Source organism: Rhipicephalus sanguineus, chromosome 11, assembly GCF_013339695.2.
Source record: "Rhipicephalus sanguineus isolate Rsan-2018 chromosome 11, BIME_Rsan_1.4, whole genome shotgun sequence".
NCBI lineage: Eukaryota > Metazoa > Arthropoda > Arachnida > Ixodida > Ixodidae > Rhipicephalus > Rhipicephalus sanguineus.
The window spans coordinates 7,863,860-7,935,948 of NC_051186.1; the positions used below are offsets into that span (position 1 = coordinate 7,863,860).

The 72,089-nt window shown below is 46.6% G+C and overlaps 1 long non-coding RNA gene across 1 annotated transcript; it reads left to right on the plus strand.

The window, feature by feature from the left end:
* The first annotated feature begins 4,505 nt into the window (after positions 1–4,505).
* Positions 4,506–31,522, plus strand: LOC125756278 (uncharacterized). Its single transcript, XR_007414321.1, has 3 exons — positions 4,506–4,707; positions 17,106–17,254; positions 31,445–31,522. It is a non-coding gene; the product is annotated as an uncharacterized LOC125756278 (long non-coding RNA).
* Positions 31,523–72,089: the final 40,567 nt, after the last annotated feature.

Genomic DNA, 72,089 nt, shown 5'->3' on the forward strand with positions numbered 1-72,089 from the left:
TGGCACATTTATGCATGGCGAAGATTTGACATAGCGACTATTGTTCAACATTAAACATTAATTTAATCTCCTGTTAACCAATGCGCCCCGCCCCCCGTCGAGATGCCGTTTTTGTTTCCGGAAAAGAAACTGATTTTACTGGGAACCGGTTGTTTGCTAATTCTGTAAACATTTGCGAGAAGAAGGCTATAATGGAATAGAATAGAATAACACTGTTTAGCTCCTCCTAGGCGTAAACAAGCACGTAACGCGCCGCTCCCACGTCGGGAAATGCAAGGATTAAAAGATCTTGCATTAATGTGGGCGACACACCGATTAGCTACGACGCTGCTCTTTGATAGAGGGAAGCTTTTAAAGATAAATGAACGGAAATATATACGTAATCATGCGTCAACATTTTATGCACGGTATTGGCGCTTCCAATAAATTTTACATATTTTGCTTCGTCAGCTCGAGTATCATGTGGTGTGGCGTTCCACAAAAGAAGAAACTGGAAAGTAAAAAGTTAGGACGCTGGAAAAGAAACGAGCACGACCATTTCACGTTTGTGAACTCAGTGCTGGGCACAAAGTTCTACTACTGCTACTGCAACAGGTAGCAAGATGTGTGTAAGGAATAATGAGATGCACAATCGGAATGACACGCGATGGGCCCATGATGAATTGGTCTTTAAACGGACGTTGACCTCCAATATCACACTGCAGCCAGCAGATATAAGTATTTCAAAGGTGGATCTTAAATCCATTCGACATGGTACACACAGGTACACAACGAAAACCCATGAGAATTAAGCTCGTCTTTCAGGAATTTCTAACCTGCCATAGTCAAGTGGCACTTCTTTGTGACAGCCATAATTCAGCGAAACGTCTACCCCCCTCCTCTCACGCTATCTTTCTTTCGCACAGAATACCACTTTCTTCTTGACCAACGTAATGTTGAAGAGCTCTCACAAATGCCACCGATGAAGGAGCTCACGTGAGGGTCTCGTTAAACCCCCACAGCCTGTCGGGAAAAAAGGGAAGCGCGTCTGCATGATTGGCGGTGAGGCTGCGTGGCGGTGTCGAAGCGTCGTTACACCTTACCTATTCTAACGCCGTGGTGAAGATGCAAAAGTCGCAGGGCGCAGGATGCAGACTATAGGCAAGATGAGGGACGATGTTTGTGAACATCAGGCACTGCACAGCGTCTTGTGTTTACTGTGTTTCGGCACACTCTGACGACAACGCGGGGATGAAAAACCACACTGACGCCAGCAGTGTGCGCTTCGACAGCGCTCTTGTTAGAATGTGAGACAGACGAGAACCCGTCATCGCCTACGCTGGTCGCTCGTTGTGTAAGACAGAGTCAAACTATTCGGCCAACGAAAAGCAATGTATGTCATTTGTGTGGTCAACTTCCCAATTCTGCCCATACATGTGCCGTCTTGACCTTTTGCCGTCGTAAACCATCACTATGCGTTATGATGGCTTTGCGCATGTCAAGGACCCGTCCGGACGCCTGCCAAGGTGGAGCTTGCGACTTCAGGAGTTCGATATGTCTAGCGCTCAAACACTGAAGGACTGTCCCACGCAGACCGTCTGTTTCGAGCCATCGTTGAGCGACCGCCGCCATCTCCAGACGATGACACAAGTTTCCTGGGTGTGGTCACCAGTTCTGACTTCGCCGTGCAACAACGGCTCGACCCTGAACTAAGTTGTATCACTTATAGTTTGAAGAAAAACAGAACTTTAATTATCCCTCAAATCTTTAGGCGTGGCCCATCCGCATTCTGCTTAAGAGACGGTGTCCTTATAAAATAATTGTGACTCTACGAACGGTACCAACCTTCTATTCGTGCCATCTTCATTACGTAAAAAATTTTGCATGTTGCAAATTTTGCATTACGTAAGAAAATTTTGCACGGTGCCACGCGCAGCGGCGATGCTGCGCACATTGTAATGAGTGGCCAGCTCTAAGCCGCACCGCCCAATTGTCGCACAATTTACATGTTTTGACGCCTGGTGCGCTTCTATGATTTTGCCACGCAACAGTGCAATCGCGTCTTTCCCTTCCCCACCATCTTCTGCAGCTCTGAGACGGGAGACCTGAGCGCGGTTGCAAACTTTCTTGAAATGTGGCAAGGGCTAAACTCCTCTGCTTTATAGTTTCTCCCTTTCCAGGCAGAAATTACCAACAGCAACCGACGCGCCACCGCTGGACATGACGTCATCACTAACCTTTAAAACTAACACGCCAGGGATGACGAGGCACCTTTGACAAAGATAGGTCCCCAATCGAAACCGTCGGCCAGCCTGTCTGAGGCATTTTCTCCTGTTCGCTCAACTTGTCCTCCCACTACATGAAATTCTTAGAGCGTTTTTTTACGAAGCACTTTCAAGCACTGAAAAACAGCATCAGGAGTAACGCACTATACAATTTGATCATGCTATTAAGTTTCTAATTTTTATAGAGATACCGCATGATCGACAAACATGTTGAGCCACCTCTCTGGATAAGATCTCTCTTTCGTAAAGGAGCAGCCCATGTGTGTAGTGTTGCTGACACCTTTGACCCTATTCCGGAGTGGCTTGGACATCTGGACGGTTGTGTTTCTTTACCTGTGCTTTAAGGATTCCTAGGACTCTGTGAATTTGTCTTTTGTGCTTGCGACTGTAATCCTAAAGCAACGAATTTTATTTGAATATTTGACAAGATTTGACGGCATTATTGCCATGCGGTAAAGATAAAAGCTGACATGACTGTGAGGTAGAACACCTCCTTGCCACGCGGAAGTGTTGGTTTCCAGTCTCGCTCGGGCCATCGTGCTTTTCTTATTTCTTCATACGCTTCTATCTCAGATTGCCGCTCACGGATGACGCTGATTTTTCGCTCACAAGCACCGACACCAGAATTTATCCGAATCTAGCTGCATAAAAATATCGCGTTAATACCTGATGATACGTATGCGCATGTCTCCTCTTACTTCACAGCGCTTAAGTACTTGCAGCACAATTGCTGTAGTTAGCTCTTTTTCCGGCAGCAACCGTGCCTGTAGTACAGTGAAACCTCGGTGATACGATCACAGCTCATACGAATTTCAGGGTGATACGAATTTTTCGTTCGAGCTCATACGAATTTCGGTGTGATACGAATTTTTCGTTCGTCCCGGCCAAGGTGCATTGGTATGCAATGTAATAGAGTACGGTTGTTGCGAACCGAGTTTCACCCAGCAACGCTTGATACGAACGTACGCTACCACCAAGGTACGAAGCAGTGCTGTCCGCGCTGTCGCGGAAGACGCGCCAAGCACGTGCGAGCGTGGGAACGCAAGCGTGGGCATGCGAGCCGCACCGCTAAATCGTCAGAATCACGGTGTAAGAAAAACACTTTTCTTACGGTCAGAATAAACCTTCAGAGACGCGTCAGGACCTCCGAGATTGGGCACTCTAATCTTTGAGGCTCTTATGTGCCTCCGTGTGCCTTTGCGTTTAGATTACAGGGCACATCATTAGCGCCATGCTTTTTTTTCTAACGCGTCGACGCGGGCTGCTGTCATTGTACTGTGCTTACACGTGCCTGCCTCGTGCATCAGACATCCTATGAAAGGCGAGGACGGTCTTGGCGTAGGAATCAGGCTTCACAACGTAAACATGCGCGGCCATTGAGGTCGCACTTGTGCGGGCACGGCCGTAAATCTCGAAAAAAAAAACATGCCCAACACGTCCGCGATAACAAAATCATAACACAGGCCCGTGGTTCTGTAATTTTGTGGCCTCGATTCAACGCGTCAAAGCGCGTCTTTTGTTATTTTTGCTGCAGTACTCTGGCGTCATGCAAAAAAAGCATACTAAAACTTGGAAGGGGCTACTGCTGTCGCGGGTGACAACGCACCTGGTTCATTAATTAAATACGCGCGTACGGGTCGTATATTTACGAGTGCTGGTATGATTGCCGACATCTAAAAAATTAACTGACAATCATTCAGGGTTCTTTCTGGCGTTGCTGTGGCCCTGAAAAACAATAAATGAAAATGTACGCCAGCTTTCATTTGTCGCATGCTAATTTTCCATGCTTTCTGGTGATACGAATGTCGGATGATACGAATATTTTTGGTGGTCCCGTGAGATTCGTATCACCGAGGTTTTACTGTAGATACCACTCTGGTTGCAATGCACAACATCGCCTCAAGAACAACAAACCTTGTTTGCAGTACACTCTTTTGTATGGATTCTGGTGACGAAGACGCCCCAGTGACAATAATAAAGTGTGCAAGAAGTAGAAAGCCACAGCCTCATCCAAATAGCTTATTGCCAGTAGAATGACAAATCATCAGGACAACGAGGTAACATAACAAGAGATCATTGTGGAAGTTCTGTGTTCACTTCATTTCTTACAAAAGAGCATAGCGGCATGCTATAGGAACAAAGTAGAGTTCAAATATCTAAGATGGGCTTTCTTTTGTTGAACGTCCAGCTGCGTAGTTGCGCAAGATGACAAAGACTAAATAAAACCCATGCAGCTGCTCAGTATTCTGTGTTATATATAAAGAGTGGATGAACCCTTATTGTGAGAGTTGCGGGCGGTTTTGATGCCCATCCTGATGTCTATAGTGAAGTAGACATGCATACATTGCGTATAGTGTGTGTGATTAACCTGCTTCTTTTGGCTAATGAAGCCGAAGTTATACGCCTTCCATATGACAGGCCCAGTCTTCAAGACCTAAGAGATGTAAGACTTTGCTTTTTGGGAATTATATAGATTATCCATTCTTTATTTACCCACATACAATATTGAAGCACGCAATTCGCGCCCTCACTCAATTTGCGCACCCTTAAATGTTACCCAGGTTGGTGGAAAAAAATTACCCGTACATTTCGCGCTTTCCGGTACGCCCGAATTAGCCACGCCCACGCGCACGAAGAAGCACACTTTGTACAGCCTAGCGGGAACGCGTTGTCATACATGGTTTTTAGTGCGTAGCACTTTTGTTGAATGTAGCACTCATGAAGGGCTGCCTGGACAGGGGTAAGCGAGCAGGCGCTTCGCTACAATTGTTATCGCTGTTGGTTAGTAGTTTTACAGGTCATCTCGCCGACACCGTGAAAGAAAAGCGGCGGGACATAAGGACAATCAGGCTGTTATCCCGGGCAGCGAAACATATGTTCAGCAGTCCTTGGATGTCTCGTCAGGTAAACCCTGCAAGCATTACTGTCACTAGAAAAATTTCAGAGTATCGCATCTGTTTTCCGCGCGCCGCCGCCGACGCGATTGGCTTACTCGCATCACGTGACCTCTCGCCGCCATATCCCTTCCAAGCGCTTTGGGTGCAGGCGCGTTGAATGCAGAGCGCGGCCGGATATTTAGCAGTACCACGGTCCCTAGAAGTACTTCGTCGCTTTTTTAAACGCGTCATGCAGATGCCAGAGAGTAGCTCACCAGTAACCGAACGTTGCTGGTGAGCTACTCCGGGAATTTCGTATATTTTTGCATTCCGGCCGTGTGGGAAACATTAATCTCAAAGAGCGTCGGTGTACGTGGCTGCATAGTTGGCCGCGGAATGATTTCGCCCTTCTCGAAGAACAGTCCTTTCTGCAGTGAACTACACAGACTTTGCAAGGTAAATGTAAACTGGTAGCGTAACTTCCGTAGAAGCCCACGTGTCAAGCCGGTGGCTAGTTGTTGCAACAGTCGCCATCTATGTGAGGAGGGGACAAACAATTAAAAAAAAGAAAAAGATGACGTCACAACCGGAAGCGGAAATGACGTCACGTTTTAACGCGATGGGCGCGAAATTATGAAATTTCTTGACAGGGCGCCGCTTCTTACTTTTTTTTTATAGCTGCATGTTCTTTTTCTTATCACTATGACGGCTCCATAATGGAAGCCTGCAAGATAACGGGAAGACGAAAAAGACAGATTTGATAAATAAGGTGTATTTTATTGGCGAAATATTGCAGTTGAACAGGATATTACCCCAAAATATATAACACAGAAATCAGAAGTAGCATAACAATTTAACGTGCACACTGTGAAGGTGTAATGTGGGCCCAGGATCCGAAATAATTCAACCGGCAGTCAGGTGATTCTATACACACAACACAGACTTTAACACAATCGATAACTCTGACGATTCACACACAACACACTACAGCATTCCTTATTTACATCCTAAACGTCCTACGCGCCTCGCACACAAACTGTCCTACTCGCCGTTATGAACTGTTGCAGCTGCGGCGAGGTCGGTCGTCACCGGTACTCCTTGGGCAGTCAACAGTCACGCTGCCTTGACCGTGGCGAGGTGGTAGTGGTGGTGATGATGGCACTGCAGGCCAGTAGATCACCAGGTCACTGCAGCGCAGGTTAGCTGCCCGTCGCCAACATGAGCCGCGGCCACCTCGTGACACCACTCGGGCCCCAGGACCTCAGGCCAGGAACAGACTAGGCTGCCGGTCTCTGTGTCAGCACCGGGCACAGAGCGGGAATCAGGCTCACCAGGTCCACATGGCTGCCGGACGCCTGGTTAAGCGATGTCGCGACCCGAACCGCCGACCAGCGGCTGCCGTTCCAACCGTGTCGCGCTCCAACTCCTCGAGCCGCACGCCCCGCTCGCGCTTCCTTTTCGTCGTCTTCCCCTCCAAGGCGTACCGCAGAGCAGAACTGTCGTTCCCTCTTCGCCCCGTCACGGGCCACACGATCCACATCATCACACACACAAACCTTGCACACGTGTTGCTCTTGCATCCGTAGACAGCGCAGCGTTTCTTCGCGTAGCGTGGCGGACTCATCGTCCCGAAGGGCGACAGCACGCCGGCCGTGCGCTGAGTGACTGAAACGGTTCCCGATGGCTGCGATGGGCTATATTACCTTCTGCCAAGTACCACCACTAGAAAACAACGCTTATGCGAGGAAATATCTACGGACGACAGGCACAAACCTACTGCGCAAAAACGAGCGACGCCATTTACATCTCAAAATGCGCAAAACCGTTGGCCGATGTTACCAGACTGCCTGCATGTGCCCGCTGTTTCTGAAAATAAACGAAAAAAAATTGGCCACTTAACCACATACCCAAGACTAAAGTTTGATTAAAGTAATCTACTAATTTACTTTGTGACAAATAAAATTAAAACTAATGAAAATAAACACTTAATTAATTTTTTGTTTTCATTATTTGTCCCCCCCTCACCTAGTAGCGCTTTAATCGTTACGCGGGTGTTGATGTTTGTCGCAATAGGTTTCCGACCACTTTTCGTTCCGACTTTCGCGACCTATTTAGATTGACCTTGGACTTTGCTGGAAAAGCTTTCATGCAACAGGATACTTCACCTTTTCGGTTCTCTCTGTTCAGCGATATTGAAAACTACATACTACATACCTTTCTATTTGCTCGGCTGTTTATATCTCGATCTGTTGAACAGATTGTGCATGCATTTCGAGTTATAATCGTGTCACGCACGAGAGCGAAATCGAAGATTGTCGCATGATCATTTTCCACTGCGCAAAACTGAAGCGTGGAACTCTGTTGATAAACTTGGTATAAGGCGTTATTAAGCGTATTTTATTTTTTTCAAAAAAGAATGTTGCTAATGCTGCATTGCGCCGAGCGTACTCTTACAATACTGCTTAGTAGGTGAGAAATGGTCACAGCAAAAAAAAAAAAAAAAGAGAGAGGCTTATCCTCTCACGCATTGAGAGAATCGATTTCATGCGAGCCCTAGATCTGTATACATACTGTGTAGCAGTACCATGCGCGTTAAACATTTTCGGGACGTGCTATTTCTGATTAAAATAACATACAGCATAACAAGAGTGCATTACGAAAACAAAAGTTGAAATTAAAAGCAGTGCAGAAACCGAACCCCAGCCGTTTACGCGCTGGCAACGCCCCCCCCCCCCCCCCCAAAAAAAAAAAAAAAAAACTTTGTCGGACCACAGCAAAATATTCGCAAATGCTCTGCAACGTTGGGAATATTAAGGAGACAAGAAATAGGAAATGAAACAACTGAGTAGTGACGTCAATCATTTTTGATGGCCTATTTTCTACGTATCTGTTAGGAAATGACAACGTATTCGCAAAATAAGATGCACCTTACCTACCGCACGCCGATTCACCCATGCGTTCGGCTGCTGGCGTTCCGAACCGAGACAAATACTTCACGCACAACTTCCACTTACCGTACACACACCACTTCTATTACAGATAACACCCAGCTGAACAGCAAGCATGGTGCGCAAGTAAGGTATGCGTCAGCGATCAGTCGAAGGACGCAATGCTGAATGTTCTCGATGTTCAATAATGTTCTCGAATGCGCTATGAAGTGAACCTGAACACCGACTACAAAGCTAGCGCGAACAGTCAACATTCACCAAGTGTCGAAGTAAACGGCATCTCCCACGGTCAGGCCCGTAGCCAGGAATTTTTTTCGGGGGGGGGGGGGGGGGGGGCACTTGCTGAAAACCTTGACTTTTTGAGAAAAACACCGACTTTTATTATTTATTTTTGGTAAAAACACATACTTCACCAAAATTTCGGGGGGGGGGCGGCGCCCCCCCCCTGGCTACGGGCCTGCCCACGGTCATTACGCTAATGCAACTATGTCTACAGCTCCAGACCTTGCGAACACACCCGGCCGTGAAACGAAAAGAGACCGATGAAGCCACGAAGAGAGTTCGCGAGCACACGGCAACATTCGCCGCACGTTTCATTAGCTACACCGCTTACCGCGCAGTCGATTCATGACAGTCGATGACTCGAAATCACTTCTGATATCCTTTTGAAGACACACACATATTGCAGTTACGCCGAGCGTAGCATGGCATCGAGGCGAAAAGATCGGTCACTTCTCAACACACGCTACCAACGCGCCGGACGGTCCGGAAGGGAAATGGCCGCCGCCGCTCAATGTTGCCCGCGTGCAGCCTACCTTTGCGGTACTCTGAAATTTTCCAGTGACTCTAGGCGGAAAATGTTTGCATCGCCCCCTTGTGAAATCTAAGTTGAACCTGATTTAAGCGGAGGCCACAAAAGAGCTTTGCAGCGCTGCTAAGTCCATCGCCTTCCGGTGATTGCGTTGGCTTTTGTCGCAGTAAAATTTACCATTCGCTCGGCGCTGACCTTTAGTACCACGGGGAGGGTCCTGTCACGAGGGTAATGCAAAAAAGAAGTTGCACCAGAAGAAACGCCTTGTGCGAAAAACGAACATCACTAATTCTGGTGAGACTAACTCGGTCTTACCGGCTTGGCGCAACTACGAGTAAATATAACCTGTAAATGATCTGGCATTGCCTTTCATTTTACGCAGCATAATTGACACTGCTGCAGCCGAGCTAACACAAAACAGATATAGCTCGTGTTATTAAGGAATATGTCGTCTTAATTGTCAGGACGCGACATTGAAGAAGTCAACTTCAGGACGAATTTAATCAAGACAGAAAATCTTGCCGTAAGGCGGACTTTGAAAGACAGTTACAAGCGCCTCTTTCTTTGTAATATGCGTTGTTTACGAATATATTTTTTTACTATACTTCGTTAGGCGTCATCATTGTAGATTGAAGAAGTGAACTTCAATAAACATCTAATCAGAACATCAAATCCCGCTATCACGCTATCAGGCGGACTTTTCAACACCCGTTTTCTCGCCAAGCAGCAGATCACGTGTCATTTGGTCACTGCATGCATTGACATGCATGAACCCTGCGAATTGAAAATTGAACTCGAGCCTGCGCATACCATCTCTCATTGCGATAAAGAAGGATAGCGTCAGCAATCATGAAGGCTTCCAAGTTCATTAACCAGCATGCTTTACGTAATTTACTGGCAGCGATAACCGTCTAACCCTATTCCTCACGAGTGCTGATCATGTATTCATCCGCGCGGCTCCTTCTGCTTCTGCAATGTCAGCTAAGCCCGCCAATTTAGCATGTGCGTTCGCGCGCGTGGGTTATGTCCTCTTTTGCTTTATTTTGTGCTTGTGTCTTCATTCACAGAGATTATGGATGCAGCTTTGAAGACGCTGTACTTCGCTGCATGTGCAGCTTACGCGCCCGAATGCAAGTGTATTTCTGTGCAGCGTCTGTTAGGCTGAATGACGCTTAGGCCTAGTCCTGTAAGATTCCCTGCGGAGAAATGCACGCCTCGTCTAGCGTCCGCAGTGCCCTCGCAACTTTCTTACGTCTATTCTGGATAGATGGGCATAAGCAGCTGGATGTGCCATTACTTGTCTTTTGATTTGCGGTACTGTAGTCAATAACAGGATTCTGTCATTTTTAAGGTAAGTTAGTTTTCGTTGCGATGCACTCCATAAAAAATGAACTATAGAAAATGTATTGCGTTTCATCTCGAATTATATGTGCGACATGTCTCAGAAGTTCGTGACTGCTGAAACTTGCCGCCGGCAGGGGTCGAACCTGAGACCTTCGAATAACGTGCCAGATGCTCTACCGCTGAGCTACGGCGGCGGTCACGTGGTATATATGTGCATTTAACCCAAGACGTCTTACTCAGCGCCGCTAGTAGCCATGATGGTGAGCGTGGAACACTTTTTCTGCCTGCTGGCGTCACGAATCACGTTATATTTTTTACGAGCGCGCAGCTGATTAATAATCCCTCGCATACTACCTGAAAGCATTCAGTCTGCCAGAACGACACTCTCATTCGTTTTAATTAATCTTGTGTCTAGCAAAAAAAAAAACGAACCCTTAAAATTCCCCTGTTTTTGTTATTCCAAAAAAGTCTAATAAAAAACATGTAAGTACATTACTTGACATGATGTCGTACTACCTCACGTCAGTTACAATCATGCTGGATGGGCAAAAGAAATACATTGTTTGCTAGTTGGGAAAATAAATGAACTGATCCTCAACTTACATCATTCTACAGCAACATTTCCTACGTCATGCAAATGAAACGTACATCATGTGACCTACATTTGCAAGCATCGTAACGATATTTTCAGTAAATAATATGGCAAGGCTAGAAAGAGTCGTCGGGGTTAACAGTGTAAAAATAATTTTTTTGGTCCTTCAAGGTTCTACTTTTCAGAACGCCTCATTAAGGGTGTGCTTGCATGCAACACAATCAGTTATTTCATGTATATTACTTGGAAGATGATTACATTCCGAAATGGCTAAGTGTAGGCATGAAAACTGTAGTTGGTTAGTACGTGCAACGGGTTGTTCAACGTTAAATTGCTGGTTCATACGAGGAACAATCCTTTTGACGGGTAAGATGTGTGCTTGAGGGGGTGTTCTTGGTTTGCGATATATCTAATGGAAAAGCCTAATGGTCACTTTTTGCAGTTAGTTTGCAGTACGATAAGGTCTAGTTTATGCTTTATTTTCGGGATGCTTGAATACTGTGAATGCTGTGTGTAATGCTGTGAATACTGTGTGTAATACTGTGAATACTGCTGTGTGAATACTGTGAATACTGTGTGTAATAAAACGCGCAGCTTTGTTCTTCGAAAATTCTAATTGATAATAAAATACGTCTGGTGCGGGTTCCATGTAATTTAGGCGTGCTCAAGTTTAGAGCAAAGTATGGTAGTGTGTGCAAGAAGTTTAGTATTACTGTCATCCTGGCCAAACGTACGACAAAAGAAGCCAAGGTATTTGTATGCTGCAGAAAGAAAAAAAAATCCACATATTTCTGTCGGGACAAATTTGGGAAAAAATGAGTGCCTAGATATTTAAAAGATTGTGTACTTTCTTATGCTTCATCATTAGTAATAATGGGTGATTCCACGAGAGATCGAACGTGCCTGTCCGGTCGATATCTTTGTTTTCTCTGGGTCTTTATGTGGACACATTCAAAGTGCACGGAACGGAAAATTTTATTGCCAAGAAACGCTCCCAGCGCACTAAAAAAATATTTGAACGTGGCGGCGCGCGCCACCTGTCTTTGCTCTGTGCAATATTTTCGGATTTCACAGCCAAATTTAACGCAAACTATAAATGATGTGTCGAAAAATTCTTTTGTTCGTTTTAATACGCATCACTGTGAATTACATCAATGCTTTTTTTATGCTGTCCTCAAAAGGAAGAAAGTGCGAAAAAATGACGAACACGACCGAAATCAAAAAAGTTTGAGGCTCCTTGGCGCCTTCCCGATTTCAAACAGAAACTTCAAAACATTGCAAAATATAGAAAATATCCTTCGCGACATTTATAGGGAAGATAATTTTTCTATGGTTAGCCCAAAAAAAGAAAAAAATAGGTAAAGAAGCGAGGTTTTTCAGGAAAAGCTCACTTTCAAGAAATGAAATAAAAAAAACTCCGGCCTCACTTTTGATGATATTTTTTTATCGAAGAGCTCTTATTTCAGTGAAAACACTGTGTTGATATTTATGTCCTCATTTGCATTGTTCACGAGATTTAACGGGCCGGAATGACCGTTGCTGCGTGTGCTCACTTCAGTAAGATTAATGGTTGTCATCAGCTTGCATTGCACTTAAATCTACAGTTTTAATTATTTCTCTGCAGTAGAACTTTGTTCTGGTGGCTTTTCGTCAAGAAAAATATATTCTCAAACTTTATTTGTGTCTAGCATGTGCGGGGGTGGGCTGCTGCCGCTTTTTAAAGGGCTAACGCAGTTTGCAGCTTACAACCTCTACTTACCCCGCCATTATTCGCTCATCAGTGCGACACCGCGAGCACATCGTTTTGATGACTTTGTCAAAACTCTCCTTGCACACCAAACAAACCGTCTGTATGCAGCGAAAGCCAGCTTAACCGGTAACTGAATGCCACATTCAGCAGGCGCGCGCTTATGCTGTTGCTTTCCCACTGCTTGCTTGCTTGCCTTCCATTACGTGCACTGTAGGCTCAACTATCTTTCCCATTCGACGAACACTGTGCCTAAACAACATTTATGAAAAGTTAGCTCAATCATTTCCGAGCCTTTTATTTCACTTTCCGCTATCACATGTTTCGGCGTCGCAGATAACGTCTTCCTGTATCATCTCGAACTTTACATCAGCGTTTCAGCAGCCAGAGAACGTGCGGTGCGGCATGATTAAGCCATAAGTGGCCGAAGCTGCCCAACCGATAAGAGAGAGAGAGAGAGAATTTATTTGAAGGGCAGAGAGGTCGGCCTGAGCTAGTGCGCTCTAGCCTTGTTTTGTCTGCACTTTACTGAAGTGCTTTCCCCACTTTCCCCACGTCGAGAACAGCAGAGGTCACTGGCGGCGCCAGACGGACATTATCCTTAGTTTTCACAACGACTGTGGCCTACAAATTAATTATCACAGCTCAAAGCGCTTAGGCACCCTTGGTCATAAAATGTGAAACTGTCAGCAGTTCTGGAAACTCATTCATGACAGCTGTGCAGAAGTGAGATAATGTGCAAGGTAAATGTAAATGGTAGCGAAGCTTCCATAGAAGCCCATACGTTCAGAAAATGGCTGCTCATCAGCTGCTCATGGGGCTTGGCGCCATCTGTGTGAGGAGGGAACACTTCCGGCGGAACAAAAAATAAAGCGGATGTGACGCAATATCCGGTAAAAAAGTGACGTCATTTTCTTGGCACTAGCGCGAAATTTGACCTCAAAATATTTTTCCTAGGCCCCTGATCACTAAGGACTCGCGCTACAGCGAGCCGGCAAGCCCTTGGCGAATGCGCTTGAAGCCAACGCTAGCTAAACTAGTATCGACCCGTGAATAAACAGCCGTGTTTAAGTGTACCGTCGTGGAATTCGCCTTGGTTTTACCAGGAAACTTATTCTCTGAGCTTTTATTCTGCGTTCGTGTGATCTTCCACAGCGTGAATAACGTAGGCAGCAGCGTACATCTCATATTTGCAGCGTTGCTTATTTGCTTCGCACATGCGCAGGGGACTTAAAGAGCGCATTGCATGCGTGCTTCAGTTCTAACGAGAAGAAATGACGCCTGGTCACGCCAAAATAATGATATTTCAGTTTTATTCAATGGTCACAATAAAGCAATTTAACACACCCTACACAATGAGCAACAAATGTCATAAGTACAAAAGGTGCGTACACTACGTGCACTATGTTTTGCCTTTTGTTCCGATAAATTAACCTCACGTGTAACGTATCAAGACATGCGAATTGTAGCGATCGTAGCGCGACAGATAACTTAGCGATCTGCTCACCGATAACCGGAAATATAGTAGGCACCGCATGTTCACGAAGGAAACCGGGCAGCAGGAATACTGATCCATGAAAATCCAGCAAGCACACTACTCCGAACCGTTGCCCCGGTGTCTTATCTAGAAGAGAGGGCTCGCCAGGCGTACGCGTGTTGCTATTGCATCCTTGGAACACCACATCGTTTCCGCTAGTACCGAGGAAAGCGTTCGGCGTGAAATGTTAGCCGCCTCGTGCCGTTGTCCGTTGAACACCGTAGCCAACACGTTCACCACTGATGAAACGCACATCGCAACTTCGCGCACACAAAAATCAAATTCTCACCACAATAATTCACAGCACGCATGCAAGTGCGAAACACCAGCACACCTGAGGGGGTGTGTCGCCGCAGGACGAACTTTACGCGCGCCTTTCCGAACACTACAAGGACTGCGTCGCAGAGCACTGGCATGTGTCATTCTTTAGAGGGCGCTAATAAGAAGATTTTTGATAATGCATATACATTTTCATGAATTCTTTGTACACTGGATCTAAATAAATGTTATTCTGAAATAAATCTCGGTCATAAAATATAAATATTATTTTGTTGTTGAATGAAATTAGGTTTTTTGTTATTAGTGTTTGTTCCCACCACACCTAGTCGCGCTTCAATCGCTACTCCCATAACTCCCCATGCTGATGTCGCTGACAATAGGATCTGAACCGCTTTTCGCCCGAAGCTTCGCGACCTATTTGGATAGACCTTGTAATGTGTGCGGCGCTGTTCAGTATAAACGTTTCGACCTGGTCTAGCTGTTCACTACACGCGATGCGCGCGGCCCATGGCTACGTCGGAGTGTTCTGTGCCAATTATTTACGCGTTCACCAAAAGAAGATTGCCGAGAAAAAGGTTTCCGTTGGGGAAATTTTTTTCCTTGCTCTTTTTGTTGTTGCCTAGCTCCAGAAGCTACTGTCATAGGCCCAGTATCTTCGCGACACATGTGAGGTCTGCTAGCATTGCTTTACGCGCCTCAAGAAAAACCTGTGTAGATCTAACCGCGATGAGGTAAACCATGCATTTCTTCAGGAAGGGTAAGCGATTGATATCTTGAACAGGCGCGCCCATCTTTCATCTGATCCTTGTAGGCGAGGTTGTAGGCTGCAAACTGTGTTCACGTTAGCCCTTTAGAGGGCGGCAGCAGCCCACTTTCGCACACGCTAGACACAAATGAAATCTGAGAACACATTTTTCTTGACAAAAAGCCACCAGAGTAAGGTTATGCTGCAGCAGAATAATTAAAACTGATATATACGCACATGCAAGCTGATAAAAATTCTCTGTGTGCTCACTTCAGTGCCACTGAAGTGAGCACACAGAGAAAGGGTCATTTTTGCCCGTTAAAGGGACACAAAGAGCAAAACAATTTTTCTAGCATTAGTAAAGTAGCCTTCCACGATACCAAAAGCACCACGCTTGCTGCGAGAAGACGCCTAATAAGCGAGAAAACGCGCAAAAAGAAAATACAGGTGGCTACGCCACCTTGGAATTCCCGCACCATTTGCAGTGACGTCACATATTTTTCACGGCTCCTGCTTGAGCCTACGTAGTTCCTATTCGGTTAAATCGAAGTAAATTGTCCTCTGAGGGGGCCAGAGACTTGACATAACGAGTTTGTGGAAATTTCGTAGAGCCAGTGGCGCCAAAATACGTTAAATGCTCTTTGAAATGTTTTACGTCACGAATTACAAAGTTCGGCGCGAAATTTAAAAATGAAACATTGAACTTGGTTTTCTCCTCTAATAATAAACCTACGGTTGTGAAATAAACTGCACAAGAGTTCTCCGAGCACACTTTATCAATCTAAACCATTTAATTGTTTCTCTTTAGTGTCCCTTTAAATCTCGTGAACAAAGCAAATGAGGACATATGATGAGACGTGTGTTAAGTAACGTAAGCGCTCTTCGATAAAAAATTATCGTCAAAATGGAGACAGCAGTTTTTTTAATTTTATTTTTTGACAATGAACTTTTTTGAAAAAAACTCGCTTCTGTAACTTTTTTCTTGTTTTGCGCTGCTCGTAGAAAAATGGTCTTCCTTATAAATGTTGCAAAGGCTCTTTTCCATATTTGACAATGTTTTGAAGTTTCTGTTTGAAATAAGAAAGGCACCAAGGCGCCTCAAACTTAGCACACTTTTTTTATTTTGGCCGTGTTTGCCACTTTTTCATATGCTTTTTTCCTTTTGAGGACGGCATAAAGAAGCATGGGTGTAATGCACAGCAACGCGTATCAAAACCAGCAACGTAATTTTTAACACATCATTTATAGTTCGCGTTAAATTCGGCCGTGGAATATGAAAACATTACAGTGAGCAAAAACAGGAGGCCCGCACTGCCACCTTCAATTATCTTTTGGCGCGCTAGGAGCGTTTTTTTGGAAATAAAATTTGCCGTTCCGTGTACTTTGAATGTGCTCACATAACATATAAAAAATCAAGGTAAAACAAAGATATCGACCGGACAGGCATGTTCGATCCCTCGTGGAATCACCCTATTAATGTAAGTTTGCTTCGGAGTTTCATTAAAGGTGGCAAATCTCATAACCTTAGTTTTTGAAATATTAAGGCTCATTTGCCACTCTAAACGCCATTTTTCAATAGTATGCAAGTCTTGTAGCTTCGCACAGCCATCCTTACATCTTAGCGGGTGGTGCGAAACGCAGTCGTCGGCATATTAAGGCCATTTCCGAGTCTATACCTTGATGAATATCAAGGCATAGACTTGGCATATTGTATTGATATACAAGACTTGATAACGCCCTTATACATTCTCAACCTAGCGTAGCAACGCAGCAGGACATTACGTTCGTCGAACAGCTAAGCTTATACATTAGGGAAATACTTATTATCCGCGATGCATTAACATATAAAGTTTAAATTTTAATGCGCAGGACATAGCATTCTTAATAAAGACTCAAAGCATCTGTCCTTTAACTGTAGTAGACTGAGACGCTCTAACAACATGTTGTTATTTTTTATTTCAGTTTCTTAACACGACGCTAATATGGGTTAAATGCCGAGATTATTCAAGAACCTGGAGCGGCAATGCTTACTTGTGCGAAAGTTACCAACCAACATTGACATCCAAAGACAAGTATAATCTAAACGAGACGTACAGAATGTACGGGCGCTGGTAAGTGCTTTAGTGGTAGACGGTACCCTCGCCAAAGGATATGTTTGGGAGATGTGCCCTCACCGAACTGCAATGCACACTTACAGTTACGCGTGAACAAGGATGTCTTGAAAGAAAGACCGGCAAAAGAAAAAGAGTATTCAACGCTATAAGGTACTCTCCTTTAAATCGGCAGTAATTGCGATGAAGATGAACGGTCCCAACATTCACACACTTGCACTGTCGCAGACAACACACTACGTACATGCACGTAGTGTGGTGTCTGCGGTGTCACACTGTGGTGTCACACGGGCACTGTCGTACGCGAACTTTACAGAACTTCTCCACCTACGTGCAAGTGTGTAATATGACAGAAGACATAGCCAGAAGATGATCGTCTCTGAAGAGTCCTGCGACGGACGGGAGGCGGGGACTAGCCGTATTGTAAAGCTGGCTCCAGCCTGTTTATGCTGCGATACGGTGGGCGAGGGGGGCTCATTCTTAGCACGGCATGACATGGCAATAACTATATTATGCTCCAGAAAAACTAGTGCCCGAGGCAAAGCCCCCATGCTTAGTCGGTGGTCCGCCCACTTAGGCACTGGTAGGCGAAAGGCTTTCCCGATGCCTTGAGCTCTCAGGACGGCCAGGAGTTGATTTTGGAGGACTTCGCTGAATATGCACCGACTCCAGTCCTCACTGTTGAGGTCCGAAGCCCTTTGGTTAGGGCACTGCCAGAACATATGATCAAATAGACACGGAGTGTGTCCACAACGTTTACAATCCGCGGGAAAATCTTCGTCAATTTTGTTAAGCACAAAAGATGTGGGATAGGATTTGGTTTCAGTCAATCTTAATGTGACTGCCTGAGCTAGGGTGACATTTTGATAGTTGGGAGGAAAAAAGAATCTCCAGCCGTCGCTATAGTGTGCGGTGATCTCATGAAAAGTTGGAGCCGCAGTAATCTTGGCGCAATTCCTGATCTGGTGCGCGGCATGTGAGATTTCGCACAGCATAGTGAGCTTGCTGATTAGGATTGCAATGATTGGGGCTGACCGAGTGGTTCAAATCAACCGGAAACCAGACTAGGTGCGTGCTGTCCAGTTTCTCGAAACCATGAGTATACTGAGAGTGTTTCGAATGAAGTTGTGTTGTTCCATTGCGACGAAACCGGCTTGAGTAGTTCCTTATAACTCTACGGGAATCGGAGAAAATCGTGGAGTTTCTCATCATTGTAATTGCCTGTGCCGTGCTTGCTTCTTCGGCGGCATGAATTAGAATCGTTGTTAGTGATGCGGCACTTATTAATTTGCCCTTCTCGTCGACCACGCCAACTGCATAGCGGTTGCCCGATCCATGACTAGTTGCATCGACAAAAACAGCTGAACATCGTTGTTGTTGTGGCACGACTGAATTTTTCGTGTCCGACGCTGGCAAGCACGTGACGGCCCGGCTGCCCATATTCGTCCCTTTTGGAGCCCGTGTCGAAACACCTTGGCCTGCTGCGCCTCGGCACTTCGTTAGACGTCAAGATCTTTTGTGGTATGCTACGTCTTATGATGTCTTCATGTACAGTGGCCCTTACTTTCATGTGGAAACGAAATATGTAGAGGTACTCACAAAAGAAATATGTGGATGTGCGCAGTTTCCATAAAATAGCGTCATCTTCGAACTATCACTACTTACCTCCAACTGGATCGCAGAATCATTTACTAGCAAGATGTTAGCTAGCGCTGCCATTGGAACGAAGGCCTTTCCAATATCTCATAAAAATGGCATTTCTGTATGGAATTTGTCGTCAGCATTCAAAGGACATATCGATACCAATCTACAGATCCACTAAAATCTCGAGACGCCGATTATGAAATAATGTTTTTTTCTTAGAAGACTATGTTTCATCGCATGGTGAGTGCATGGGGTGCCTCGCAGAAAAAAATGCTTGAGACCGTTCATACAAAGTATGTCCCACCCGAATAATGTGCCATGAATCTCAATAGGCGAGAAAATAATATTACTTTATAATATAAACTTTATATTGCGAAGCACAAAATAACGGCTATAGTTCTAAACACCCTGACCTGATGCCTGTCGACGCTTAGCACCGCAAAGGTAAGAAGGACTCATATTAACTTCTTGTGCTGAGGCGATCCTGATGAACGATCGCAGCTGTTGATCTTCGTCCGGACTTCTTCACCTTCAGCAAGGAGAGCAGTTGTTCGCACATGTATATACTTCCGAACATAGCGAGGGCCTTAGCAGCCTATCGTTGTGGCGCTGAGCCGTGGCAACCCGCGTGTTTGAGACCACTGTTCTACGGTGTTATTTAAGCCACTACAAATTTGTGTGTCACGCAAAACCGCACAACTATGAAATCATTCCTGATGGTGTGGCAGACTCTCAGCGTCGACGTCTTCAGTAGAAAATTGTCCAAGTCGTGCGTTTGAAGCCTTATTACGCCTTTGCAGACTTTTTTTGCCCTTATTCTTCTGTTTTCGTTCTTATGGAAATTCGACTGCTTTGAGACTTGAACGCTTACTTTCAGGATCGGGGCGATGTGTCCTTGAAGGGAGGAGCAATGCCACGTGCCGTTTCGGGCTCCACAGCTGGAACCGTCAAGCAACGACGGGCCATCCGTATCAGACAGGGCAAGAGATGGCGATTGTAACTGACTCCACCTACGTGTGCGCGTGTTAGCCTGAACAGATCTCCTATACAGCACAACTCTGTAGCCAGAATCACCAAAAACATGGGTATTAGTGTCAATGCGAATCTAATGAATGTATAGCTTAAAGGGTTTGATTTGCGCATTTAAGTATTCCGGAAGGTTTTAGCGAGCGTGTCACGTCATCGTAGAGAAATATCCACGTATATAAAAAGTAGTTCCATTAAGCTCACGTGCATTCGACTAAGTGGGCTCTTTGTCGTTCAAAGATGTAAACTTGGCAAAGCAACTAGGAGAACGCTTGAGCTTCGCTTTTAACGCGATAGCGTAATCAGGGCTTGTGCACATTGCCTTCAACAGAGCCGCAAGGAAAGCAACATTTCTGCGCGCAACGTTGACCGTTTCAAACCATTCTAGAATGCCTACTGCAAGTACCGTTGCGAAGTGCCCACTAAACTATAATTCTTTCATTTTCAAATTGTAGAAGTACCCACTACGCGTCCCTAAGGTTTCACGCGCAGCGGCGCAGCTGAACACATTGTAATGGGTAGGCAGCTTTACAGCACCCTACTGTTGCACTAATATGTTTCGACGCTTGGTTCAATTCTACAATTTTGAAAAGTAATAGTGCATGCGTTAATAAGAGTCCTTCCACTGCATGAAATTCCGATAGGGTTTTTTTAGAATTAGTTTAAAGCACTGGCAAATAACACCATCCGTAACGCATTATACGACGTGTTGTTAGGACTTTATATGTTATGGCGGAGCCGCATAACTGACGAGCATACTGAGCCACCTTGCTCGACAAGGCCTGTCTTTCGAGAAGCAGCAGCTCATCCTCGTAGTGTCGCTGAAACATTTGACCCTGTTCCGGAGAGGCTTGGACTCCCGGGACGCATGTGTTTGTTTACCGGCCTTTTAAAGATTCCGCGGACTGTGCGAGATTATGTGTGTTTTGTGCGTGCAAGACAAGATGGCATTATTCCCACGCACCGCAGGAAAAAAACTGGCATGACCCCGAGGCAAAATACTAGCTTGCCACGCAGAAGGTTCGATTCTAACTCGGGCCAAAGAGCCTTTCTTACTTATTTTGTAAAAGAATGACACAGAGACAGCACCGTTGCTGCCGGCCGGACGTTCCGTTCTAGCTTCGTCGTTCTCTCTCTCGCCCTAGCCCATCGTGCTCCCGAGCCCCGGTGCCGCTTTTCGCCATTACACTCGGCCATGACTGCGAGCCAGCGGAGCCGCCAACAATGTTTCTGATGGCCGGTGCGGGCTGTGTCGGTGTGGTCGGTTGCTACCACGCTGGGGCTTGGCTTGATCCTTTGCCGATGATGCCTCTGGAGGGCGGCATTGACTTTAGCTTGTCGGCCGATCTCGGTCCCGCAGCGACTTGGTTGGACGATGTGCCAAACATGCCTCTGGCGGCCGGCATTGGCTGTGTCGCGGAGGTCATGGTATAGGCGGTTTGCCCGAGAATGGCTGCTGAAACAGCATCCAAAGAACCATCGGGGTTGTCCCGGCTTCTCGGTATGTCTTTTCCACGTCTTTCTGGAATCCAGTTGCTTGCGAGTCGTGGTCATCACCGGGAGGACAGTTAGGACCTTCATCAGGAAAAATGTTTCGTGGCTGTAGGGAAACTGAGAAATCCTTTTCTTGAGCCACATTCTCTATGTTAATCATCGGGATCCCATCCTCCTCACTTTCGGTGTCGTCCAACAGCACCGGAGGTGCTCCTTCTGGAACACCGGGTGCGTTCAGTGGGGGATCGAGCTTAGGCGCCTTATGGATAGATGGCACGTCAACAGGCTGATGGAGTAGCAACACCACAACATTATTGCGCTTGTCCGGGAGCACATTCTCGCACTGTGGAAGGTGATCGTATGCCGAAGACTGCTGTGGAATCTGTGGAAGCAGCTCCGGTGGGTCTGCCAGTAGTTTGTGGTTGCCATGAGCTTTTTCAATGCTGGTTGCGTGTCAGGCACGGCAGGATCTGGCACCTCTAACTGGGTCGGATGAGGACTGCCTACGCCGGTCGTTCTATTGTTGTGGTAAGCTTGATCACCGGAAGAAGGTAGGCTGGTGGACGCCTAAACTGCACCATCAAGGTGGTGTACCTCACATTTCTCATCCGCCATAGAGAATGGGTCGGCAGTGAAGAGGCCGCAGGCATAACAAAGCGGCCGAAAAAGGCCTGTCAACTTTGTACACAATTCAGGCCAGGATCGTAGCCGAATGCCTTCGTAGGCGTGCCTTGCCTTGGCGGCATCGCGAAGGCGGTAATGGTCACCCACCATTTCTGCGGTTACGTCCAGGCCTCGCGAGTTCCGAGAGCATTGATAGTCGCGACCCAATTTTCGGCGTCGTCTTGAAAGTCGCGGCGCAAGCAGTAGTTCGCAAGCAGCCGGCGATGTAAGAACGGCAGGATAAAATGCGTACTACGCCCGCGCCAAGCAGCGGAGTTGCTCTGAGAGCTGCATGAGGGCCCACCGGAGCTCTCGGCGGTCCTCGGGGGAGCTGGCCACGGAGAAGCTGGCATCAGACAGCACGGCACTTATTGCGCACAATGCTGGCAAGGCGGCAGGAGACAGCTCGAAGCTAAACGGCGTTAAGGCGCTAGTCGTGACGCGGAGTTGCATGATGATATGCGCCAGCTCCGTGGAGCTCCGGCCTGATCCGCTCGCCAAGCCCGTGGCGACGTCCGCCAAGTAGGAGGTGGTCGCTGTGCTCACGGCGGCGGGTTGCTTGTCCGAGGGCGCTTTGACAGAAACCGTAAGCGGCGCAGGTGCCGATGGAGTTCCGAGCGAGATGTCGCAAAGGGTAGAGTGAATGGCGTTCCCAGGCAACAGGAGGCCGCGCACTGTCTTGGTGGCGTCGGGATTTGCTTGCCCTTGGGCCACCGAGGAGGCCTGTGCGCCGTCCTTGAACGGTGGCATAGGTACTTCCGGCAGTAGGAACGTAGGCTGCATAATCGCGGGTGTTCCTTGGATGTAAGTCCCGCAAAGCCGATGACCCATGAGCACGCACTCAGGGATCGCATTTTGGCAGACTGCGCCATTGTAAAAGGACGACACAGAGACAGCGCCCTTGCTGCGGGCCCGCTGTTATAATCTAGCTTCGTCGTTCTCTCTCTCTCGCGCTAGCCCATCGTGCGCCGGAGCCCCAGTGCCGCTTTTCGTTATCACAATTGATATTCATCTATCTCGCATTTTCGCACGCGCACGAACGCGCCAATTTTTCCCTCACAACCAGTCACGCCAGCGCCAACGCCGACACCACTACCGACACCGGGATTTCTGCGCACCAGCTGTTTAACGACACCGCGTTAATATCTGACACATATGATACGTACGCTTATGTCTTCTGTTACCTCGCAGCGCTTAAGTACTCCCCGCGCATGAGCTGTAGTTAGCTCTCCTGTTCGGCATAAGCCGTGCCTGTAGTAGATACAGCTCTAGTTCGGCTAGTTTCTCTTGCGTTTATTATGCGATGCACAACTTCGCCTCAATATAATCAAACCTTGTTTGTTTACAGAGGCAATGTTCTCATCACAGCCACCAACGGCTGCTCTGTCCAGTCGCGAATACGTGCGCCTTCTCGGAACCTCTTCCGTGGCCCGAAACCCTCTCCGGCACGTCCTGTCCGTCACCGACTCCGCCTCGGCATCATCCTTTTCGTCCTTCTTATCAAGATCGCGTTTCGGCTTGCCCCGTTCGTGTCCTGAATACTTCCTAGGGCTTCACTCGTCTTTCCCCTTTTCGCCAATTAGCCTGGACACCTTAGCCTCTCTCTGGCTTCCTCTATCACCCCCGCTGGCTGTTTCCGCTGTTCTCGATCACTGTTGTCATCGGCGTTGCACTTGGTGGTCATTGTAGCCCTTCCTGAGGTCCACTCTACGTACAGCACCCTCCAGGAGCTCTGGACCAGTCCTTGGTCGCTCGGAGGACACAGCCGAAGCAGTGGCCGTCAGTGTCTTCAGGTTTTAGGGGCGAAGTACCTTAGGATGTCTCTGTTTTGGATGGAGTCTGCGGCGGCGTGTCTCAGTTTTACATGGAGTCCGCTAAGGGCGCTGCGGTGCACAAGGGCGTATCCTAATTGTGACGGAACAATATAAAACACCTAGAAGCACAAACCTTTTATACAAGTCGGCGATTTCAACGTAGAAATTATAGACCTTAGGACCTAGCTTTATCATCGACGCTCACTGTCCGCTGCCATGGTGGTTAGAAAAGCGTTGGTATAGTCGAAACATATGTATGTATGTGAACCAAAAAAAGGTTTACAATAGACGACCAACAATCACACCTTGACGAAACAATATTAAACCCGTACAAGCACAAACCCTTTATACTAGTCAGCGACTTCAACGTACACATTGTGGAGCTTAGGATCGAGCTTCCTCAGCGACTCTTTATTTCACTTTAAATACACGAGAGGACGCTGCGGTGCAAATGCGTATGCAAGTGCGTTCCCGACCACACATTCTCTTTCTGCCATGGATGACAACGACCGTAAGGCGCGGCATGCGGCGGGTCAACGGAAACGCCGACGACAAGCAACTACTCCGGAGGCGAGGGCGCGGGAAGCGGCGACAAAATGGCAAAAAAATTGGAGGACCCTTAAGCTTCGCCTTTAAGAGTTGAACGCGATAGCGAAATCGGGCCCCTAGTGCGCACTTCAACCACTAAGTGCGTACTTATTAATCTGTATTGTTACACACACACGCACACAGATACACATGTGCGCGCGGGTAGAGGTTTTCGATCTAAAACAAGAATCGCATGGCCTCCAAGATGTACGCCGCGCGCTCGCCATCTCGGAGGCCATAAAGAGTCGAGACATATTTCTCACAATGCCTCACAGATGGCAGCACATTATGTAGCGTTTGCTGTTTGCTTGATCAACGCCTCCTATAGAAAGCCAGCGTTCGCTTGATATGTTTTCCGCTAGATGGACATAGTTGTCCATTTTTAGAGCTGTTTGAAAGTTCGTGTGTGTTTTTAGCGGCGATGACTGCACTATCCCGGCCTTTTTTGACGTAGTTTGATGGTCTCGCCAATCGCCGAGTGGGCTCGTTTTACAGCGAAAGCTGTTACGAGATCATTTCTCCGGCCGTTTTTGGCGCCGTAGTTGTCCGCCGCCGCTGCCGCCGCCGCCGGTGTCCGTAACCAGTATCGCTCGAAATAAGAAAAAAACTAAATAAGAAAAAAATTCCAGGATGGAACGAGGTTCGAACCTGGGCCCTCTGCGTGGGAGCCCAGTATTCAACCTCTGAGCCATGCCGGTGCTTGAAACTGCTTTGCAAAAAGGTCCTATACAGGCTTCATGTCGGGAAGGAAACACATTAGCATATGCAATATGGCGTGGTAGAAGATCAAAAAAAGCACCAAGCGTCGCACAACGCGAATTCTGTAACCAGGCGTCAAACAATTGCGAATTGCGCAACGAGTAGGTTGTTGAATGCTTCCAACCCATTACAAAAGGGCTCTGCCATAATTCTTCTTCGTCATCAGGCGCAGAATCAACAAAGTGCGCATAATCCCTTACATGCGTTTAGCAGGTACCAACGCTCTCTGTAGAATGACGAAAAATGGCACAGTGCCTGCTGCCCTACTTCTAAAAAATTGAAATTATTTATAGCGTAGTGGGTTCCTCGCAAGTGCACTTGTATTGGTTGCCAAGGAAGCCCATAAGCGCATGATCCACTTCCTCGGAGTCTCAGTAAGATTACAATGATTTATAGCGTAGTGGGTTCCTCGCAAGTGCACTTGTATTGGTTGCCAAGGAAGCCCATAAGCGCATGATCCATTACCTCGGGGTCTCAATAAAGTCCTTCGTCCCCCCCCCCCCCGTCTCTCTTCCACGTCAACGTATACACCATGACGGGAGAGGGAAATAGCGACCGGGCGTCACCCAATGCAAATTACATAACTGGTGGGCCGTTTAAAGATTCCAACCCATTACAAAGGGCTGAGCCATAATTCTTCATCGTCATCGGTCGTCACGTCAACAAAGTGCACATAATGCCTTACAGACGTGTAGCTGGTGCCTCGTTTCTCCGTAGAATGAGGAATAATGGCTTAGTAGGTGCATCCCAACTTCACAAAAATTGTGATTTATGGCGTAGTGGGTACCTTGCTAGTTTACTTGTATTAGTAGCCCCAAGAGTGCTTACAACGGGCTCTAGAAGCGCCGCTCTTCCAGCTTTCGCTGTGACTGTGCTGCGGTTCCAGCGCAGGCCTGGCGTTTTTTTTTTTTTGTCGTGACACCTGCCGAACAAAATGCGTTAAAGAGACTCCTTCACTACATGGCATTTATGTAATGTTTTTTTCTGAAGCAGCTGCAAGTAACACCGTGGCTTTGTGGTAGGACACCTGCTTGCCACGCGAACGGCCCGGGTCCGATCCTCAATGGGAGCGAAGATCTTATTCTTTATTTTATTTGCTTCTTTCTCGATATTTCGCTCACGGACGATTTTTCGCTCACAACCAACGGTGCCGACACCGACACCGGAATTTCTGCGACACGAGCTCTCTAACGCTATCGCGTTAAAACGACAAACGGGAGATCCACGGTGACCGAACGATCCCCAGAGCTTCGCCCACTCATCATCATTCACTTCGTGGATATGCATGCATTTTTCAGTCCTGTCCCTTTCAATTTAACCTCCTCCATTTCCTTCTCGCTCGGCTCGCTGCTGACCCCCACGTCGTTGATAGGCAACTTGTCGTTCTGATTTTGCTCCATGGCAAAAAATGTGATTAACGTAGTTGCCTTCGTCCCGTTCTATTTTCACTTGCACACTCCCGTCAAGGCCTCCGTCCTTCTCCTTATCAACCGCCTAGTTCTTTTCTTTGTCCGCCCCTTTCTCCAACCATCCTTCTTGTCCTGGTGCTTCCGGTCTGTCCAACCCGCAGGACCATGGCCAAGAGCTGGTTGTCGCTGCCAAAGTCGACTTTAAGGTTAGTACACTTCACATCAGCCATGTTCCGGACAAAGGTGAGGTCTGGTGTCGTGTCCCTGCTGGACGAATTATCACATCTGGTCGGAAACGCAGGGTCCGTTACTAGCATCATGCCTTGGTTCATCGTTTCCCTCCAGAGGTCCTCCCCCTTGCGAGTGTCGTACGAGTAACCCCAAGTGTGGTGAGGAGCATTAAAGTCGAACGCTCTAATAAGGGGGGATCCTCCGGAGAGCTGTACGCCCTTGGATAGGAGAGCCTTGAAGTGCTGTCTCAAGTTTTTGGACTATTGTATACGTTCAGAAGAAAAATGTTCCTCTCTCTTGTGGGTCCGGGCATGATTTCTATCATGACATGCTCGATTTTGCTCGAAGGCATCCTAAGGTCGTGGACGACGTGGTTCAGCTGGTTGCTTACCAGCGTGCCAACACTTCTTCCTTCTTTGTTCTTCACGACAGGGTAGCATGACGTTATCGCGTAGTGTCACTTGTAAGGTTATGACGTGCGGTCTCTCCAAATGTGAGCGAATAAATTGCTGCAGAGGGACCCTCTTGTGGAGGAACCCCCTGCAGTTCTATTGCCACATTATGAACGCACAAGTTTGTGCGGACATCGTGTTGCAGTTGCGACTGGGTCGTTGAATTATTCGTCACCGGAAGTGGCAGCGCTCTGGCACCCATGAAGAGTGCACCGACATTTTCCAAAAACGACTCTATCTTGCAAATCCTCTGAATGTATACCTCCTCCGTGTCTAGCATGATACCTTGGATGCGCGAGACCGTCTCGCTTAGCTGTTTTATGCCCTCGCTGAGCGAAGACAGCATTTCGCGAATCTCCGAGCTAGCTCCGCCTCGCTAACTATGGCCCACTGTTTGGCAGGCCTCTCGTATTCCTCGACTATGGGCATCTGCGTTGACTGAGTCGATTGCCTGACGACCTGAACCGCCTGTTGGCCTCCTCTACTCCTAATCTCAGATATCTCAGCCATAAGTCTAGCTATCGTTACTCTCATCTTATTTTCGCGTTCGAGTTGCGCTAGCGTCATTACCCCTAACATACTCTGGCGGACAACTCCGCGTTGCCTTTTCCGCTGCATCTTGAAGGACTCGGTCGCCCCATGATGGCTAGCCCCCGTGTTGCCGATCCCTGGAGCAGAGCCTCCTCGTCTGGAACCGCACCTCTCCTTCCCGGCGTCGGGCTCCGGAGCGCCCCCCAGACCGGGATCTCAATCCCGCTGTGTTGCGGCAGCTCCCTCTAGAACGAGAGCTTCCCCTGGACCAGGATCTGGATCCGGCTCTGGTGCGGGAGCGTCCCCTAGAGTGGTAGCGTCCCTTGGAGTGGGAGCGCCCGTTGGAGCGGGAGCGCCCTTTAGAGCGCCCGCTGTGGCAGCACCCACTGCATTCTTGTGTAAGTGGGCGCCGGGCCATGTCGTCACCGTCGTTGCTTCCAGAAGCTTCTGCCGCCTTCTCCCATCTTCTTTTCTCACGACGTAGGTAATCTGGTACAGTTGTCTACAGATCTTGTCTGCCGTTATGCGCGGACCTCCGCACAAATTCGTCCGTGTCAGAAGATCCACAACCCCTGCACACCGCTTCGTTGGGGCTCGGGCCAACGTCGGCTCGATGACCAAGCTGGCCACACGCATTGCAATTGTTCAACTGCTTGCGATGCAGAAAGCACCGCACTAGCACTGGGCCGTAACGCACAATGTTCGGCACTTTCAAACCGTCGAAAAGCACAATGACCGTCCCTGTATTCTTCATTCTCTTCCCCCCTAACGCTAACGGGTTCCTTGCGTTTGCGATGTTTCTTTCCAAGTACACCGGGCCGTCGCTGAGCGTAATGCCTGTGATTACCCCTTTGCACGTAGAATGTGGAGCAGCCTCATAGGCGCTGACTTCATGGATCTCACTCGCACCTCAATCGTCTTGATCCTGCTTTACCTCGATGCTACATGTCTTGTGTGCTAACCACCACAATATTCTGTTGCAAGTTCGGACAGGTGACGTCGCTGTCAGCTTTGGCTTCATCGACCCCCGACGCCTTCATGATTGCTCTACCTACGGCCGTGACCCCGAGCCCGGAAACGTCGAGCCCACCCCTGGGATGAATTATGACCTTCGCATCTTCCTTAGGGAGCGGGGGCACCCGATCACTATCGTCTTAACTATGTGACCATTCTGCCGCTCTCCAGCAGACCCTCCGGCCTTAGGCGCAAAACCTTCCATCGCCGTCTCAAAACTCCTGGCGACGGTAGCCTTGTTGAACTAGCGTCTAGCAACGGCCGCTTGCCAGCCCAAATCTTCTGAAAATATCTCCGGGGGTAAATCCTCCCCTTCCACAATCACTTCCATTACGATTAGAGAATTCCGGAATATCTTCCTCTAGCAACGGATAGCCGCGTTGAATGACGTCACGCCGGGGTTCGCCCTAGCCCCCCCCGCAGCGGCGTAGTGATGTACCTGATGACGATGAAGAATTATGGCAGGCCCCTTGGTAATGGGTTGGAAGCATTCAACAACCCACTCCTCGCGCAATTCGCATTATGTGACGGCTGGTTACAAATTCGCGTTGTGTGACGCCTGCTTCTTATTTTAGTCTTCTACCACGCTATAATACATATGTTAATGTGATTTCTTCCGGGCATGAAACCTGTATATGGCCTTTTTGAAAAGCAGTTTCAGGGAATGGCATGGCTCTGCGTGGGAGTTGTGTGCAAAGGTGGCAATAAACGGCATGGCTCTAAGGTAGAATACTGGGCTACCCCGCCAAGGGCCCAGGTTCGAACCCCCGTTCCATCCTGGATATTTTTTCTTATTTCTTTTTTTCTTCTTATTCGCGCGATAGCTACCGAGCGGTAGCGGTGGCGGACAACTACGGCGCCAAATGTGACCGTTGTTGTGATCTTATAGCAACTTTGGCTGTAAGGAAGACCTGGGAGAAGGAGATGTCAGACGGGCAAAATTGCGACAGCTGGGGTCGCTCTTTGAGCACTGGATGCCCCGTTCTTCGAGACACATTTTCTGCTTCGGTAGGGCAATTATGGTAGCGTCTTTGACTAGATGCTTCAGGGTAATGGCGTTGTAAGAGCCTTCCCCGTGAAACCAATAATTTCACGCAAAGCTTCATCACTTGTGAATGAATAGCTAATATTGTTTGACCGGAAAAATGAATTGTTTTTCTCGATGCCACCACTCCCCTTCGAAATGCCCCCGACTTTTGAGAGTGTGACCACATAAGTAAATACATTATTTAAAATGAATCAATTTGCCGCCCCGAAACCGTTGCCGCCCAACACAAGCCCTTCTTACCACGCCTCTCACTGTTTCTTACAGACCTCACTCCGCCAGCTCAGAAGTTAAAATGTTGCCTGCGAAATGTAATATCGACAGTCATCCCCTTTTAAACGTTTTCGTTCTTTCACCTGCAACAACCCTCCACTCATCTCCTGCTTGCGCTTTGACCTGGGGCCCAACCTTCCCACCACACCAAAGCAAAACGCACACATTTGCCGCTCGCATATTCTTTTGATGAGATCTCCCGGTTGATTCATCCAAAGAAGTTACTAAGATGCACAAGTTATAACCTTGGTAGCCTAAACCTCGGTTAGTGTAACCGCGGTTACGCGTTACCGCGGTTCGCTTATGTTACACGGTATGCGAAACCGCGGTTATGCCGCTAACCGCGGTTGTGCCAAGCCGAGCTTGGCGACCTCGGTTTGGCAGTTAACCGAGAAAATGGCGGCCTCCATGGAGGACGTGTGCACGCTGGCGAGCATTCGTGAAGAACGAATAGGACTGCGCGAACCACAGAAGGCCTGATTAGGCTTTGGGAAAACAATTTGCGTCATCTGCGGAACAACTCAAGGGATGCGAAAGTGGACGCGGCAATAACAGCCTAGTTGAACGCCTGACTGCAGCCAGACGCAGAGCCATTCACGCCGAAGCAAGTCCGTTTTAACCGAGGACGCTTGTGCGCCGTGTACCATCGGCGAACCGTGGTTGGCGCTAACCGTGGTTCAACGCGGTTAACCGTGGTTGGTCGTAACTGCGGTTAACTTGCCTGTGTAACAAGGGTATTACACAATCTATGCAAGCTGAGGCAACGAGCATTACAGCGTAAGATAACACGCTTGCGGCGCTTTCACACTACACACAGACATCGCACCACACTGTCAATCTAATTTTAATAGAAAAGAACGGAAAATGTCCCGTAACATATAGATGCTGCTTTCGCAGTGCAAGACTACGTGTAACAGACAACCGCGGTTACACTAACCGAGGTTTAGGCTGTCTGTGTAATAAGGGTATCATATGTCTATATTTGGCCGCTGTAAAAAAAAAGGAAAAGAAATCGAGTGCGTGTATCATGATTATATCGGAAGCATACGGCCACGTATTTCAATTCACATAAGACAGGTGATATAATTTCGCACCCCCCCCCCTTATAACAGGTAACCGTCATCACCTCTTTGTAGCTTTAGTGTGGAAAAAATACATAATGTACAGTGTATAATTGTTCTCATAGAGGTTGATAAACATGTGTCCTACAAGTTTGCGGGTAATTCCATTCTGATTTCCCCGTCCAGGTACACCTACAATTACAAGGCAATAGTGAAAGAGGAATCTGGATATGATGGGCCTATACTGAGAGTGTACGAAGGAGGTAAGCATCGAAGACATACAAAATAGTCAGTTCCAACAATGTGAAGCATATTGGGAGTGAAGCTAAATCATGACGGAGTTTGACTGCTGCCCCCCCCCCCTTAATAGATGTAATATATTTCACAGATACTAAAATCGTTTAGCACATAATACTTATAATACAATAGGGTAATAGAATGCGGAATATAATGTTGCTTAACCCGAGCGAAAGTAATTTCGGAGACCGTAGGATTATGAAATACGACTGCTATTCTACTGATTTCCTCATGCGCAAAGTCATTCTGAATAATCAGATTGTTCCTGCGTTTTCTGCAATGCTCCACATCAGTTAGTATGCCTCTAGGTCATCATTCGCTGCCATGGCATGCTGCGTGTTGTGTTTGTGCCGCAATTGTGGTAGCACGCATTTGTGCTCATTCCTTGATACTCTCTTCTACAGTCGCTTGCGAATGCGCCGCTCCTGTTTTAGGTGAACTCATTCAACTGCCCCATATTTATTCGCTTTACTGCATAACCTAGAGTGCTGTCATGTCGGTTGAGTATAACCTTCATTACTTCATATATATATATATATATATATATATTTTAAAACCCCTGGCTAAAGATATCTTTGTTAGACACAATATTAATGAGAACTAACAGACAATAACGCCAAGGAAAGTTTAGGGGGTGTTATCTGTAGTATTTAGAATATAGATGTGAAGAAAGTAAAGTGGACGAAAAGATAACTTGCCGCCGGCAGGGACCGAACCTGCCGGCGTCAAGTTATCTTTTCGTCCACTTTACTTTCTTCACATCTATATTCTAAATACTACAGGTAACACCTCCTAAACTTTCCTTGGCGTTATTGTCTATTAGTTCTCATATTTATAAATATATATATATATATATATATATATATATATATATATATATATATATATATGTATATATATATATATATATATATATATATATATATAGATAAGCTGGCAAACAGATATCTTACGGTTGGTAGCGTACGTCCGACGGACTATCCTACGTACAGAGGCGAGCCGAATACAACATTTGACGAACCATTCAGCACCAGCGAAGTCAAGGCAGTATTACATAACCTAAATTGTAGGTCTGCCTCTGGACCGGACGGAATTTCTAACCGGGCTCTCAGGAACCTGGATGACGACTCCACATCGGACAGTCCGCATCGGTGGTACTCATTCCGAAGCAGGGAAAACAACCAGGACTCGCAAACCTTCGTCCCATCTCCCTCATGTCATGCGTGGGAAAGGTTGCAGAGCACGTCATTCACAAACGCATTTCGGACTATGTAGAGAAGTGCAATTTATTTCCATACAACATGGTTGGCTTCCGTCCGGCTTTGCTAACGCAGGATGCGATGAAGCTCATCAAGTGTCAAATAATCGACAATCCAACCAGAGACGTCCGGGCTATTCTGGGTTTAGATTTGGAAAAAGCTTTTGACAACGGTTCTCACGCACACATTCTGAATGCCACATCGGATCTCAATTTGCGTGCAGCCTTTCACGGTTACATCAGCTCTTTTCTCACGGGGCGGAAAGCGACACTTAAAATCAGAGCCCTAACAGAGCCTTTCGAGCTTGGCCCTAGAGGCACACCGCAGGGAGCGGTCGTTTCACCGTTAATATTTAACATAGCAATGAGAGGTCTCTCGGAAAAGCTCTCTGCTATAGATGGTGTTAGTCACACCATCTATGCAGATTACATAGCGATATGGTGCACCAAGGGATGTGAAAGATGTTGAGGCGAGTCTCCAATCCGCAGTCAATGAGGTTGAGTCATACCTGGAAAACACGGGACTAAAATATTTCGCCAGTAAGTCCGAGTTACTCCTTTATAGACCAATCAGACGAAGTCCCAAGCCCAGGGGATGGAAGCCACTCGCAGATGTCGATATCAGGCTAACCACACGTGATGGAAACCTCATTCCTAGAGTCGAGTCCATACCCATGTTGGGCATCGTTATCGAATCGAACTTTGCAGCAGCAGTCACGGCCCTACGCATCGGCGCTTATACTAAAGGCTTTCCGAAGCTTCCGCAGGCTTTCGGACGGTTCCGCCGTTCGCTGTGGGACGGCGGCCGCCACGGTTTCGGCGGTTCTGCACTGCCGACCGTTTCCAGCTTGACTACAACGAGCACCGCCTGACTGAGCCATCTGGATCGTGCCAACTACACGAAAGCCAGTGACAGCTATCCTTGGCGGATCAGGGATAATCTGCGCAGATCTACTGCGCAGATCACCAGCTCGTGTTCTAGCATCAAGCGGTGGCACGCCTCGTCCAACGTCACTTTGCAGCAGCAGTCACGGCCCTACGCATCGGCGCTTATACTAAAGGCTTTCCGACGCTTCCGCAGGCTTTCGGACGTTTCCGTCGTTCGCTGTTGGACGGCGGCCGCCACGGTGTCGGCGGTCCTGCACTCCCGACCGTTTCCAGCTTGGCTACGACGAGCACCGCCTGACTGAGCCATCTGGACCGTGCCAACTACACGAAAGCCAGTCACAGCTATCCTTGGCGGATCAGGTATCATCTGCGTAGATATACTGTGCAGATCACCAGCTCGAGTTCTAGCATAAAGCGGTGGCACGCCTCGTCAAACGTCACTTTGTAGCAGCAGTCACAGCCCTAAGCATCGGCGCTTATACTAAAGGCTTTCCAACGCTTCCGCAGGTTAGTGTCTTTCGTTATTGCTTTAGGCGTCGTGTGTTGCCGTGGCTGCTGCTGTGGGTGATTTAGCTGTGCCTTTACTACCGCACTCTACCATCGTGTTATTTCTGTGTGCCTGCAACTATGCCCTCGAATGTCGAGTTGGTGAGGTGCATTCAGCAACTGAGGCCTGGAGTGAAGGTAAACTGGATGATACAGCTTCTAAGCTTATTGGAAAATGTAAATCCAAACTTCAGGTACCTCAACTTGAGGTATCAAGGCTGAAGGCTGAAGTTGAGAGCCTTGTATCAGGCGTTAATGGTCTCAATGCGCTCGTTGAGGAACTCCGCTCGGAGAACGCAACATTAGTTGCCTCTAACAAATCACTGGAGAAACAAAATGAAACACTGGCCAACCGTGTGTCTGAACTGGAAGAGTATTTGAGACTTAACAATGTAGAACTAAAAGGAATTCCCTGCACTCAAGGGGAAGAATGCGCAGCCATCGTAAAAGCTATGGCTACTAAAATCAACTGCACTATCAATGCCTCAGACATCGATGTCATTCATCGCGTCCCCACTAAGACTGACTCAAACAAAAATATAATCGCGCGCTTTTGCTCCCGCGACAAAAAGCAAAAATTTCTTAGCAAGGCTCGCAAGGCCAAACTGCACACGAATGACCTAGGATTCCCAGGCCCTCGTCATGATCCGGTGTTTGCAAATGATCACCTCACCCCTGATAACAAAAGGTTGTTTGCAAAGCTCTTTCCCAAAAAATGGAGAACGGTTGGGCGTACCTCTGGACGGACAATTGCCAGATTAAGGCGAGGCAATCTAACGAAAGTAGGGTGTATCGCATTCGCACAGAAGCTGACCTTTCTCTCTTTCGGTAGATCTGGTCACCTATAGTAACTTATCTATCAAATTAAACCGCACTCCATCATGTCGTCTTATCTTAGTATTAATAAATTAGATTCTTGAACAATTTTAGCTTATCAGCAATTCACTTTATCGCGCGTAGCCTACAAAGAAATCATGATGAATTCAACGCACTTCCACATTCTTTCAAAAATTCTTTTTCCCTCGTCTGCATGTCGGAAACATGGCTTTCACCTAAAGATAAAAACTTGTTTGGCTTAGAGGGATATATGTCAGAATATTGCAATCGCAAATCGAGTAGACACGGTGGCGCAGCCATCTTTATTTTGCCTACTTTACATTATTAGCGCAGATCTGATCTTCCTGTTGCTGTCGATAACTGCGAATCCGTTTGGATAGAACTAGATAAGCCGTCCTCTGCTGATAATTCTAATAAACCTACTGTTGACACTATCTATTGTTCACCTTCATTGTCAGTGTCAGAGTTTTGTTCAAGTTTCAACGCTGTCCTTGTACCTTTATCTCTTTAACGTAAGAATGTAGTTATTTTGGGTGATAGGAACATTGATTTACTCGATGATGCTACTATTTGCACTGAGTACGCAAGCTGTTTTCAAGGTTTCGGGTATGAATCATTAATAACTCTTCCTACTTGATGTATTCCTGGGCGCAGTAGCACACTCATTGATGATCTTCTTTCTAACTTCCTTAAAAACTGCGGTGTCCTTAAGGCGAACATTATTGATCATTATCCTGTTTTCTTTTCACATAAAAGTTTCATGCATAATCGTAGTTTAAGATTTACAAAAACAATTCTAAACAAAGAGGAGTTTGTGAACCACATAAGCGATGTCGACTGGTCTTCCATGGAAATGTGCACGGACGCTAACATAGCTTTTGATTATCTTTCTTCTCGCATTTGTAAGTGTCTTCATGATAGTATTTCAGTGGTCAGATGCAAAAGAATCTATTCAGCTCCTCATAACCCCTGGATAACAAACAGTCTTCTGACAGGCATGCGCAAAAAAGAAAACCTTTATAATAATGTCAAATGCCGTCCTTATAACATTAAATTAAAATCTTGTTACATTTTGTATTCTAATACTCTTAACAGACAGTTAAAAATAGCAAAAAATTATTACGAAGACAAAATAACGTGTGCTGGCAACAACTCTATAGAACAATGTAAAATTATTAATTCCTCCTTAAACTCCGAACCTTTTCTTTACGCTGATGACACTACCATACTAGCCTCTGACAAATCCATTCAATCTTTGATGCTAAAATTATAGGAAGACCTAAATAGCATTCTAACCTGGTGCCATTGTATCTCCCTCAGTATTAATCCTACAAAAACTAAGTTCATGATATTCCACTCAAATAACAAAATTCTTCCATCCCAAGTCTCCATCAAACTAAACGACATGCTTATTGCTCCTTACAATGAATGCTCTTTCTTGGGAGTAATTCTTGACAACAACTTAATTTATTCTAACCATGTCACCCACTTAAGAAAAAAAAAACTAGCTTTCGGTATTAGGGTTTTAATCAATTCACGTGACTTTTTCAGCACTTCGACTTTCATAAAATTATATTACGCTGTCATTCACATTCATATTAATTATTGTATCACTACATAGGGTAACACATATTTAACCCATTTATCCCCCATTGAGCACATGCAGAACTAAGCCATTAGAATAATAACTTACAGTTCATATCGCAGTAGTGCATCATCATTACTTCACAACTTTGACATACTTCCTATTTCCAGTTTATTTAAATACCATCTCACCGTTACCCTATTCAAGTCATTTATCCATCTTGTAGCGTCATGTGTTTTTTGTCCTGATGTTCTTAGTAACTGTAACGCAACTAGATTTTCTTCAAATGGAAATTTTTTACTACCGTCTATCCGTACTAATTATGGTCGTCACACTGCTTATTTTCTTGCTTTATCCATATGGAACTCATTACCATCCCACAATAAACAATGTTCTACGATGGGCTTATTTAAAAAACAATTGTATTCTTATTTGCTTAACTACTAGATGTCTATTTTTTCCTTCAATAATAATGTTTCTCGTACCATTTTTGTTTATGTATAACTGATTTATTATTGATGTATCAAACCTCATATTTTCCTTGTTACATTGCTGTTTCTGCAAATTAGGCATTTTTTATTTTTCAATCTTGGACAGGAGGTCCCCCTGCAGCCTAGTGCTTTCGGACCGCCTTCTGCATATTTATCCTGTACGATGTTCTGTTTCTCTACTAATATCGGAAGTAAACTTGAAATTTGATGGAAGGCACTCGCAGATGTCGATATCAGGCTAACCACACGTGATGGAAACCTCATTCCTAGAGTCGAGTCCATACGCATGTTGGGCATCGTTATCGAATCCAATGGATCCAATAGGCTTTCGTTAGGCAGGATTATCAAGAAAACGGAAATGGTTATCACACTCATTACTAGGGTGTCCAATAGAAGATGAAGCCTCAAAGAAGACAATGTACTCCGGATTTTTTATGCCTTCCTCATGAGCCACATCATCTACGTAGCGGCCATGCACACCTGGCACAACTTCGAGAAAAGGAAGCTTAACACCCTCATTCGGAAAATTATCAAAAGGGTGCTAGGCATTCCGATGGCGGCTAGCACAGAACGCCTCTGTCAATTAGGCTTGCCCAATGCGCTGGATGAAATCATCGAAGCACAAGAATCAGCTCAGCTTGCTTGACTATCCGGCTCTTTGGCAGGAAAAAGAATCTTAGCCATTCCGGGCCTCAATCCAGTGTAGGCAGAGGAGAAAAGCCATCCAATCACCGAGGAGCAAAGAGTAAATATTCTTGTCGCACCGATCCCTCGCAATATGCATCCGCAGCGCAATGAAGGAACGCGTAGAGCAAGAGCGATTGCGATCCTGAAGAAGATCAAGGATGATCCTCAATCGGTCTGTTTCGTAGATGCCGCACAATATGGCCGCTGATCTCACTATGCCGTGGTCGCCATATATAATAGAGGTGAAATCATCTCGTCGGCCTCCCTAACTAGGAGCACCTCTTCTAATGTGGAGCAGGTTGCTATTGCTTTGGCACTCTTGGATGACAAGAGGACGCAAATCTACTCAGATTACAGATCGGCAGTCAGGGCGTCTGCCTCGTGCTTCATAGCGAAAGAGGCACAAGACGTTCTAAAGAACATGACCATAATTATGCACACAATTGGTTCCCGGCACACCTAGGTCAAAACTTGGCCTCGATCACCAACCTCAACGACATCGCCCACTCCTAAGCGCGCGTACTAACTTTCCGCGCGGAAGGAGGAGCCTTGTCACAGAGCAGGGTTCAGGAGTTCCGAGACACTTTATTCACATTTAATGAATTCACAAAACATTTTTGTCTGGAAAAAATAGTATTTCCTCCACCACACAAAAAGCTCACGATACCACAGGCCATGACCCTTAGGATGCTACAAACTAATTGTTATCCGAACCTTGCTTTCATGCACTATTTCCAAGTGAATTCTGCTCGCAATGCCCTGGCTGCGGGGGAACGTGCGATTTAGAGCACATGCTTTGGCGGTGCCCCTCGTTACGTGGGGATAAGGACCTCCCAGAGCAGAAATGGAGCTCGGCCCTCAAGTGCTCGGAATATCAGCACCAACTTAGAGCTGCCCAAAGAGCCTGCGATGCGGCGGTTAGGCTAGGTCTAACTGTCCCCACGTGGGAGCAGCGCGCGGTGTCACCCTAAGGGGTGGCACTTCTCCGTATCTTTAAATAAAGGTCTCCGTACCATAAATATATATACATGTCTATATACATAAACCTGTATTTTTTCATGACTAAACGCTAATTCATTAACTTTAATTAGCGCACTTTCTTATTCTTGCTCGATTCGGGAAAATATTGTCACGTGGTTGTGACGTCGACAAAGACAGCAGTCGGCGTTTTCAAGATCAAACTGTTTATATGGCCGAACTTGTGGCCGGGAAACGGACAGTTAATTTACAGCAATACACACGGTATGCATTGATAGCGGCGAACAGAGCGTCGACCGTCGATCAGCCCACAAGCGGTGAAGCGCGTCTGCATTTCTACATGTGCCGTCGAATATTCCAGCGTTATCGCTGATTGTCGCGCATGTTCTAGAATAAGCTGGAGTGTCCGCGTCTTGCACGCAATTTTAACAAAACGATCTACAATAATCGCGAAGCATCTCGAACAATGAGGCGCGGTTTGCGCTGAGCGTTGTTGAGTCTTTGTGGGCGAAAACCGAGTACAGCAAAAGTGATAATAAGAAACGCACGTGGCAATGCCCCCCTCTGAAAAAAAAATCATCGTCCCGATGCTTAAAACAGAACACGGGGGTGGGGGGGGAGTAGCCAATGCATGCAACAATCAATAACGAGTATAAAGCAACAAAGTGCAATAATAAGCACAAGCAAGAAAGCACAATAATCAAGCAAAATTACAGTCCTCAGGTTCGCTAACGCGCGTAATATGGCTTGAGGCGTACGACATGGACATCAGGTCGCGCACGGCGCCGCTGAGAGCTCGTAACGCCGTCAGGGACAACCTGGTAGTCGAGTGCGCCGAGGCGTCGAAGTACACTGTACGGTCCGAAGTATCGTCGAAGAAGCTTCTCACTAAGTGCCCGTCGATGTATTGGCGTCCAGACCCACACATGTTCACCGGGTTGGTACTCCATGTGGCGTCGTCGAAGATTATAGTGACGGCTGTTGGCCCGCTGCTGGTTCTTTATGCGCAGGCGGGCGAGCCGTCGAGCTTCTTCGGCGCGTTGCAAAGAAGCGGTGACGTCGAGATCGTCTTCGTCGGTGGCGGTTGGTAGCATCGCGTCGAGCGTCGTTGCCGGGCTCCTTCTGTAGACCAGCTTGTAAGGCGTCATTTGAGTCGTTTCTTGCATGGCCGTCTTGTATGCGAAGGTCACATACGGAAGGATGGCATCCCACGTCTTGTGTTCGACGTCGACATACATTAACAGCATGTCGGCGATGGTCTTGTTCAGCCGGTCGGTGAGGCCATTGGTCTGTGGGTGGTACGCTGTGGTTCGGCGGTGGCTTGTTTGGCTGCATCTCAGTATTGCCTTAGTCAGGTCAGCAGTAAGCGCCGCATCTTTGTCAATGATGAGGACCTCTGGGGCACCATGACGCAGGACGATATTTTCAACGAAGAACATCGCTACCTCTGCGACACTGCCTCTGGGCGGGCCCTTGTCTTGGCGTAGCGCGTGAGGTGGTCGGAAGCTACGACGATTCATTTGTTTGCGGAAGTCCACGTCGGGAACGGCCTCTGTAAGTCCATCCCGATTTGCTGGAACGGCCGTTGAGGTGGCTCGATAGGCTGCAGAAATCCAGCTGGCCTAGTCCGCGGTGTCGTGCGTCGCTGACAGTCCTGGCAGGCATTTACGTAGAGAGTGACGTCGGCGGCAAGGCGCGGCCAGTAGTACTTTTCCTGTATTCTTGCGAGCGTGCGAGAAACACCCAGGTGTCCAGACATCGGGTCATCGTGCAGAGCCTGGAGGACCTCTGGTCGCAATGTCGAGGGCACCACGAGAAGGGAATCGGTTCGAAGCGGCGAGAAGTTCTTCTTTAGGAGAACACCGTTGTGCAAGAAAAACGACGTAAATCACCGCGTGAATACCTTCAGAACAACGGTGGTGCTGCCCTCGAGGTAATCCATAAGGCCCCTGAGTTCTTCGTCCGCTCGCTGTCATTCGGCGAAGTCGTCCGCAATTATGGTTCCCAAGAAGCAGTCATCCTCTTGGTCGTCCTGCGGCGGTGGGTGGACGGAGGCGCGAGACAGGTAATCAGCGTCGGAGTGTTTTCTTCCGGACTTATAAACGACGGTAATGTCGAATTCTTGAAGTCCTGGCTCCACCGTGCGAGGTGACCTGAAGGATCCTTCAGGTTAGCTAGCCAACGCAATGCGTGGTGGTCGCTCACAACTTTGAAGGGCCTGCCGTAAAGGTAGGGGCGAAACTTTGACGTAGCCCAGATTATGGCAAGGCACTCCTTTTCTGTCGTAGTATAGCTGGCTTCCGCCTTTGATAGCGACCGGCTAGCATGCCGATTACCCTTTCCAATCTGTCAGTCCTCCGCACAAGAACGGCGCCGAGTCCTACGCTGCTTGCGTCGGTGTGGATTTCCATATCGGCGTATTCGTCGAAATGCGCTAGTATGGGTGGCGTCTGCAGGCGTCGTTTAAGTTCCTCAAATGCTTGCACTTGCTCAGTTTCCCACCTGAATTCCACGTTAGTCTTCGTAACAAGCGTCAGTGGTTCGGCGATGCGTGAAACGTTTTTGACGAAGCGTCTGTAATAGGCGCACAAGCCGAGAAATCGGCGCACGGCCTTCATGTCGGTGGGAGGCGCGAAGTCGGCGATGGCAGCTGTTTTCCGCGGGTCTGGGCACACTCCAGTCTTGCTGATCACATGACCCAGAAACAAGAGCTCGTTCTACGCGAATCGGCACTTTTATGGCTTCAGGGTCAGTCCAGAGGTCCTGATTGCTTGAGGTACTGCCTGAAGCCGTCGGAGATGCTCGTCGAAGGTCGAGGAAAACGCGACGACGTCGTCCAAGTACACAAGGCATGTCTGCCACTTCAATCCGGCCAGCACGATGCCCATGACGCGCTGGAACGTCGCAGGTGCCGAGCAAAGACCGAAAGGCATGACCTTGAACTCAAAGAGGCCGTTGGGTGTTCTGAAAGCGGTCTTTTCTCGGTCTCTTTCGTCTACTTCGATCTGCCAATAGCCGGTCTTGAGGTCCATCGACGAAAAGTACGTCGCGTTGTGTAGTCGATCCAGGGTGTCGTCTATCAGTGGGAGGGGGTACACGTCCTTCTTCGTAATTTTGTTCATTCGCCGATAATCAACGCAGAAGCGCAGTGTCCCGTCCTTCTTCTTCACTAACACCACGCGTGACGCCCACGGACTCTTGGACGGCTGGATGATGTTGTCGCGTAGCATCTCGTCGACTTGTTTCTTTATCGCGTCACGTTCTCAAGTCGAAACTCCGTAGGGATCCTGATGGAGGAGCTGCGCACTTTCCTCCGTTATAATTCGGTGTTTCGCCGCTGGACTTTGCCGAACTCGTGATTACGACGAGAAGCAGTCCTTTTATCGTTGGAGCAGGGCTTTGATCTGTTCTTGCTTGCGCTAGGGAAGACTTGGTTTGATGTCAAAAGCAGGTTCCGGCCCTGGCGTTTTCGCAGAAGGTTCGGTTAAATGTGTGAGGGTGAAGGCATTGCTGCCTTCCACAATTTCTTCAATGAAGGGGACTGGCATGCCCTTGTTCACGTGCTTGTATTCGTAGCTGAAGCTTGTCAGCGCTACCTTTGCTTTACCGTCACGCAGTTCGGCGATACCTCTTGCGACGCAAATTTGGCGGTTCAGGGGTAGTTGCTGATCGCCGTCGATGACGCCTTCAAGGTTCGCAGGTTTTTCGGTGCCGACGGAAATAATGACGCTGGAGCGCAGCGGAACGGTCACCTGCTCTTCTATTACATTCAGTGCATGGTGCCCTGGCATCGCGTGGGGCGGGAGCGCTTTGTCTGAGGTTAGTGTTATCGACTCAGACCTCAGGTCAATGACGGCGCCGTGGTCACTTGGGAAGTCCATTCCAAGTATCACATCCCTCGAGCAGTTTTGTAGGATTGCAAAGCTCGCAGGATAAGTCCGGTTATTAATGGTGACTCGCCGTGCAGACACCAATCGGCGTTATCAAGTGGCCTCCAGCTGTCCGGATTTCGGGTCCACTCCAAGCGGTCTTTACTTTCTTCAGCTTGGTGTCGAATGGCCCACTGACGACAGAACAGTCGTCGAAATAAGAACATCGAAGTCGTTAGTTCGTCGTCTTGCGTTGCGGTTAGGTCGTGGCGTCGGATCACGGCTTCGTCGATTTGACCCGCTGTTTCGACACTGCGTGGTCAGGTTTTCTTCGGGCCGCGAAGTTTCGTCGTGAGGGCTCCGTCCGGTTTGTGTCGTGTTCTGCAGGTCTCGTCGCGTTGTCGTCGTCGGCGGCCGCGGAGGATATTCGGCATTTCGTCGTACAGCAACTGCACCTCCATCAGTTGCTGCTCTTAGTTTCCCAGATACGGGCTAGGCGACCGGCCCCGGTTTGGGCCAGTGTACTGCCGGCGGTGCGGTGACATGTAGCGGCCGGATGACGGCGAGCGATAAGGTCGTCGTTCTTGCCACTGTGTTCCGGTGACGTAGTCGTCGATGTCGCCAGGCCGTTCGCCAGGCTGCGGGCGCGGCGCCTTGATGGCGAAACTGCGTAGCCCCATCTGTCGGTACTGGCAGCGGCGGTACGTGTGGCCGGCCTCCCCACAGTGGTAGCAGGGCGGGAGGTTGTCGGGGGCGCGCCAGACATCGGTCTTCCTCGGGGTGTAGCGCTGGCGGACAGGTGGACGGTAGGGCGTCGGTGGCGGTGGCGGCGTCTGGCGACGGTACTGCGGCGGTGTAGCGTCTTGGCGTGGGCGTGGATGAGCATGGCGACGGGCTGCAGCAGCATAGCTCATAGCTTGCGGCTACAGCTCTGCTAGCTGAGGCGCCCCTAGTGAATGCTGGATCTATTGGCGCACGACGTCAGTGATGGAATGTACTTGAGGTTGCGACGAAGGTAGAAGTTTTCGCAGCTCCTATTGCACGATTGCTCGAATCGTCTCACAAAAGTCGGCGGTGTGCTTGAACGTCGGCGTAGCTCGTGGCCGAGAAGCTGCGGTTGTATTGCCGCGTTCGCATCTCAAGCGTTTTCTCGATTGAGGAAGCCTCCTAAGCAAATTCAGCGACCGTCTTCGGCGGGTTCCTTATCAATCCAGCGAAGAGTTCCTGTTTGACACGCCGCATGAGGAGCCTCACTTTCTTCTCTTCGGGCATACTTAGCTCGGCGTGTCGAAACAGGCGATTCATCTCTTCCGTGTAGATGGCAATATTTTCATTGGGCAGCTGCACACGGGTCTCCAGCATAGCCGCGGCCCGTTCCTTGCGGACCACGCTCGTGAAGGTGCTTAGGAACGTCGTCCGAAAGAGATCCCTTGTTTGTAGGGCGGATTATCGGTCCTCGAACCACGTCCTCATGGCGTCTTCTAGGTAGAAGTATACGTGGCGCAGCTTGTCCTCACAGTTCTACATATTAAATATTGAGACCCTTTCGAAGGTCCGTGCTTCACGTGGCGAAGCACAGAAGGTCGACGGCTCCCTGTGTGGCTGCATCACGGTCGCCGTAGGGGACACTGCGGCAGTCATCGTCCTTGTTGTCTTCGTTGCTGTGGCTTTTGGCTTGTCCGGTAGGAATCCGTATTCTGCTGGGAGACCTTGCTGTCTGCGGCTGGCTTGCTGGTCAGCGGTGGCACCGGAGTCCCCTTGACGGTGTGGGCTTGGCTCACGGTAGGAGGGGGGTGTTCGGTAAATGGACGCGGAAGCACCTCCACCAGATGTCACGTGGTTGTGACGTCGAGGAAGACAGCTGTCAGCGTTTTCAAGATGAAACTGTTTATTTGGCCGAACTTGTGGCCGGGAAATGGAAAGTTAATTTACAGCAATACACACGGTATGCACTGATAGCGGCGAACAGAGAGTCGACCGTCCATCAACCCACAAGTGGTGAAGCGCGTTGGGATTTATACATGTGCCGTCGAATATTCCAGCGTTATCACTGGTTGTCGCGCATGTTCTAGAATGAGCTCGAGTGTTCGCGTCTTGCGCGCAATCTTAACAAAACAATCTACAATAATCGCGAAGCATCTCGAACAATGAGGTGCGGTTTGCGCTGAGCGTTGCTGACAGTATTTGTGGGCGAAGACCGAATACAGCAACAGTGATAATAAGAAACGCACGTGGCAATATGAACTTTATGTTGTGCCTCGGCTAAAATAATCCCTGATTCCAGCATTTATTCTTTGCGGAAACGTCCCTCGTTGTTTTTTTTTAAATATTTAAACGCATACCATAAAATCTACGGTATCATCTTCCAATGTAATGAATCGTCCCTCCGTGACATTTGATATCAAGAACAAACGCCTAAGGACAGAACAATTTAAACAGCTTTTCCACACAAGGTGGGTTGCTAATATAAAGCACATCGACGCCGAAGTAATCGCAGAAGTGGGTTAACGCCGAGGCATACACGCGCAATATTTTGATACTGCAGCATTAGATCAACTGAAATGATGTGAACAGAAAACGCGTGATCTCGGCAAGAGTACATGACGCCGTGAGTGCGGTGTTTTAGCATCCTACGGGCCCGAATGAAGGAGTGTTTGAGAGCGTAAGAACTTTGCCTTGCCCAATAGCGCTGATGAAATAAAACCAATCTATCTAGTTTGTTGAAAAATAATTGTAAGCAGCTCTTTTTGTTTTATTATTTTGCTATGAATAATGTTGTTTATCTTTTCAATTTTTTAGGGTTGTACACTAGGACCTATGCCATGATTCACTGGGATGCTTCGGAGCACTGTGGAATTTTGTCACAGGGTGAGAAAGCTATTTTTGCTATTATGGAAAGAAACTTCAGGTATCAGCTCCTTCAGGATCATTTTCATGTAAAAAGCAAATTTAGACCTTTAAACCCATAACATTTTGTATTAACAAACGCCAGGCCTGCGCTGAAACCGCAGCACAGTCACAGCGAAAGCTGGAAGAGCGGCGTTTCTAAAGCACCGTTGTAAGCTCTCTTGGGACTATTAATACAAGTACACTAGCAAGGTACCCACTGTGCCATAAATCACAATTTTTGTGAAGTTGGGAAGCACCTACTAAGCCATTATCCGTTATTCTGCGGAGAAGCGAGGCACCAGCTACACGTCTGTAAGCATTATGTGCACTTTGTTGACGCGACAACTGATGACGATGACGCTCAACTCTTTGTAATGTGTTGGAAGCTTTAAACGGCACACCAGTTATGTAATTTGCATTGGGTGACGCCCGGTCGCTATTTCCCTCCCCCGTCATGCTGATAACATACGTTGACGTGGGAGAGAGACGGGGGGGTGTGGGAAGAACTTTACTGAGACCCCGAGGAAATGGATCATGCGCTTATGGGCTTCCTTGGCAACCAATACAAGTGCACTTGCGAGGAACCCACTACGCTATAAATAATTGTAATTTTACTGAGACCCCGAGGAAATGGATCATACGCTTATGGGCTTCCTTGGCAACCAATACAAGTGGACTTGCGAGGAACCCACTACGCTATAAATCATTGTACTTTTTGAGAAGTAGGACAGCAGGCACTATGCCATTTTTCGTCATTCAAAGGAGAGCCGTGGTACGTGCTAAACGCATGCAAGATATTATGCGCACATTGTTGATGCTGTGCCTGATGACGATAAAGAATTATGGCGGAGCCCTTTGTAATGGGTTGGAAGCATTCCACAACCTTCTCGTTGCGCAATTCGCATTGTGTGACGCCTGGTTACAGGATTCGCGTTGTGCGACGCTTGGTGCTTATTTTACGCTTCTGCCACGCTATATTGCATATCTTAATGTGGTTCCTTCCCGACATGAAGCCTGATAGGACCTTTCTGCCAAGCTGTTTCAAGCACCGGCATGACTAAATTCCCACTCCGTGCGATATCTTTTGCCAGCGAGTAGTAATGACATAACATTGGATATGTTTCTTCTCATTGGAATGCATAGCCTGTGGAAGACGCGCATGCTCCAGAGAAACGCAGAGCCGATATCATTAGGTTGGTCACTCAGCTAAGAGATGTCTACGAGCAAATGGAATATTCAACAGAATGGTATACGGCATTGGTGAGGTGCTTCTCCTTACCGCTGTTCTAGCATACAATTGGAAAATCAGTTACTTGATGTATTCGCTATAGAGGTGATTTCTCTTTCGTTCTCTCTATTTCTCTCTTTCTGTCCTTGTTTTTCCTTTTCTCTTTCGTTCTCTCTATTTCTCTCTTTCTGTCCTTGTTTTTCCTTTCCTCTTTCGTTCTCTCTATTTCTCTCTTTCTGTCCTTCGCTTCCATTTTCTCTTTCGTTCTCTCTGTTTCTCTCTTTCTGTCCTTCTATTTCCTTTTCTCTATCGTTCTCTATATTTCTCTTTCTCTTCTTTTTCCTTTTCTCTTTCGTTCTCTCTATTTCTCTCTTCCTCTGTCTTTCTATGCCATGCTTTACTCTCTCCCCTCCTTTTCACCCTGACATCTGTCCTCCTAACCCTCACTTCCCGTTCCTACCCCCTTGATATACTATACTATACAAGGCTATACGATGTTGTGCTAGCGTTCCTGGATATAATAGTGGATAAGACTCTTGCCTACGGATTGGGGCGGCACGGGTTCGAATCTCACCTCGCAAAGAAATGCGTCCCCCTAAAATCTCTTTGCTTCTTTCTCTCTACCTGTCTGTACTCGTTGTCTCACCAATCAGAGTTGGTGCAGCCCACGCCGGAGCAATGGGCGCACGTGTTTTGACAGCGAATGACAGCGAATGACGACGGCGATGAAGAAGAGTGACGAGAGAGCGTGTGCCGGTCTGGTGGAGGAGGTGCGGCGCATCAGTGGCATTAGCGGTTGCAAGGCAACGCTCCGAGGTTTTTTGTTTTTGTACACACCAAAGTATTTTACGGCAGGCTTAAACAACTTCGCTGTTAGAAGGGGGTTTCACCTCCCTCCCACACCAGCTGTGCCTGGCTGAGGTGAGTCCGGATCCTGGGCGTTGAGCCTATGCCGGTTCGAGGCTGACCTTGAGGCGGCTGTTCCTACACTACCACCCCGCCGAACGTGTGGCCAGGCTGGAACCTCCGTCCCGGCATTTGCTGCTCCTGGCCTGCGGCACGAGGTCATCGACTAAGCAGAGCTTCACCTGCGTGCAGTGAGTGTGGGGCAGACGATACAATTGCTCACCTGTTGTGTTTGTGCCCAGCACTTCAAGCACAACGAGCCGCCTTGCTCGCCGCGCTCCGTCGCCAGGGTATTCCCGCGGATACACAGAGGGACCTTCTATTCCCTGCACAACACCACACCCAGTTTTTCAAGGCGGTTCTTCGCTTTCTTGAGACACTGGACTGGCCAACCGGCTATAGTAGCCGCCCGCCGCGTCCTCGGTCATGGACAGCATTCCTCCTCTCCTTCTCCTCCCTCTTCTCATCTTTATCTCCCTTTTCCCCTTTCCTCTACAGGCGCTGAGCCGTGCTTCCAATTAGGGTTGCAGAAGTTGCGCCTTTTCCTTTCCTCAACCTCTTCTCCTCCTCCCCATCGACCGCTCGTCGCACGTCATGACGCCGGAGGCGTCGCTGCACCTGCTCGTCGCAGGAGAAAGGAGAGCACGAGCGCCCCGCATCTAGTGCCACAGAAGCAGAGGCGGCCATCGGCCGCTCGTGCCACGTCAAGACGCCGGAGGCATCGCTGCTACCTACTCGTCGCTGGAGAGAATAAGCCGCGTGAGAGGGGGAGTGGAGAGGGGGAGAGAAGAGTGCAGTGGGAGCAGAGAAGGGGAGTGGAGAGGAGGTTTGTGGAGAGGGTATGCGCATGCGCAGTAAGGGGTGGTCACGCCGCACACCGGATTGAACTCCGCCATAACTGGCTCTGTATCTAATAAAAGCTCTTGGTGAGGTAGCATTCGAACCTGCGTAACGATGCTTTGAAGGCGAGCGTCGTAACCACTTGTCTATCCAGGCACGCTATCCAGGCACGCAAGCATTTATGTGAAACATATGATTGCCTTGCTATGGGCGAGAGCGAATGAGAAAACGATAGATAGGAAGACAGAGAGAAAAAGAAACAGATAGAAAGGCTAGCATAGCCTTGCATAGCAAGTGGGTGGAAAATGGAAGTGAGGGTAAGGAGGAGTGGTATGAGGGTGATGAGGGTAAGGAGGAGGGGACAAATTAATGCATAACATTGTATTGTATAGTACAGTATAGCGAGGGGTGGGAAAGGGAACTGAAGGTGAGGAGGCCTTATGAGGGTTAAGAGAATGAAAGCAGGAGGGCAGAGTGTAAAGCATAGCATAGCATAGCATTGCAGAGTATAGTACAGTAATGGGTGGAAAAAGGAAGTGAGGGTAAGGATTGATAACAGTTGGACGAGAGCTTGAGTGTGCTTCTTTCCTTCTCTCCCACTCCGTGGCGTTTTCATCGAAGTAACCTAATTCAACCGACTTAGAGGAACCACCCCAAAAATTAATGTCGTCTACATCGAAAAGTTTCATAAACATACCAGCTCCATTTCCACAACTGATGTAATATTCTTGGCAGAATCCTTAACAACGAGCTAACAAGTTACCAAAATGGCGACCTCTAATTTTCTCCTTCGGCTCCTTGAGAAACATAAGCATTACAAGCTTGGATGCATAGACTAATGGACAGTCCCCGCGAAGTTGTGACAGAATCTGACTGCTGGAACAGAACTCGTTCGAAAAAATTCCACTCTAACATCTAATACTGATGTTTGCAGCAAGCTTCCTATACGAAACCATCGAAACTGGCTATATTAAATTTACTGTCACACCGTATATTCCTAACTCAAGCTGATTGTTCAGATGCCAGTGATTCGGCTACGGTTCGCAGAGGTGCCGTGGTCAACTAACTTCTCTAAACTATTGAGCTCAAGGCCACTGATCGGACAAATGTTTCGGCCCGCCTCGTTCTGTGAACGGCAATGTTTAAAATACCGTTTCATCGTAGATTTGTTCAGACAGGAACGTTGGTGTGTATCCGTCGATCGCATTTAATTTCACTGAAAAAAATATAGCTTGCCGTCCGAGTCACTATGGCCCCAGAAACTATCTTAGTATCGCGAAAAGAATGTTACCTTAGTAAAGAAACGAAAGTCTCCACTGAGCCTGACCTATTTCTTGCGAGTTGCGCGAAAAGGGGAATTTGACGACAGCCTACAAAATAAGTATTGTATCTGTGAGCCTCAAAACGCTTCTTTACATACTATAAATGACGTGCGTTTGCAAAATGTTGCTGTCTAGCAGTTTTGTTGCCTGTACTTAAAGAAAAAGTCGCAAACACCGCGCATTGGTCAATAATGCCCTAATTTCAGATATTTTCGCTCCACGTTTATGATAGGCAGAATTTTGCAAATTTCCCCGAGTGTTTCCACACGTTAGTTAACAATTCTGCCAAATACTATTGCCGGTAATAACGTCCTACACAAAGCAAAAATGCATAAATAAAGGCATGTCTCTAAAGTGCAATAGTTCGAAATTCAATTTAAAAAAAAGGCCACCCTCCATATGTTTACACTCGCCAGAACTTACTCTGTAAAAACATGTTGAATTATTTTGTGAGATCGGAGTTAAAAAGCCACCAAAAGGGCTAAACTGACTTTAACGCTCAACTATTTGAATGGGCGAGACTGTAGCTGTCGTTGCCATTGTCATGATTTTTAGGTTTTATGTATGCACTCTCGCGTCCACGAAATATCAAATTCATAAAAATGTTGAAGACCTTCGGGTCAGCAGCCGAGCCTGTTTACCCCTGTACCACAGTGGCGGCTAAACGCACGTTGGCGGCATGTAAGTATTCGTGCGAGTGGACATCCAGACGCGTCACATTGACACCATTATTATAGGTCAACTTTTGTTATATTTTGGCGTTTATGGAGCACGGCTTGTGAAATGTTTCCATTTTGAAGCAGTCGAGGTTATTGGAAAAACATAAATTGCGTATTTCGACTCTTAGGGCGGCGAAACTTGGGACGACAATAAGGTACATGCCTACTGTAGCAGACGACGCTTGAGACAAGATGCGAAATGGCAGTGCAGCGCTGCTAGTTCTCGCAACGGCCGTCGCGTCCACCTCGGAGAGCAAGCGTCTATTGTGAGCTGCGAAACTCAGTTGGTTCTAGCAATCACGGCGAGAAACTGTAATGGCATGACTACTTTTACTACTTTTAGCTTTTTTTACTTTTAGTAGCGATGACGTCGACGATTCGAGTGTTTTTATCGTGGCGTCGACGCCTGGAAACGCTCTCACGCTTCATGCGTGATCTTCGTCGCGCCGCTTTGAATGATTTCATGGAATTACAAGACGCAAACCACCAAGAAAAGACAGGCGAAAGGAAAGAGCATCATTCGACGTCTGTTCTTCAGTCAGCATGTCGGGGAATTTCGTTGGAAGCACACAAAAAGCGGAATGAGTGTGTCGTTTCATTACACGTGACGTACATGCCGACAAGCTATCAAAGTGGAGTTGCGTATAGATTAATATCATCTCTAACAAGTAACACGCAGGTAGTGTTAATAGTGAATTTTAGTTCGTCCGCAGACTTTGTTGCGCTAGCGCAATACCGGGTTACTGCAGCCGCATCCGTGAGAGGCCGGATAGGTGGGGCCATCTGGCGGCGCAAAGAAGAACTTTTCAAGGATTGCTAGTGTAGAGACTTATAACGTATACTGTTTCTCCGCTGGTGTGCATTCGCTATACCGATATTCCATAGACCCCTTTGCGTATACCGGAACGCCGTGCACGCTAAAATTCGCTAATATGGCTCATAGAGACGCACCAGCAAGCATGGCCCAAGCGTGCGTCCCCGGGCGCCTCCTCGTTGCTGCTTGGAACTGCGTACATTTTTGAATAGCTGTTTCGCAAAGCGTCGAAGCGAAAAATGATTCGCGACGTCGTGAATCGCGGCGATTCCAACTTCCAGAATGTCGTCTTCACTAGTCGAAATTTTTGACGGCGATGCGGGTGACAAGGCATGACAACGTGCGCGCCTAGCAGACGAAATGTTAGCTGAGCAGCTCAGCCTCACGTCACTCCTTTCTGTAGAAAAGTGGTCAGCTGGGGCGCGGTCTGGAGGTGGCGCTGCCGGCGCTAGAAAATGGCGGGCTTGCCGGCCGTTTTGAATCCTGCTAGATACCGGTGATCTAAATCAATAAAATAGTTATTCGTCCCTCAGTGGCATTTTCGGTCGCAAATCGCTACAAGGGGGTCGATAACTACTCGTGTATGTAAAAATCTTGATATGCATAAATTTGATGTCAGTGCTCCTTAAACAGCGATTCCTGTGGCGGTAGTTCCATTAAAAGAAAGCATCTGAATTCGAGCCTTTGGACTCGAAGGCCTTGAGGAAGCATTCGTCGTATTTCCATATTCTCGCATTTTAACACCATGACCCCATGTCATACGTCGAACACGCATTGACACGCCACTCGTCATAATTTCATACTCTGCAAATTTTAAGCTTTCATACAACAATTAATTTAGGCAACTTTGCCGCCATATTACATTCTGTCATCGCAACACGTTCGTCAGCGCTAACACCAAATAATTATTCATGGCGCTGTGTGGCCACGTCTGTCCCTTGCTCCACTATAAACCACATATCTTTATACTTCTTGTTTCTTACCAAGACCTCTCAAGTTGTCCATCAATTTGCGTAATTAATAACTGAATACTTAAGTAAGAGTGCAGTGATGTTTGCATTAGAGTGCACCACTGTACGCCTTTCTGACTACTAAGATGAATACTGGCTGACCATTGAAAATACATGTCGCTGTGTACTATCAGAATTATCATGACTCATGTAAAACACCAGGAAACATTATTGTAGAGAAAAGTAAGTTACGTTGACACCCAAATAATATTACAGACTGCAGGAACACCGACGTTCCGTATGGTTCCACGTGTTTACGCGTCTGCATGCCTTTCTTTTGGAATAAATCTTCCAAATAGCCGAACCTCTACACCGTGTCTTTTGCACGCATATATACAGCCCTATATAATATTAGATAAATATATACTCGCATAAACGAACGTTTGTTTCTTTACAGGAAGTGGAACATGCAACATGATGCTATGGGATGATCGTATAAATGCATCAAACCCTAAGTGTGATGCATGGTACAAGAGATACTGTGGACATTATTCATACACTATTTACGAGCAGAACTGCTCACGGAAAGGGTGAATGTAAACTCTTCCGAAACAAGCTGTAAAGTTGTCAGGTTTGTTGTTACACTATGCCAGCTTTTTACTCCTGGATGTTATGTTGCCTGTGCGGCAACATAATTCAAACTCTACCGTTGCGAATCAAATCGCACAGCATGAACATCGTTGCAACTTCGCGGTAATATTTACAGATATTAAGATACTTTCTGGATTTTCAGAATTGTGTGTTCTATTCGTACACATGCACTGCAATTTGCTTTGTATGCCTCTTGCAACCACAGAATGCGACCAAAATTTTATACCATATGTATCACCTTTTCTGTCATTGTCGGATTAATTCAGCTTCATCAAATGGAACTAAAAATCTCACTAGTTCGCGGTGAACGCACGGCATGAAGGAGGGAAAGAAGACAAAACGCAGGGAGGCTTTCAAGCAAAGTGTTCGGGCAAGTCATGAAGCGTTTCTTCATAATACACAAGTAGCGCGAACAGTATACGAAGACACAGAGCAGAAAACCTCAACGCAGCTTTTCACAGTGCCTCTGGGATATAATCCTGCAAGAAACGGCTTACGCCTCTATGACACAGTACTTCCATCGATGCTGATATTGGAATTAGCCGATTTTTTATAATATAGAGAAACACATTAAATCTTCAAGTGCTCTTAGTAGTACATCAATAGGAACACCTTCACCCTGAAATGCATTTTTGGAAATTAAAGCGTCTCGATACTACAGACAAATCCAGGCAGCCGCTTTATGTAATCAGCGGGAACTCTACCCGTATGTATGAAGTGAAGAGGGTGAGTGAAGACGAATTATACGATTCCTGCATTTGAGTTCAAAGTCGAGCTATCCCACACAAAGTTGCACTAAAATTGGCGGTGATACCTCATGGGCCACAGTCTTTTAACCGTACTCCTCTGGGTCTATTCTGTAAAAACTACCCTCATGTGAAGATTAGTAAAGAAGAACATTGATGACGGTTCTTTCTTTGACGTATACACGCATACTAATGGCCGTCATGCGGGTCTGCTGTCTCATCGGCATACTAAAGACTCATGCAGATGTAAACCATTCATTTGAGTTCCTCGGAGGTTGAACAAACAAATGATTTGTGCCCATGTGAGTTCACAGTATTTCGCATTTCGCTCGTTGAGATTGCAGACGGAATCACTGCTTGTGATTAGGTGCATGAAGCTCTGACTATGCAATCCTTCATATTCAAACCCCTATCACAATCCAGCAGCTCGTGACAATACCCTTCTTCTGATGTCTTACAATCGAAATAGGTAACCAGTGAAGAAGCTCTCTCCAACGTATCTCGAATTCATTCGGCAGCATTTTTGCTAAACATGTCAAGATACCGTCAAGTAGGGTTGACACTTAGGAAACATCGGTAATCATATCAAGAGGTTGTGTCAACGCTCAACTGTACTTCAGTAGTAAAGTGTACTTCACTGTACTTCAACGCAACAGGCGCATGAAAACAGCAATCTTCAGAACGGAAGCATAAAGCGGTTTTCTTCACTTTAAATTTGTGATTTTGCTATGGAGTATTTCATTGTATTTGTGTCATTGAGTTGCCATACTGCGCAACTGCACAGAAAACAGTTTAAGCAAGCATATCATCAAACATTCTCGCAGCTGGCACTGAGTCGCGCAAAGCGGTGGCTGAGCAGAGCTGGTCGGCATTCGGCTGGTCCTGGCTTGACTAAACACACGTGCATTCACACTCTGCCGCACGAAGTGTTCATGTGATCGCATTGGCAATCACTAGTGGCCCCGAGGCCCACCACTGAAAAAGCTGGCGTCACTGTCGGCCTGCCGTGCTAGGCACGATCAACGAAAGTGTCGTCTGCTTCTGCAGCACCGAGTCGCGCTGAAAATGAAAGTTTAGAATGCCACCTGCGCTGTAATTCTGATTATATGGGAAGGTTTTCCCTCTTCGGCTGTGCGCTTGGCAAAATTTGAGAACACTGGAGCATGCAGTTGCCGTATTTGAAAGCGCTTTATATTATATGTGGTAAATCAGTGCTCGCTGCTGCAGTGCAGGACCTATCCAACTGAGCCCGGTGCAGGCCTTTACACGTGTGGTCAGGGTAAGAAGGTGCGTGAAGCTTGGATTTTCAACTTAAAGATGGCTAACAGCAATCGCCTAAATCACACGCGTGTAGCCAGCGCTTCCGCGAGGAAGACTTCTGCTTCGGCGATGTTCGGTGAGTTGCAGAAAGCGCTCACTGAGACGCTCGCCGGTGGACGCTGACCGGCTAATGACACTTTGCTCCCGCAAGCTGTCCCATATGTTGCGCACGTGACTATAAACACCAAAATGAGGTTCATTCACTGCCATTAGCAAGTTGGCCCATCCCAACCTTATTTGTTTTCTACGGAGCCGTATGTATTCTTGTCGAAAAGGTGCCACGCTTTTTGCTTTATAGACGCTACTTCGCCACCAAATTACTGCATAAATTACAAAAAAATGTTGCAAAAATAACCTTACATTGCGGTATCTACACCTTGTTTTTACCCCGCTTTGCACTTACGTGCTGCGATACCTTCTTTCACTGCGATTCCTAGATCATGTGGGTACTTGCCTAATGCCATTGTTCGAAGTAGTCCAGTGAACGTTGTTAGGTGATATTTAATCGTCTTTTCGTTGCACGATGCAATGTGTTTCTCCTCGTACACTGCTTCTCCTTCCAGCAGCAGTCGCGAGGTCTTAATAAATAAGTTTAATATGTGCACGTCTTCCTGCTATAGATACTGGCATGTTCAGTGGAATTGAAAGTGAGCAGTAAGAATCAGGTTAAAAAACGAAAGCGAAGCATATGGTTACGTTTGCCTTGGCCCCAACTAATGAATATACTGGCTCAAAAAATATGAATAAATAATAACCAACGGGAAACTGTTCCCTGGGGAGAGCGATAGGCTTTCAGTGCGAAGCCACTTGAAGAATAATGATAATGAAACGTCTAAGAATTTACAAGAAAAAAAAAGAACCTTCCTGACAGCGCGTTACAGTCGCCGTAGGCGCCCGTTTTCTTAGAGTTATGTGGAAATTATTTTCAAAAATATTTAATAACGTCCACGCAACAAGACTTAACTATGTATACAGTTAAAATGATCATATAAGCTGCGGCCACGTGATCGCTTACTTGATGCTTCATTCTGCTATGCTCTAATAATTTATGCAGATAGAACAGTTTAAAAGTGTATGTCACAATGTTCGCCTTCAGGGATTGCCTGCCTTACGCACAAGAAGCTTCTTTGAGGACACCCTATCTCGGCGACGGCACGCAATGTTAAGTTCAGAAAGCTTTCGAGGAACCGGAGGTAGGATCAATACAATCGATTGCGAACAGAAATAGGACGGGTTTCGCCTTTGCGTCGTCTTAGGCGAATGAATTTTCAACTGTGCTATTAGACTTCATGTGAAGCAACTTAACATAAAATGGAGGAGGCCCGAACAAAAAGTGAAGCACTGTTGATTTGACGGGGATTCGGGCCCCCCTCACAAGGCCTACAGCATGACAGTAGATGTTTTTTTTCTCTGGACGAACGGGTTTCCGCATACCATCAGATATATTTATTTGCTAATAAACGTGCAGTATTGATAAACACGAGTGGACTCTTACAATTTCCGGTCAACTTCCTAATGTTGAGTAAGTAAACAATGTCGTATAGCTGCTTGCGTACTTCACTGTACACGCACATCGGTTTGTGGCCGTATGTACGTTCCTCATAATTTCGATAACGTACCCATATTTTCTCATAGGTGTGAAGAGCCTAGAATAAAGATGTAGCAAATTCCACGAAATTAATCCAAACATGAAAGACACAAAGCTTCTTCTATGACCCATATGGTGAGCAGAAAGTTGAGCCCAGGTACAGATCATCCATATTGCAAACAGTATGGTGGCAATGAGCGTTGGTTGCATGGGGTTCGCTTAGGTTCTCTAGGTTCGCTTAGAATATAAACCCAGACGGTGTAGAGATGCGGGTAGAAATAACAATTTCTATTACCCCGACAGCAGATATAGGTGGTCCTATCACTGAATGTATGTGCGGGCCCCATATTCAGCACACACTCGCTGTCTGAAGCACGGAAAGAGTAAGCTATTACGTTCAGCATAAAGAGATTTCGTTCTTTGCTCGTAATGCGTACAGATTGTGCTGAGGAATTCCAGACATCAGTAGTGTCTTGTATATATATTCTACAGGTTAGTAAAAATGAATGCCTGATGCTCGAGCACAGGCCTTAATTGAACCTACTTGAGTTGAACCTTCCTTTTTTTTAGATGCCGCACTTTCGACATTATTTGGCTCTACCAACCTTGGGGGATGTTTAGCAAAACGAAGATATATTCATCATCATTGTTCGAGGCAAATCTAAACGTGCTTCGAATTAAATGTTATGTGCAGTGTTTTCAAAAGTCCTACAATGTGGCAGGATACGAAGCGCCCTATTGTTTAGGGTTGTTTGCGCTATGAAATATCTCAGCCAATCAAATTGCAAGGTCTTGATATTAGAGAGAGCACCTGTCCATTGGGAGAGAAACGAACAAAAAGGCATTGTAAATTCTGTCCCTAATATACAGCTGAAAAGGCATGAATACTCCTGCAAAATTGGAAGCTGCAAAATTGGAAATTGGAATTGGAAATATCGCATTTCTTGTAAAACCATGACCAAGAACCTTCCTAAACAAGTATTTCTGTTTATCGATAGGGTAGGGCTGGCGTCTGCGCCTGTTCGCGGTGCACTTTCAAGTGTGTTCAAAGGCTATGCAAGACTGCGTGGACTCAGAAACTGCCCAGTTCTCTGGCTTAGCAGTGACGGCGTTGCACCGCGGAGCATGAGTTCGTGTTTTTTATCACCGGCCATGGCAGCCACATTTAGGTGGCGGCGAAACTTCAGACCGTCAATGTACTAGTTGAATATAAGTGGACATTAGCGAATACAAGTTGCGCAATAATAATCCGCATTCCTCCCATACGGCGTGGTTTACAATAATATTGTGCGTTTGGGAAGTAAAACCCGATAACTTTACTGTTTTCGTAAAATAACCTGTTATATTTGTGGGGATTTTCAAGTCGAAGAATTCGCGCTAGATATAGATGAACGGTAGTTTCAGTTGTGCGGCAGACATATTCATGAGCAAAATTAGACTTTAGCCTTAATAAGTCGTAATGTTACCGCACTCTCGAAGCTTCCATGAGAAGCTTCGTAAGAAGAAATGAAATCGGCTAACATTTCATGCGTCTGTAGGCAGCAGACAAATGAGTCGTATTCACAATTGGTTCGATGATTGCAGCTACACCAGGACAATACATAAGTAACTGGAGACGTTCGTACTGATAGGTGCAGTACGATATAGGTACAGTGCCATCTATGGCGACATGATAAAAACTTGCCGAATGGCATTCCGTAAACGACCGGAGTTATGATACCTCCCTGATCACAGAGTTCGCCGTGACGAAAGGCTATTCCAACGTGGTTGCACTTGTACAACAATTACGGGTCATATGATTTGAAAGCTGCTTCTTGTTAGTTCAATTGTTTCAAATACAACGCCCCTTTGGATGCGCTTATTAGACGGTAAATTGTAACGCCCTATTTTGAATTTTTTTATCCAAGTGGGATGATCACACTTAATGGGGAAAGTGTAGAGAACATAAAATGAAGCATCTGGTTTGTCGAATAACTCGAGATGATATTATGAAGCCGTATGTGGTACGCTTTTATAGAAAACAGACATGCTATTTTTGTTGCTTTTCTCATTACGCGTGTTTTATTACGCTTGGATGCACGTAAAGTTTAACGATCAGGTAGCAGACATACGGAAACAAATCTGGCGAATATTACGTGTATTAATACGTGTTCCGACACCTATAAGTAAGGCACCTATAAGTGGTGGCGCTCGCATCGTCTCGACATACAAGCACGCTAACGTCTATGCGTAGCCGACATTTTCTTTCCTCGTTTTTTTCTTTTTTCTTTAGTTGTTTCAATACCATGAAGCTTGGCACTTAGCCCTTCCTGTGCTGCGTAGACTATTGTCGCTGTAGTGTCGTTGTCAAAGCTTCTTTGCACAGTGCTTCGTTGCGAAGTCTAAATAATGCGAGAATGGGGGCTTGCCTTGCGTATCGCGGCTTACACTCATCGGCGATTTGAAGGATTTCTTGGATGTAAGTTTGACTTACATGCAATGACATTGACCTATATGCAAATAACATTCTAAGGGCTATAGCACCGCCCACCGCTACCAATGCTGGATCTAAGAGAACAGGCATCCACCTAACCGAAGCTATCATGGCGTACGCCTATTCTTTTATTCAGGGTTTTTAAAATCAAAATAAAATCATTAGCACGAACTTATAAAAAAATCATAGGCACGTGTTTAAAACCAGAAGCTCAAGTTCTTTCTTAGCTGTCCTTTTTCTTCTTTTCCATCCCATACATTACCTATGTCTCTGTGTCGTTTTTTTCTTCGGTCTGCTTACTGCAATATGTATTTAACGTGCTGCTAAGGTAAGCTCTTTGCTTTATTCTTACCTTTGAGCTTTCTGTGTCATTTGTGCTACTGTTTACATACTTATATTCCACTTGAATTTACTGTCATGTAGAGGCGATATTGAGAACAAATACATAATTATCCGAGCGTGCTAGAGTATACAGTAACAAATTCTGCTTACTGCTAAGTAAATTAGCGAAATTGAGTTTTCATTACAATAACCATCTTTAAGTTGTTAGCAAAGGGATTCGAGAAACCAAATGCTCCGTGTTTCTCATGAGCATCCGGACGAGCCGTTTTACGCTATTTTCTATAGGCACTGAATTTTCTATGGTCTTACCTTAAATGCCTAATTGTCATAGCTATTAGGGGTCACTCACCGCGGTGGCCTAGTGGTTATGGTGCTTGAGTGCTGTCCTGAAGGTCGCGGAGGCCGCATTTCGATGGAGGGAAAATGCTCGGGCACGTGCGCCTCATTGAGGCTTTAGAACCCTAGGTGGGCGAAATTTCTGGAGCCCTTCACTACAGCATCTCTCGTAATCATCTCTCGTGGTGTTGCGACGCAAAATGCAACTATTATTCTTATTCATATCATTAGCTCTTAAATATGTCACTAGTTCTTGGGGTGGCCGTCTGTATTGTGTTTCTATACTTATTCGCTCTGTTTGATACAGAACCGCTTTTCTATTTTACTTAGATATATTTGTGTTCCTCGTTTAAGCTTCCCTATATTCTTCTGTAAACTGTTACTAATCACCAGGTAATCGGAGCTATACGTGCCAATAGTGTGTATAGCGGCGGCGTCCTGCGGCGCTTTCTAAAACTGTACAATGCGTCTGAAAGGTTTCTGGGCTGCAGATGTTCTTGGTGCCGTACACCTCTCCGGTGATCCGCCATGCTGAAAACCGCAATAAGTTTACGGGCAAGGTAGAACTCCACAGCGGTATTTGCACCATCCTGCTTCTAATTGGCTTCTAATTGAAGTTCGTGTAAGTAGATGGCAACCCGCTAGCTGGTCGGCAAGCAGAGCAGCGACTTCCATCAATTACAAAAGCGACAAGGAAAAACTGCTATCAGCGAAGTGTAAAACAGCTATTATGTTAAGCAGCTAAAGAAACGTCATAAGCTGTTTCGGAATGAAAGTGACATAGCTTGAGCTAGAAGTACAAAACTTATGAGATACCAACAGACATTTCATTCAAATGAAACAAGATTGCACGCAGTTAATAAATTTCCGAGCGAAAATTGTTGTGTATAGTCGTTTAGTGCTACGTTATATGGATATACAGTAACACATTTCCGAATGTATCGAAGTATTTTAAAGGGGTTATGAACCACTCTTCCAAGTAATGATCTAATGGCCTCAGTATCGGAGTGTACTGCCTCCCGAATCGATTGCCGCAAAAATTTCTCGAATCCGTCAAGAATCAGCGGAGTTACGGGGGTTTGGCGCACGCTCCCAGCGCTTTCTCTCTTTTCTCGTGCCGGCGAGCGCACTGGAAGCTAGACAGGGAGGGATGGCATGGGGGAAAGAAGTTACGCCAGCGCGCGTCATGAAACGCGATCGCTCTCCCGCTGTGATTCGCTTGCGCGAGTGCGGCTACCGTGTACTGAGGAGTGCGGCGCCGGCAAGTGGCGGCACCCCGCGGCAAGAAGCGCATCTGATCCGAACGCCGCTCTCGATTTACGTCGGCTGTCGGCCAATAAGCATGCTATGTCTCTTGCGACGTACAGCGGACAGACGCCCCGCCCACCGACGAGAGTGAGAACCGGCCTCTGTTTGAAAAGAGGGTGCCTGGGGAAACGGCAACTTCGCGCTCCGCTTGTGGCCATTACGCGGCGCGCACGACTGTAATATTTGGCAGAGCAGTTCATAGCCGTGTCAGCTTTCCGCAGGATCTGTTTTTTCAATCAGCCCAAGGGGTGCTTCATGACCCCTTTAAGATAGAATTGGAATGTATCGTATCGGATACAATCAGTGTTGTAGTATCTTGTACCTGTATCTCAAATACTTGCCTGAGTATGTTGTAGCGTATTGCGATACAATTTCAAAGTATCTTTGCCCAGCCCTGCATAATATTATATATATATATATATATATATATATATATATATATATATATATATATATAGCTATCTTTTCGTCCAGTTTTCTTTCTTCACATTTACCTTACATTTACTAGTAAAAACATCCCCTATACTTTCCTTGGCATTATTGTCTGTTAGTGCCCATTAATATTGTGTATAACAAAGAAAACGAGCCCTTGAAATTAACACTTGTTTCCTTTATCTATCTATCTATATATATATATATATATATATATATATGTATATATACCGAGTGCTTCAAGAAATGTGTCATATGTTCGCTGTCTTCACAATTACTTGTTCTCTAGTCGCCGGCATCTTCACATGGCTATAGATATCATTTGGGAGAGTAATTTGGAAAGTTAAATGAGCGAACGTTTCAATAAGTGTCGTTAGGTGGCTATGTCAAATAGAAAACTGTAGTACTTCATGCGGAAAACCCATTGTAACTTTGATATTTCGAAAAAGCGGCTGTAGTGCTAATTGAAATGTTATGAAATTCACAGAAATTCAGTGCCGAAACCGAAAGATAAACACGGAAGAGCTCAACTACCATGTCCTAGTGAGGTGTCCAGAATCAGTGAACGTTGTTATAGGAACCATCAATCGACTTCGTAGTGTTGGTGTGCGGGCTGCGCTTGCAATTGTAGCACGCATGGTGCACATACGTTAACGAACGCGGAAGAACTACACCTCTGTAATCGTTGTCTCGAACAGTGACGTCATTCTGGTTGCCTGCTGGTTACGCTCATGGGTGCTTCAGTTTCGGTTTCGTCGTTGGATTTCATAACGCCACAATAATTACTAGAGACCGCTTTTTGCATATACTAAAGCTGCGATGGGTTCTTCGCACGAATAACTACGTCTTCGTTTTGACTTTACCGCCGAACTCTACTAATTAACAAGATAATTTATTTAATTTTCATAATTAGTGTCCCCAATGATGACTTTATTCAACTTAAAATGACTGCTGCTACAAAAAAAAGCTGTTTCGATGGGAGCTAGCAAATATAGCATTTTTCTGTTTTGGGGGGATTCTGAACACATTGCTTGAAAACCCGGTGTATGACTGTTCACTAGTGGATGTTCAATATCAAGAGATGGCAGGTGAGAACAGTTGGAATGAGCTAAGCGTTATTCTTATTGTTTTGCGTATACACATGACCAGCGCCTCCTCCTTTTTTCAGTGCCTGGGCGAACGCTCTCCTCGGGCCGTCGAGCGCGCGCTCCGCGTCCGCTCGCTGCTGCCGCGTGGTGGCGCTGTGCAAGTAGACTGCGACATATGAGATAAGAGATATGGACTACGAGATAAGAGATATCGCAAATGAGTCGCGAGAAAGGCATCGAGGTAGTGGAAATAAACAGAGAGGTGCACAGGTGGGGTAGTTTCGAAGAGACGGAATACACTTCGATAGGAGGCTTGGTCATGAGGTGGGTTGGCGACTTGCAGGACGCGCAGTAGCTTTTTTGGGGGGCACGCGGGCCCTTCGGTGCCCAGGGTAGCTTGTAATCAGGGAAACAACCAGGGGGACTCTTTGACAGGCAGTATAGCGAAAAACCAGAGAAAAGGTAAAAGAATGGAGAAGGCGCGTGTTTCAACTTAGTCACATTAACATGTAGGGTGGCAGAAAAAAGGCAAAATGGTTAGAGATTGAGGGACAGTTAAACAAGTAACAGATAGGTGTTTATGCGGTTACAGAAACACACCTTAGAGACTTGGAAGAGCCACCACATATTGAAAATTATATTTGGGACGGATGTAACAGGATCACATCAGAAAGGAGAGGTGGGGGGGTTGGAATGCTAATTCATAGCAGAACAAAATGAAATAGAGTGAAACAAACGTGTTCAGAGCACATGTGGGTTTCGGGCACAGTAGGTGGAAAGAAAACGTGGCTAGGTGTAGCTTACTTGTGGACGGGGAATAACTGCAGAGAAAAGAATCTGGAGATAGTGAAATGCATAAGCACCGATATTAAAGAATTTGGTCATGACGCCGAAATAATCCTTCTAGGGAGCATGAACGCTCACATTCATCACCTTGACGGATATTCAGACACCAATGGCAAGTTATTGCTAGATCTCTGCGAGCAGCATAGTCTTGAGATAGTTAACGTGGGGCCTACGTGTGCGGGGCAGATCACGTGGGAAGTCGGAAACAGGCAATCGAGCATTGATTATTGTCTCATGACAGAAGGAATATATGACAAACTTAGAGAGATGAGAATAAACGAGGAAGGCATTAACAGCTTGGGTAGTGATCATAAACGCATAATATTACAAATTGGATATAAAACTGAAAATAAGAACACAGAATCAATGTTTGGCAGCTTGTATCTAAATGACAAACAAATAACAAATATAGCCTTAAGAGTCGAGGAAAACGTAGACGATCTACCAGGCAAAGACTGGAAGTATAGTGAGCTGCTACATGTAATCACGAAAGAAATGGAAAAAGAGAAGAAAACTATTTATTGGAAAGGAAAGAGAAAGCCAAAAAGTTGGTGGAACAAAGAAATCCAGGAGGCGATCCAGAAGCGACGTGAGGCATCACGGGAGCAAAGACAGGCAAAAAAGGAGAAGCGGCCACAGGACGACGTTAACCAATTATGGGAAATATACATAGATCAAAAATCCATTGTGCAGAAATTAGTCGAGGCAAAAATTAAAGGTGAAAGTGAACGCTGGATGACAGATATTCGCGAAAAGAAGAAGGCCGCGCCTAGGATATTTTGGAGCCACCTAAAAGCGCTGGGTAGGAAGTCTGTCACAATTCAACAACGTTTGGCAGATGAAGAAGGAAATCTATTGGAAGGGTATGAAGCGCTAGGTTACATCCGAAAGATAACAGCCGATTCGTTTAAAAAGGTCGCCCAGGGTATTCCCCCGGTGAGTAAAAGTACGCAAAGGAGTGCAACCGACGAAGATGTAGTACTACAGAATTTCAATTTGAAAAAGGCCGAAGGAAAAATTCCTAAGCGCACTACTCCGGGCTTAGATGGGGTTCCCGTCAGCCTCAAAACGAACTCGGACATAACACTAAACAAGCACTGCTGAAAGCCGTAGAAAAGTGCTTACAGGAGAGGGCAATACCAGACAGTTGGCGAAAAAGTAGAATGAACTTAATCTATAAAGGCAGGGGAGAAAAGGATAATATTCGCTCGTATAGACCGCTAACCATTACATCGGTGCTATACAGGTTGGCGATGCAGGCAGTAAAATTAAAAATAGAAGCGTGGGTAGAACAAAATGATATTTTGGAAGAGCTTCAGAGCAGATTTCGAATCGACAGGCGGTTAGACGATAATCTGTTTGTTCTTACCCAGTGTATAGAAATATCGAAAATAGAAAACAGGCCATTATACGTAGCTTATCTAGATATCACCGGGGCGTATGACAACGTTAATCAGGAAATTTTGTGGGATATATTGAAAGAAGTGGGCATAGGGGACGACTGTATACAGTTTTTGAGGGAAATATACCGCGAAAATACAGTTTGTATATAATGGGAAGGAATAAGTAGAAAGGACAGCGTTGAAATTAGCAAGGGCCTGAGACAGGGATGTCCTTTGTCCCCGCTGTTATTCATGCTGTACATGATGAGGATGGAAAAAGCGCTAGAAGGTAGCAACATTGGGTTTAATTTGTCACACAAGCAGGTCGGCACGATGGTTGAGCAGAAGATTCCAGGTCTATTTTATGCTGATAATATTGTCTGTTTTGCGGACAGTCAAGATGATATACAGCGACTGGCAGATATATGCGGAAGGGAATGTGATGCTCTGGGACTAGGATTTAGTGCAACAAAATGTGGATTGATGGTATTCAATGGTCACGAAGACCATGCGGTCTGTATAAAGGGCCAAAAAATACCGAGGGTAAGCGAGTACAAGTACCTCGGAGTATGAGTAAATAAGGGGGATAGATATATGGAGGTACAAGAGAAAGCATCGGTAGCAAAGGGAAAGAGAAATGCTGCAATTATGAAGCACAGAGCTTTATGGGGATACAATAGGTACGAGGTGCTTCGAGGGCTGTGGAAGGGTGTGATGGTTCCGGGGCTGACACTTGGGAAATCAGTGATGTGCATGAAGTCAGAGGTACAATCAGGAATGGATGTAAATCAAAGGACGGTGGGCCGCCTCGCGTTGGGCGCTCACGGGAAGACGACAAATGAGGCTGCCCTATTGCAAAACCCAGCGCCACTGGGTACCAGCGTCCAGTGCCATACCCGATTATGGGCCCAGCGTCACGCTGGGTACTGGACCGCTGTAGCGGCGTTTTACTGGAAGGCGCGGGGTGCCAAGCGCAAAACGGCTCTACAGTGTTAAAAGGGCGGTGCCTACGTGCCCTACATAAAAGGAACTCATATATAAAGCATTAGTGCAATACAAAAAATAAAAAATATGAAAAAAAAAAGACTTCGACCACCACGAAGCTTCGAACCCGCCACCTGCCAAACTCCAAGCGAGTACTCTACGACTGCGCCACGCTGAAACATCTCGGCACATTTGTAAAAGGGCTAATCAATACAGTAAGACAGCGTTTCGTATTTTGATGTCGCGTATTGACGGAAGACGCGATCTTCCTTTCCAAATCAAGCTTGCTTCTTTATTAGACACAAACAAAGGGTTGCCGGCACCGAATGAAATGCCCGAAATGGGAGGAGGGATAAGTTTCTTGAAGAATTCCCGTCTTAACTCCGAAAAATATCAAATGGATCGAGGAGGCTTTTACTGCCGATTTTTAATAGTGGTTTCTCGCCTTTGGTAATGATCAACATGTACAGAAGCTATCTGATGACTCGTTCGATAAACACGCGCCTACATGAATTCATACTGAGTAGTTTTCTCGTGCGAGCGACGATATTACTGCGGGGCGGGCATGCCTGTATTCTGATTTGCAGTTCTATCGTTACCTATAACTATGAAACCGCTGGGCAAAAACAAATACAATTCGTTGAAAAAAGATACCGGTGTGTAAGTTCACTAACGCGTACCAGTTGACAGGTATGTGTTCTTACGTATGAGTCAGAGAAGTACCGGCGAGTGCGGCCGGCTGCTTTCAGTGAGCCTGCGTGCGTTGCTGAAAGCGCGTCGCATCGATGGTCATCGCTCGTTGTGCGGACACCTTACGCAAGAAACAATAGTTAATTTAGGTTAACGGATGTCCAGACTATATTTTACAGTAATTCTTACACGTTGGAATTGCGTGTACTTAAACCGAGAAGCGCCGGTGGCATGTAGACGGACTCGGCCGGTACGCTTAACGCTCGCTGGAAGCCGCACTGGGTAGGACCGATCTCGGCGCAGATGAGTTGCGGTGGTTGAAGTTTCTGAATTTTGGCCTTGGAACCTTTTTAACTGTTACCTAACGTATAGCTGAAGTAAGTGGAAGTGGAAGAATTGCCCGAGATGCGTTTCCGGTGAGGCGATATCGAACGACGGCTGCTTTTCTGAGCTCCGTTGGGAGAGGTGGCGAAGCCAGAGCTCATTTACTTCTTGCCAACTGCACGGCGATGTAACGATTTGTTCTGTATGTTCAGACCGACACCTCCAGACTTACAAACATTACAATATGAAGTCATTACCGCAGCACATCACGGATGAAAAACCGGTATATATGCGCGGCATGCAGAAAATGTGTATTCATTACTGCTACGTGATCCGCAAAAATTAACGACGTTATTGGCACTGCATAAATAAAAAAAAGCGTGGTAGAAAGCAAAATGATCAGTGCTGGCTCCTTTTCGTTATTAACATATTTTTCTCCACATTCGACAGGGAAACATTAAAAGTGACCGTGATTTCACATATCATATCACGTATATATCATGAAAATAGTGCGCATCCGATCGTCTTTCTCTGCCAGCTAGAATTTGTGACACATGTTTGGGACCCGTTAGGATAGCATCTATCGGTACCATCTAATCAAACATTCGATATTCAACGATACCGAAGCATTCCGCCGCGCACGATACTGAAAGCAGCGCGCGGCACTGGCAGAAACAGTGCAGGCTCCAGTATGTGTCAGCGCACCCCAGTGAAACTTCCAGCGTCTTCAGCACTTCCCATTGAGCGCCAGCGTAACAGCGGCAAAGCCAGTGCCTCTACCTGTGCGACCCAGGTTTTTCCCAGTGCGTTCACCGGAGTCCCAGTGAAACGGAGCGTATACCAGTGTTCCCAGTGCGATCCAGTGCCAAAAAACGTACGGGTATCACGCTGGGGCTACTGGAACGGCGCTGGTTTTTGCAATAGGGTGTAAAGGGCGATATGGGATGGACAGGCTTTGAAGTGAGGGAAGCTAAGAGCAAAATGAGATTCGAAGAGAGGCTGGGGAAAATGAAGAAGAGTAGATGGGCAGAGAAGGTTTTCAGGTATTTGTATAGAAAAAGCGTTGACACGTAATGGAGAAAAAGAACTAGGAGGCTCACCAGTAAATATACGGCTAGCAGTGCGGGCGATATGGCAACAAGGAGCATTAAGCGTATGGTCAGAGAGGCGGAGAGGACTTATTGGATGGCAGCGATGGAAAAGAAGCCGGCTCTGGGTAACTACCGAAAGGGAAAAAACGAAATAAGGAGGGTAAGGTTTTATGATAATTCAAGGGGAAGCGCTTTACCGTTTGAAGCAAGGTCGGGCTGCCTTAGAACGCGTAGTTTCAAAGCGATATTCAGTAACGAAGAAGAACAATGTACATGCTGCGGAGGAACTAAGGAAACGATGGAACATGTACTGAGTGAATGTGGCGATATTCACCCAGGTGTACGTGTGGGCACGAGTCTACTTTAAGCCTTGGGTTTTAGGGACAACAATGGAAAGCTGAACACATCCGCGATAGAAATGAGTAAGAGACGGTTAGAGTATTGGTGGCAGAAAAGTAGAGATAAAGAACAAAATTAAATAATGGGGGAAACTAAGGTCATTCTGCCTTAAGAGGCAGAGAGATGGACCGTGAATTTATATATTTTGGTATAATAAAATAGATTTAATCAATGTAGATAAAGTATTAGGCCAACATGAAACAAAGAACTTTTTTCTTGTTTTTTCTTCGAGCCTGGTGGCAGACATGTCACCGCCCCGTTATAAAGGCGACGCTCATAGCATGCATCCATCCATCCACGGGAAGCTGGCGCTGAATGGTCGCGCGTTCACGAAGCTCACGAATACGTGTTTGCATCCGAGTTTAATTGCATTTGTGCTTCTTGCAGGCTTTCACAGGTACAGGGGGATAGAAAGAAACGCTAACGTAGCGGCGCGCTGTTTTCATCACGCTCTAATCGTGGTGGCAATAAAAAGATGCTAGATGGTCTGTTATTGTGTCATAGGTGACGTCGTCTCTTCATCAATCATACAGGCTGTAACTGCTTGAATAAAGTTGCGAAACAGCAAAGAGTACAGATGCCGCATGTTCGCGTGTCTTTCCATCCCCGCTGTACGTATTCAGCAGGCAGTCTGTTAGGCCGCACTGCCGGTTCGATACTTGCACTCGAGTTTGATTGTATTCGCGTTTTATTTTCTATTTCAGGCTATTGCAACCGGCCCAATGCCTTAGTATGTCATACTCTTGTGTTCCACTCTGCAAATTGAACTGAAAGAAATAACGATTGTCTTTTTATTTCCCTTTATTGACAAAGAAAAAAATCTCACAGGGTCCCTTATGCATTCATCTAAGACGAGTAAAAGGCTTAAGCCATCTTCTTCTTTTTCTTCCAGTCAGTGTAATGAACATTCCCTGCCTCCTTTCGAGATATTTCTGTGCCTAACGTGGTTTTCTTACAGCCTCAAGGATCGCAGGCAGTGCAAGCTTTCTGCAATTCAGCGGAGGCATGCACTGCCTCCGTGATCGGCCCATTTTGACCAAACCATGGTGTAATATGACGACGTCACGTTGTGTGACGTCGCAATGATGTCGCAAAATTTTATGATCTGTGACGTCTTATGATGTCATCACGTAATTATTTTCTGCATCACTCGCGTTGACGTCGCCGACGGTCAATTTTCACGTTTGATGAGGCATCTATAAGCTTTTTGCCTTAATACACTATGCGGCTGTCGTTCCATGAAATTTCAGCTGTCGCTGGTGTTCAGGAGAGGTGGCTTGAAGTAATTAGGTGGGATAATTCGTCCCCTAATACACCTTCAAACTACACTAGAATATGCAGCCATCGTTTACGACCCGAAGATTTCATAGAATATAAGAAGCGGCGGCTTGACAAGGATGCAGTAGCGTCACTCTTTGCAGACTACCCTTCACGTTTGCAGCCCAAGGTAACAACTGAACCAAGCATGGCAAGTATTCCTAAACGTGACCGTGTTGCGTCCGAACAGTCAGCGAATGCATGTAGTACCAGTAGTGACGCTGCCTCGCGATCGCCGCCGTGTGCATGCAGCGCTGAGATTAGGTCCCGAAGCCGAAGAATCAGAGCCCATGGACACCAAATGCGCTACCTTTGAAGCAACCGACAATCACTATGTACAGTGTCACAATAAATGAGTGCACGAGGCTGAGCAGGCTGCTCCATGCGACAAAAGCGTCCAGGTGGACAGCCATTCGGCCTCTAGTTTGCTCACTACCGAAAGGGTCAAATGGAAGAGAAATAAAGAGAGCTGAGGAGCCAGATACTGAGGCTACAACAATCCGTAGACAGATATAAAGACGAGTTCAAGCAACTGCCAACTACCGCCCCATTTTTAACGCCTTTCACATTTGCTCAAGTTGAGTGTCGGCACTACGACTTTATACTTGAACGACAGCGTCTGTTCACATCGGTCAGTGTTGCAGGATGCGCGCCGCATAGGTACCTGTTTGTGTTTGTTTTATTGCGATTAGCAATTATGTGACAGTCTCGGCTGATTTTTGCCGTCGGTGGCCGCCGTCATTCACCGTATATATATATATATATATATATATATATATATATATATATATATATATATATATATATATATAAGCCACAAAGAAAAATAATGCAGAAAAACTTTCCGACGCGCGGACTCGAACGTGCGACCTCTCGCTTGCCTGCGCGCGGCGTTAGACGTTAGGCCACGAACAGCAACGTCTTACAGCCTGTTAACGTCGAGCTATTTATGTACACCACCTACTTCAGCATACTTTCTTAGTGAACACATAGATGGCGCGACGTGCGCGCGTGGCGCGCTTTAAACATCGTCGCCCCGCTCCTGCAAACGCCGTTGCTGTTCGCCCTACAGGGCGTGGTCGCCTTCGTGCGCTTATCTCTAGGAAAGAAGGGGCGGCCTCTAGGGTGGAGCGGGGGGCACGAAGGTTACTGCGCTCTATGCAGCGGCCGCGTTTGCGAAAGGAGTGCGCTGTTCAAACAGAAACAAGTAAAAACTGCGAAAATTAGTTCGCGTTCGTCTTGTATGTACCTGTTCGTTTCGTGCGTCCTGCTTTATGTTTGAGCAGTGTGCTTCAAGTGTCGAGCTGTGACGCATTAGTTTGCGCTCGTCCTGTATGCGTTCTTTTCGTGCGTCCTTTGGGCTCGAGCGAAGCGCTGGCAATTTCAAGCTGCTTTCCGTTCGTCCCCTTACATTCCAATTTATTGCTATCACATTCATTGCTTCGCCGTTGCGGCGAAACTGTGACTTTTTTTTGTACCACCACAATTTAACTGGTTAAAGCTCTGAACTGGTGGAATCACTTGGCATAGTTCTTTTTCTGGCACCAGCTGTTGTTTCCTCCCGGTGGCAACAAACGTAATTCTCAAAAGCTTTACGAAGGGAACGGGCAATCACGCACATCCCTGGAAGCAGTCTAGTGACATTTCATGTTATTTAGCGCATGGAACTCCAGGCTTGCGTGTAGTGTGCTACACCAGTAGACGGTAGCAAGCATCGGGGAACTTTAAGCGCACAAGCTTTCAGCACGGCTTAAATCTGGCCCTTCTTGTTCGACACAGTTCCTAGAATTCAGTCATGACCTTTTTCATTCATTTGACCTTGGTGTACAGACTCACTGTATATTCCTAGATTTTAGAGAAGAATTTGATTCCGTTTCCCATGTTTTGCTATTACATAAACATTCATCGCTCGGTATTACTCCTGCATTGGTTGATTGGATTACGTGTTATCTACAAGATCGCATGCAACGTGTAGTAATTAAGGGCTCCCAATCTGAATATGTTACTGTTACTTCGGGAGTCCCTCAGGGATCTGTTTTGGGGCCTCTGTTGATTCTAGTGCACATCAATGATATTGCTCGAGATGTTTCATGCAAAGTGCGCCTGTATGCAGATGATTGTGTGATTTACCATTGCATTAGATCTGTCTCTGACCATGAGTACTTGCTACACAATTTAGATAGTATCATGCACTGGTGTGTTAGGTGGCGTATGTCTCTGAACCCTAGTAAGTGTCAATGCGTCTCCTTCCCTCGTAAACACGATCCATACCTGTTTGATTACACATTAGACTCTGTCCAGCAAACGCGAGCAACTGATTATAAATACCTTGGTGTTCATTTTTCATTAAATCTTACTTGTACTAAACGCGTTGAGTATGTTACAGCGAAATCCTGTAGAATGTTAAATT